The sequence below is a fragment of the Callorhinus ursinus genome, unplaced genomic scaffold (genome assembly GCF_003265705.2).
Source record: "Callorhinus ursinus isolate GAN/ISIS: 27379988/994484 unplaced genomic scaffold, GSC_fseal_2.0 scaffold50, whole genome shotgun sequence".
Lineage (NCBI taxonomy): Eukaryota > Metazoa > Chordata > Mammalia > Carnivora > Otariidae > Callorhinus > Callorhinus ursinus.
The window spans coordinates 841-70,165 of NW_027397112.1; the positions used below are offsets into that span (position 1 = coordinate 841).

General features: G+C 53.5%; 2 protein-coding genes across 13 annotated transcripts; both read right to left on the reverse strand.

Annotated features, from left to right (window-relative positions):
* Positions 1-6,831: 6,831 nt before the first annotated feature.
* Positions 6,832-29,792, reverse strand: CD300A (CD300a molecule). 7 transcript variants are annotated; one of them, XM_073883157.1, is made up of 10 exons: positions 21,903-22,103; positions 19,014-19,122; positions 17,700-17,905; positions 15,346-15,681; positions 14,454-14,619; positions 12,159-12,253; positions 9,154-9,191; positions 8,602-8,700; positions 7,595-7,755; positions 6,832-7,372 (listed from the first exon to the last, which is right to left on the reverse strand). In XM_073883157.1, exons 3-9 carry the CDS (start codon positions 17,758-17,760, stop codon positions 7,624-7,626), a joined length of 927 nt encoding a protein of 308 aa, XP_073739258.1. In that variant the 5' UTR covers positions 17,761-17,905; positions 19,014-19,122; positions 21,903-22,103; the 3' UTR covers positions 6,832-7,372; positions 7,595-7,623. The 7 variants fall into 7 exon arrangements, with proteins under 7 accessions (XP_073739258.1, XP_073739254.1, XP_073739257.1 ...); XM_073883153.1 differs by adding an exon at positions 21,475-21,820 and having other exon boundaries at positions 17,700-19,122; XM_073883156.1 differs by lacking the exon at positions 21,903-22,103 and adding an exon at positions 29,675-29,792 and having other exon boundaries at positions 17,700-19,122.
* Positions 29,793-36,188: 6,396 nt separating this feature from the next.
* Positions 36,189-52,833, reverse strand: GPRC5C (G protein-coupled receptor class C group 5 member C). Of its 6 annotated transcripts, none has more exons than XM_073883161.1 (5): positions 52,733-52,833; positions 44,333-45,415; positions 41,660-41,754; positions 39,317-39,466; positions 36,189-37,627 (listed from the first exon to the last, which is right to left on the reverse strand). In XM_073883161.1, exons 2-5 carry the CDS (start codon positions 45,381-45,383, stop codon positions 37,595-37,597), a joined length of 1,329 nt encoding a protein of 442 aa, XP_073739262.1. In that variant the 5' UTR covers positions 45,384-45,415; positions 52,733-52,833; the 3' UTR covers positions 36,189-37,594. The 6 variants fall into 6 exon arrangements, with proteins under 6 accessions (XP_073739262.1, XP_025745793.1, XP_025745795.1 ...); XM_025890008.2 differs by lacking the exon at positions 52,733-52,833 and adding an exon at positions 51,641-52,692; XM_025890010.2 differs by lacking the exon at positions 52,733-52,833 and adding an exon at positions 51,247-51,611.
* Between the last annotated feature and the right edge of the window lie 16,492 nt (positions 52,834-69,325).

Below are 69,325 nucleotides of genomic sequence, written 5' to 3' on the forward strand. Positions count from 1 at the left end.
TAAAGGAAGAAAGACTTATATATGTACAAAATAAGGGTTGATACAATGAAGGGATGGCAGATGACTGTAAAGATGAAAATTATAAAAGATTTTATAAAAGGAATTGATGATAAGTTGTTTTTCAAAAGAAAGCAGAAGATTTAAAAAAAAGAAAAAAAGAAAAAAAAAAGGGAGAGAATGTGATCAGGCAGGAGACTAGAACAAAGCCATACACTAGTGATTTAGGGTATATTTTGATCTGTTAGAAGAAATTGTATCTCAAAAATTTAAAGAGAGAACAACTTATATATATATGCCAAAAATAAGGGTAACTAGTATGAAGGGATAAAAATTTGACTCTAAAAATGAAAAATAAAAAATGTTTTTTTTAAAAAGGGATTGATAAGATGTTGTTTGAAAAAGGGAAAAAGAAAAATTAAAAAAAAACAGTTAAAAAAATTAACTTTGAAAAACTAATGAATTATGGTAAAAAAGCCCTGAATTCTATGTGCAGTATTCCCCTAGCGCTGAAGTTCTCCCATTCTCCTTGATTGGTAAACTTGGTCTTGGCTTACTGGCTGTTCGTGCTGATCTTCTGGGGGAGGGGCCTGTTGCCGTGGTTCCCAAACGTCTTTGCCGGAGGCGGAATTGCCCCGCCCTTGTGTGTCCGGGCTAAGCAAGCTGCTCCGGTTTGCTCTCAGGAGCTTTTGTTCCCTGCAAGCTCTGGTACAGCTTTGGAGGACCAGGGTGAAAATGGTGGCCTCCCAATCTCTGCCTGGAGGAGCCGAGAACTCGGGGCCCTACTCCTCAGTGTGCCCCCAGAGAAAAGCAGTCACTCCTGTCTCCCCGGTCTCCAGCCGCATTCCGTGCTCACCTGGCCTGTGACCGAGCGTTGCTATCTCTGGCACCCGACCCCGTGTGGAGTCTCCAAACTCAGCAGATCCCTGCGGTGCACTCCCACGCCACTCCTCCCAGGGGAGGAAGGGGAGTCTCCCCGGCTCTGCCGTCTGTTGGGTCCCTGCTGGAGGAGCAGTAGCCCTACTGGGCCGCAGATCACAGTTTATGGCCACCCCGAGCTGAGAGCCCGCGCCTCAGCTCCGTCTCTGCAGCCGGCTTCCCCGATCCGATCCCTGGGAGCTCTGCCGCACTCAGGCACCCCCGGTCTTTCTGTGACCCCGAGGGTCCTGAGACCACACTGTCCCGCGAGGGTTCCACCCCCCAGTTAGCCACTGGAGCGACATCCCTCAGCGGAGCCGACTTCTAAAGTTCCGATTTTGTGCTCCGCGGCTCTAGCACTTGCCAGAAGCGGCCGACGGAGGCCCCCTCCCCCGCCGTCTATGCTCCCGAATATCGCCTTGGATTCACTTCTCCGCACGTCCTACCTTCCAGAAAGTGGTCGCTTTTCTGTTCAGAGTGTTGTTACTCCTCTTATCTTTGATCTCCTGTTGAGTTCGTAGGTGTTCAGAATGGTTTGATCCCTATTCAGCTGAATTCCTGAGACCAGACGAAATCCAGGTCTCCTACTCCTCCGCCATCTTGCTCTGCCCCCCCCATTCTCCTTTAAATTTTGAGTTCTGAGTCATGTAATACATTGCCTAATTCTAATAAATAAAATTAAAAATATGAAATCAAATAAAATGTTGGTTGTGACATTTCCTGACAAATAGCCCCAGAACGAATCTTTGTTCAGGGAAGAGTCACCAGGTTGCTGCTCTTCATGATGTGATTATAAGATGCACATCCACCAGGGGCTCTGGGAGAAGGCTATAAAAGAGCTTTTAAGAAATCTGATTTGAGGGGCACCTGTGGCTCAGTTGGTTAAGCAACTGCCTTCGGCTCAGGTCATGATCCTGGAGTCCCAGGATCAAGTCCTGCATCGGGCTCCCTGCTCAGCAGGGAGTCTGCTTCTCCCTCTGACCCTCTCCTTTCTTCTACTCTCTCTTTCTCATTCTCTCTCTCAAGTAAATAAATAAAAATCTTTTTTTAAAAAAAGAAAGAAATCTGACTTGACAGAGATTCCCTTTCCCAAAGTCCTTTGGTATGCACAGTTTCCTGAATGGGAGCTGGACAAATTCGTGTAGATTAAAGCAACAAGACTTCTGGGGGGAAAAGATGGAGAGCCAGCACACTCCCTTGTGCTGTTAGACCTCTGGAGAATTGGAATGGTCCTAACTGAGACCCACTGTTGGGAAGTGATTTTAAGGACTCCCAAGGGGTAGCCACCATGACAGGCAGTCTACACTGGGAAATTTCTCCCCCACCTTAGAGATTCATGGGGCAGGAGGGTGGGGACAGTGTGTGGCTATGATAGAAATACCCTCTTGATCTATTCCCCACTGCCACTCCAACCAGTTTTGTTGGCATGGTTGTGGTTGTTATAGCAGCTAGCATCAATTACACTTGCTTATACTCTAGAACTTTGCATTTTACAGAGGATTTTTTTCCTAACTGGTGGAAATTCAGACTAAATAAAGATTTAAAATCCACTGCATTTAAAGAGAAACAGTCCAGGCGCCTGGGTGGCTCCAGTTGGTTAAGTGACTGCCTTCGGCTCAGGTCATGATCCCGGAGTCCTGGGATCGAGTCCCACATCAGGCTCCCGGCTCAGCGGGGAGCCTGCTTCTCCCTCTGACCTTCTCCCCTCTCATACTGTTTCTCTCTCTCTCTCTCTCAAATAAATAAATAAAATCTTTAAAAAAAAGAGAGAGAGAAACAGTCCTTCAAATAATCCCTTAGGTCTTAGATCCTATCTTCTACCATGTCCTTCTGTTTTAAACCACGTTCAGGTTTATTTCTCATACAGCATAAAGTCGGATAGGTAGTGACAGCAAGAAGATTTAACAATCATACATCTTTATGCACCTAACAACAGACCATTAAAATATATGAAGCAAAAACTGACAGAACTGAAGAGAGAAATAGATTCTATGATAATAGTTAAAGACGTCAATGGCCCACTCTCAATAATGGATAGAACAACCAGACAGGAGATAAATGAGGAAATGGAAGACTTGAACAACACAGTAAATCAACGAGGTCTAACAGACATACACAGAACACCCTACCCAACAACAGCACTCACATTCTCCAGTACACATGGGACATTTTCTAGGATCAACCATATGTGAGGCCATAAACTACATCTCAGTAGATTTTTAAAAATAGATATCATACAAAGAATTTTCTCCGCCCATTACAGAATGAAGTTAGAAATCAGTCACAGAGGTAAAACCAGAAAATTCACAAATTTGTGGAAACTAAACAACACACTCTTATACAACCAGTGGATCAAAGAAGGAATTAGAAAATACTCAAAGATGGGGGCACCTGGGTGGCTCAGTTGGTTAAGCGACTGCCTTCGGCTCTGGTCATGATCCCAGGGTCCTGGGATCGAGCCCCGCATCGGGCTCCCTGCTCGGCGGGAAGCCTGCTTCTCCCTCTCCCACTCCCCCCGCTTGTGTTCCCTCTCTCTCTGTCTCTCTGTCTCTCTCTGTCAATTAAATAAATAAAATCTTAAAAAAAAAAGAAAAAAAGAAAATACTCAAAGATGAATGACAACAAAAGTGCAACATACTAAACATGGGATGCACAAAAGCAGTGCTAAGGGAGAGATTTATAGCTGTAAAGGCTCACGTTAAAAAATGAGAAAGATCTCAAATAAAAAGCTTAACCTCACAATTTAGGGAATTAAAAAAAAGAACAAAATAAACCAAAAGCTACCAGGAGGAAGGGAATAGTGAAGATTAGAGGACAGATTAGAGAATAGGGGGAAAAAATAGAGACAATCAGTGAGACCAAAACTTGTTTCTTCAAAAGATCAACAAAACTGACAAAATTTGACTTAGATGGACTAAAAAACAAAACAAAACAAAAACAGAAAGATAATGAAATTACCAAAATTGGAAATGAAATTGGGAGCATTACTACAGACTCCATAAGATCAGAAAGATTTACAAGACACTGCTGTGAACAGCTGTAGACCAACAAACTGGGTAATGTAGGTGAAATGGGCAAATTCCTAGACCCTAGCAAGACTGAATCAAGAAAAAGAAAGTCTTGGGGTCACTGGGTGCCTCAGTTGGTTATCGACTCGATTTTGGCTCAGGTCATGATCTCAGGGCTGTGAGATCGAGCCCCACGTTGGGCTCTGCATTCAGCATAAAGTCTGCTTGAGATTCTCTCTCTGCCTCTCCCTCTGTCCCTCCCCCCACTCACATGCTCTTTCTCTCTCTGAAGAAGAAGAGGAGGAGGAGGAGGAGGAGGAGGAGGAGGAGGAGGAGAAAGTCTGAACAGATCGCTTCCCAGATTAATTCTAGCAAACATTTAAAGAAAAATGAATACCAATCTTTCCTATATTCTTCCAAAAACCAGAGAAAGAAGCAACATTTCCAGACTCCTTGTATGAGGCCAGTATCATCCTGATACCAAAGCCAGACAAAACACTGCAAGAAAAGAAAACTACAGTCTACTATCCCTTATGAACATTGATGCAAAAAAATCCTCAACAAAATACTAATAAACTGAATTCAGCAAAACAGCAAAAGGATTACACACCATGGCCAAGGGGGATTTATTCCTGGGATGCAAAATGTTTCAATGGAAAAAACTGATCAATGGAACACACTCCATTAACAGAATAAAGAAGAAAAAAAATCATTTCAGTTGATGCAGGAAAAGCATTTGGCAAAATCCAACACTCTTTCATGGTCAAAAACACTCAACAAACTAGGAATAGAAGCAAACTACCTCAACATAGTAAAAGCCACGCATGAAAAATCCACATCATGCTCAACTGTGAAAGACTAAAGGCTTTTCCTCTAAGGTCAGAAACAAGGCAAGGATACCCCCTTGTGCCTTTTCTATTCAACATAGCATTGGAAGATCTGGCAGAGCAATTAGGCAAGAAAAATAAATAAAAGGCATCCGGATTGTAAAGGAAGAAATAAAATTAACTCTGTTTGAAGATGATATGGTCTTACATGTAGAAAACCCTAAAGATTCAACCAAAAAAAAAAGTTAGAACAAATAAATGAATTCAGTGAGTAGCAAGATACAAAGCCAACACACAAGAATCAGTTGCATTTCCATACATTAACAATGAACAATCTGGAAAGGAAATTATGAAAACAATTCCATTGACAATAAAATCAAAAAGAGTAAAATACTTAGGAATTAATTTAACCAAGGAGGTATAAGACTTGTACCATGAAAACTACAAAACATTGCTGAAAGAAATTAAAGACACAAATAAATGAAAAGACATCTCATGTTCATGGATTGGAAGGCTTAATATCGTTAAGATGTCAATACTACACAAAGTGATCTACAGATTCAATACAATCCCTATCAAAATCCCAATGACATTTTTTGCAGAAATAGAAAAACCCATCCTAAAATTTGTACAGAATCTTGTGAGATCTCATGAGACTAGGAAAAATAATCTTAAAAAAGAACTGGAGGACCCACATTTCTGGTTCCAAAACTTACTACAAAGCCACAGTAATTAAAAGACTGATGCTGGGGCACATGGGTGGCTCAAGTGGTTAAGCATTGGACTCTTGGTTCCACTCAGGTCATGATCTCAGGGTCCTAGGATTGAGCCCTGTGTTGGGCTCCATACTCAGCAAGGAGTCTGCTTGAAATTCTCCCTCTCTCTCGCTCTCTCTCCCTCCCTCCCTCTGCCCTACACATACACACACACTCTCTCTAAAATAAATAAATAAATCTTAAAAAATAAAAAGCACCTGAAACACAGTGATGCTGATATGAAGTCAGTCATAGAGACCAATGGAGTAAAATAGAGTCTGGAAATAAACCCTCCTAAGTGTTGCCAAATGATTTTCAACAAAGGGGCCAAGGCCATTCAATGGGGAAGGACAGTCTTTTCAATAAACAGTGTTGGGAAAACTGGATGTCTACATGCAAAAGAATTAAGTTGGTCCCTTACCTAACAGCATATACAAAAACAAACTCAAAATGGATCAAAGACCTAAATATAGGACATAAGTCTATAAAACTCATAGAAGGAAATATAGGGCAAAAGCTTCACAACATTGACTTCAGCAATGATTTTTTGGATCTGACCCAAAAGGCAAAAGCAACAAAAGAAAAAATAGACAAATAGGACATCAAGAAAATTAAAGTTTTGTGCATCAGGGGTGCGTGGGTGGCTCAGTCCATTGAGCATCTGCCTTCGGCTCAGGTCATGATCCCAGGGTCCTGGGATTGAGCCCTGCATTGGGCTCCCTGATCAGTGGGGAGCCTGCTTCTCCCTCTCCCTCTGCCTCTCCCCACTCTGATGCTTGCTTGCTCTCCCTCTCTCTCTCAGATAAATAGATAAAACCTTAAAAAAAGTTTTGTGCATCAAAGATGCTATCAACAGAATAAAAAGACAATCTACAAAATGAGAGAAAATATTTTCAAATTATATATCTGGTAAGGGATTACTATCCAGAATAAATAGACAGCTAAAATTCAACCACAAAAAACCTCATTTCAAAACTGGACAAAGGACCTGAACAGACATTTCCAAAGAAGACACAGAGCTGGGCAACGAGGACATGAAAAGGTGCTCGCCATCGCTCATCACTGGGGAAATGCCCATCAAAATCACAATGATATACCACATCCATTAGGATGGCTACTATCAAAACAAACAAGCAAAAACAGAAAACAAGTGTTGGAGAGCATGTGGGGAAATTGGAAGCCTTGTGCCCTGCTGGTGGGAATGTAAAACGATGCAGCTGCTGTGGAAAAACAGGATGGCAGTTCCTCAAAAGCTTAAAAATAGATTTTTCTAATGATTCAGCAATTCCACTTCTGGGTATATATCTAAAAGAATTGAAAGCAGGGTTTCAAAGAGATATTTATATACCATGTTCTTAGCAACAAATTCACAATAGCTAAAACACAGAAACCAACCAAGTGTCCACCGATGGATGAAAAGATGAGTATAGTGTGCTATATCCCCACAATGGAACTCTATTCAGCCTTCAAAAGGGAGGAGCTTTCTTTAATACAGGATTGCGGGCACAGGGCAGGTATGGCTTAAATAACCTTTTTCTTCTCTCCGAAGATATTTTAAACTGTACTGATATCTCTTAATATTAAAAGTAAAATTATCTAAGAGTCCAGAGGAATGTGCCCCTGGTTCTGGAACCATGGGCAAGCCTCTGCTCTCTGGGCCTCAGCATCCTTGTCCATGAGACAAGGGAGACTCCATCTTCAGGGCTTTTGTATTCTCCCGATCCCTCTGCTGGTTCTCCCCAAGCTGCAGCAATCCAGACACTTCCATGGAGCTGTGATTTATAAAGGTTTTTGCAGGTACCATCCCACATGGGTCACGTCTTTTCCTGGAGCCACACAGGACTGAGCTCCTGCCCTCCACACACAGCTGGAAGGAAGCAGAGAAGAGAGGAAAGATGTGACAAGAGCCTGTGGGATGGAGGGTTCCTACAGGTCCCCATTGGAATCCCGCTTCCACTCCTCCCCAGCGAAGCCAGCCAGGCTGATGGCGCCTAGCTGCCTTGTTGGTGACCCTCGAGGGGAGCAGGCTGAGGGGGACATGGGTGAGGGCTGAGGGGGCTGGTCCTCGGCTTCTGTGGCCCACAGAGACCTCCAGATGGTGGGGCTGGTGACACAGGCTTATGTCTTCTTAATCACACTGTACTGTGTCTCCTCCAGGGTCCTCTGGGAGCGAATCTTTTTGGCTTTAGAATCCCCACTCTGGAGGTCAAATACCATGGACGAGTAGTGAAGTTCTTCCCTGGGAGCCTTCTGCAGAGAGAGAGACGGGAGGCTCAGGGAGAGGGGGGAGAAGCACGGACCCCCAGCTCAGGATGGAGACGGGGGACCCCCGAGGGACAGGAGGCTTGGAGCGGGGGGCCTTCACGGTGGGAGTGTCCAGACTTCCCCACTGTCCTGCCCACACCCCTGCTTCACCCCACTTGTGAAAACACAGCACAAAGTCCCAAGCATCAGACCCAGGCACGGGGCTGGGGGGCTGGGGTTGCAGAGAATGCCTAGGATCCACTTCGAGATCACTAATCACCAAATTAGAAAATCAAGGACGTTGCTAGTCCCAGGCCCACGTGTCTGATGCTTATCTCCCCCTCATCTTCTCCAACAACTAGTCCCCTAATCTCTCCCTGAACTCTTTCACAAGCAGGTGGGTCTTGACCACAGTGACGGGGGGACCTCTTCCATGTGTCACTTTACAGTCTCTGTGCCTAAGGGTTGACCTACAGGGGGTCACTGATTCAAAACCTGAAAAGCAGAGTTGATACAGAAGAAATAATGGTACCCAAAACAGTGGGAAATCTCAGGCTTTCACACTGGCGTGTGGTATATAGTAGGTGCTTAATAAATGCTATGCTTTACTGACTATTGACTATCACTGACCACCCTGATAGCCCCTTCATCTCCCGCGCCAGCCCCCAGCTACAGTGACACCAAGCTCAGGCAGAATCGATACTTGCCCTAGGTTCTGTGTGGCCAGTGCTGAAGAGACACAAGATCAGCAAGCCAGCCCCTCATTTCCCTCTCTGCCTGCTGCCACCCCCCAGGGTGGTACCCCTAGCAGAGCCCAGGACCCCCGTGTGGGAGCCAGGCGCTGGCACTCACCACTGTGCTGTATACCACCTCCGCCTGCCTCGGATGCACAGGCTCTTCCTGAAGGGGCCACATCTGCAGCTCCAGATTCTCATAGTGGGGCTCCCCTTGCTGAGTAGCCTGGGTGAACAGGAGATGGGAGGACTTGGTGGATGTCCACGGAGCCCCTCCATGGTCCAGCCCAGAGGGGACTCTGTTCCTGCCTGTGTGTGGACATCTCCCCTTCCCTCGATGCCCTGGGTGCCCCAGCCTCCCCACCTGCCTCCTCCATCCCTCACTCTGGTCTTCTCTGGGAAATATTTGACTGCCCCCCAGGTCAGCATCGAAGGACCCTCCCCAGTTTCACTTCCTATGGGGGGTATGGGTAGGGACAGACTGGCCAGAGCTCAAGACAAGACCCAGTGACCAGATCTCCCAGGGATCACTCTCCTTGCTCTGGGCGAGCACCCCACTCCATCCATCGACCATGCACTCAGACCTCCACTGGCCAGTGGGGTTGTTCAAGCCCCCAACGTCCTCTGTTCTCCCCACCAACCACCCCGGTATACCTCCAGCTTGTCCTACCTGACTAGGGGTCCGGAGTGGCTCTCGATTCTCACCATCTAAAGAGACAGGAGAAGAGTTAGGAGTTTGAATCCCAGAACAAGGCAGGAATGGAATGGGGATCCCTATGATCTATCGGGAGGAAGGAATTTCCCTAGAGAATTTGGCCCCAGGGACCTGTCACTTCGGGTCTGCCACTGGGTAGGAGTTCGAGGCTTTGCCGGGAGGATGAATTGGTGAAGAGGGAAAAGACGAATGAATGAGGGAGTGGAGGCGTGGAGAAATGAACTAGCAGGAAGGAAGGCGCACTGGCCTGGGGAGATTGGCCAAACAAAGCTAGTTCTCAAAACAGTCACTCAAACAATGTTCCCGGGTGGGAGAAGACAGTAAAGGACACCCTTTAGAAGGAACTGTCGGCAGGATGAAACAGTTCTGGAGATCTCTTTCACCAAAACATGAATATACTTAACGTCACCGAACTATAAACTCAAGAATGGTGAAAATGACAAATTTCACGGTATGTGCTTTTTACCACAATAAACAAAAACACAGATCCACAGGCCCTGCCCCAGAGGTCCGGAATCAGAATTGCTGGGGATGGGTTTGTGTTTTAGGAAGCCCTAAAATTTTTTCTGATTAAAAAAAAAAAGACCTCTGAGACCTAGAATTGTTTCAAACCAGGAGAGGTCATGGGGGTCGTCTGCTCCAGTCCCCTGGCCTGGGGGGCTGTCCCACACATATAGGACACCGTGTGGCTCGGGGGGATCACAGCTCGGGGCACACAACCTTGGGCTCCTGGCGCCTGCAGTTTGCTCTGCAAGCGTCCTGCTGCTGAGTCAGGCTCTGTGCACCCCGGCCCTTGCCACCCGGAGCCCCAGGAGCGGGTGGGTCGCGTGGGAGGCACACACGACCGTGTAGCTGCATGGACATCACCAGGGAAGGAATGTGGATGGGAGCCAGCTGGACAGGAAGCACGCTGATGGTGGAGCCCCGTCTACCCTGGTCATGATGGTGTCGCCCAGAGCCCAATGTCACAGCAGGTGCTAGGGACAGCAGTACTGTGTGCGTGAGGGAGGGAGGGAGGGAGTGAATGAGCGAGTGAACGAGCAATTGAATGACAAACGGGCTGATGGGGCCACACCGCCAGCCAGCGGGTGTGACAGGGGCAAGCACCAGTCTGCCAGAGAGGCGGGGGGACGGTGAGGGGACAGGAGCTGAGACTCGCAGGGATGGGGAGGGAGAGTCAGGATATTTGAACGGAAGGCTTTTCTCTTGTTACAGAGGTTCAGTGAAGCAAGGTGTAATCCCCCCCCCCGACACACGCACCGTTAAACTCTGCAGTAAGAGACTTCTAGAACATTTCACGGCAGGGAAAATGATACAACAGGTTAAGTGCAAAAAAAAAAAAGCATTGAAAAGCAACTGGGGGGCCCCTAGGTGGCTCAGTTGGCTGAGTGTTTGACTCTTGATTTCGGCTCAGGTCATGATCTCAGGGTCGTGGGATGGAGCCCTGTACTGGGCTCAGTGCTCAATAGGGAGTCTGCTTGAGGATTCTCTCCCTCTCCCTCTCCCTCTGCCCCTCCCCCGACACGTGCCTGTGCACATGCTCTCTCTCTCTCAAATAATTAATTAAATTTAATTAAAAAAAAAAAGAAAAGCAGCTAGAAGGACACACCTCATATGTCAGTGGTTGATTTTCTCTGAGTGGTGGGAGTTTTCTTTCTTATTTATTCTGGGGGATTTAGTTCTTCTTTGTGCTTTTACTTATTTTTTTGAACCATCTTATATCCCTTTTCTAGAAGGGAGGCTCTCTAGGTGAAAGGGCAGAGAGGTCTGAGGCAATCGGGGCTGGGAAAATCCTCCCGGGGAGGCCCACACCACATGGGCCCGAGTGATGGCGGAGGGCCCTCAAAAGTGATGTGGGAGCAGCAGATGGGGAAGAAGATGTGGTTTTCCTTCCCTACCTCAAGCACACACAAGCCAGGGCTGACTTCTCTTTTAAAGGCCTGACCCCCACCGTGGGGAGGGGCCGCAGGAGGCAAGAGCTCAGGGTGGCCGGGCCTCCCCTCTCCCCTCCCCCGCCCTTAGCATACTCCAGCTCACCCCCAGAACACTGCCTCTGTGGAGCACACACCCCTCGTCCCCTGAGGCTGGACAAAGATTCCCCTGAGAACCGGCTGCTCATAGAGTCAAAAAGTTTCAGAACAAGAAGGAAAGGTAAGGCTCACACTCCAACTCAGGCAGAAATCTGAGCTCCTTCGGGTGACAGCCTCTGGCCAGCAACAAGGAGGTCACATCTGCCTTCTTCTGTGCCTCGTTTTATTTAATTGGCTCGTTGAGTTTCTTGAGCCCCTACTTACTGAGTGCCGGACAGGGTGCTGGGTGCACCACACGTGTTCTCTCTTTTAATTTGAGCCCAGAGGAGAGCAAGCGGGGCCCAGGATGCCCAAAGCATCTGGGGTGCCCTTAGTGGCTGGAGATATTAAACAATACGTTAATTTAACAAATACTGACTATGCGCCTTCTCGAGTTACTCCCTGATCTTGAGGAGTAGCCCAGGCTGGTGGGGAGACGGGCAAGGAAGTAGGTGGGGACAATATCTGCAGTGAAAAGGGCATGATGGTGCATGTCCAGAGGTGCAGCCAGGAGGGGCCCCCCCAGTTACTTTCAGGGAGCCAGAAGAAAAGAAGTCTGAGGGCCAGGAGGCCCTCTAGGAGCGAGCCAGCAAAAGAAGGCAAGGAAGGCACTCCAAGGGCCCAGAGCAAACGCAGAAGGGGAGACTGATGTCATAGCCCCCGCCAGGTTGTAGGAAGTTGGGATTAGCTGCCGCCTGGAGTGTAACGATGGGCAAGGAGTGGGCGGGACTGGTTGTGGAGACACCTGGACTTTTGAGGATGTCATGGAAGGGTTTTAAACAGAAGAGGGTGACGGCTTCACAGACAACCTTCTAGCGGGCCCCCCCCACAGCCCGTATCCACCATAGGGTGTGCCGGCCCAGCCCCTCACCTGGCCGGGGACTGACTCACATTTGACCTGTCTGCGAACCATCCTCCAGGCCAGCAGCAAGCTGCCCCCCAGCAGAAGCAGCAGAAGTGCCAACAAGGAGAGGAGTACTTGGAGCCTAGAGGGGGACACAGGGCGGTGTTGAGCAGGCGGGGAGCTTGCAGCGCCCCCCCTTATTTGCAATAGATAGATAAGGTCACATTTCAAAAAAAAAAAAAAGATAGTATAGTCTCCTTTCTACACACAAGCAGTGTATTTTAGAACCTTCCAGAGGCTACTTACTCAGAAACAAGAAAACATAAATGTACATTATTTTCCTCCTTCTTTCACACAAAGGAGGCAAAATACATCGTGGACATCTCTCCATCTCTGTGCGTGAAGAAGACCCCACACGTTTTCACAGCTGCTTACCATTCCATGGCATGGACAGACCATCATTTATTGAATTCTTCCCTCTTCATTGGCATTTCCCCCAGTCTCTTGTAATTACATACACTGCCTCAAAAAAACTGCCTTATAACTCTGCCATTTCTTTCTCTTTTTTTAAAGATTTATTTATTTATTTTGAGAGAGAGAGAAAGAATCTCAAGTAGACTCTTTGTTGTGTGTGGAGCCGGGCACAGGGCTCAGTCCCACGACCCTGAGATCACAACCTGAGCCGAAATCAAGAGTCGGACGCTCGACTGACTGAGCCACCCAGGTGCCTGGTACCTCTGCCGTTTCTCCTGTGAACAAACCACAGCAGATGGGAAGCTGACTTTGGGTCCCTCATTTGCCAGGCCTCCTTTTATGTCCAGTTTGCCTTCATAATGTTCTAGTCTTTTCCTTAACGATGCACCTCGTCCCCCACATACACCAAATTGCACAGGTTCCAAGCCGCACGAACCTAGCTCTGCCCCCGTGTGTGTATCTGCCGTCAATTCTGGAAGTTGTGTGTTCGGGGCTTGAATTTCACCTTGCCTGATGTTAAGATTGCCACTTGGGTTGACCAGGAGGCCTGTGGAAGGGCTTCAGGGTGTCATATAATAAAAAATCTGAATGGAGGCGCCCGGCAGGCTCAGTAGGTGGAGCATGGGACTCTTGATTGCAGGGTCGTGAGTTTGAGCCCCACGTTGGGTGTAGAGATGACTTAAAAAAAAAAAATCTGGTTGGCCTTTGCCCCTGGCTCCTGGAAAGAAGGCTCTAAATCCTTGGGATTTCCCTAATAGTAGGTGTGCCTTTGTTATTCAAGGACCCCTTGGATCAACCTGAGTTTATGCTAAGAGATGAGGTGAGTCAGGGTTGGGGCTGGTCACCAGAAGGACCGATCCTACGATTATAGAGACTTGAGGCTCTGAGCCAGCCTGAAATTCAGGGAGCAGAGCGGGGCTGGGGATTGAGTTCAATCACGTGACCAATGATTCAACCAATCATGGTAAGGAACCCCAGTAAGAATTCTGGGCATCAAAGCTCGCAGGAGCTTCACAGTTGGTGAGCACATCGATGTCCCAGGAGGGTGACGTGCCCCAATTCCCCTGGGAGTTGGCAGGGAAGCTCTGCGCTCAGAACTGACCCTCCCAGACCTCACCCTATGTGTCTTTTCATTGACTGGTCCTGGCCTTTATCCTTTATGATAAAACCATATTTGTAAGTACAGTGAGCGTTTTCTTGCATTCTGTGAGCTATCTAGCAGATTAAGAACCCAAGGGGGTCATGGGAACTCCCAAATTCGTAACCGGTTGGCCAGAAACGTGATAGCTTGGGGATCTCCAAAGTGCTCTGGCATCCCAAGTCAGGCAGTCTTATGGGACTGAGCCCTCTGCCTTTGGGGTCTGTGCTAACTCCAGGTGGTCAGCTCCAGGGTTGAATCCCAGGACACAAGGTGGTGCCCGGATAAGGAGTCTGAGAACCTCCGAAATGGTTTACACCTGCGCATATTTTTCTGGAGAGAGAGTCTATAAACACTGTGGGATTCTCCTGGGGGGTTGTGCCCCAAAAGGTCAAGAACTGCAGGTTTAGAAGGAAGAACCCAAGACTCTGAGTCACATAAACGTGGGCTGAAGCCCAGCCTGCCTCCCATAGTTATGTGACCCGGTGAATTGCTTAACCTCTCTGAGCCCCTCTGTCTGCTCCTCTGGAACACAGGGGCAGTAATGGGACCGGGTTCTGGTGAAATGAGAACATGCACAGAGGGCATGTAGCAGGTGCCTGTTAGGATCATCGGCCCTTGCTGAAGTCTCTTTCCTTCCATCCCCACCGAAGCTTCTCCCCGGCCCTGGAGCAACTCCTGAGGAGAGGGCCCAACTCCGGGTCGGGGGACAGGGGACAGGGCGCCTTACCCCAGGCCCTGGCTCGGCGGGAATTCCTCCTGGCTGCTTGCACTGCGGGTGGCTCCCATGGTGGTTGGGGCAGCAGAGGAGGGCTGGGCCAGTGTGGTCATAATTTTAGCTGTGCTTTTCGACATCTGGGTTACAGTGATGCTGACAGGTGGGGTGGACTTTGTTGCTGGTGCAGAAACACAAATCAGACTCAGGATAGCTCTCTCAGACTCTCCCACTACTTGCCAGGACCTTTGGGGTTTGATTTCACACAGAATGCTCACTCAGGGTTGGGGCAGGATGGAGGACTCCGGGGGCCAACATCTCCCCAGAGCTCTCCTGAGCCAAGTGAGCATTTCCAAATGGGACACGGGCACTGTCCGCCCCCAACAGTCCTGATTCCATCCTGTGGAGGAGGGTCAGGACCTCGGGAGAGCCCCTAGGTCACCCCTGCACTCCAGCTTCGTCCCCTTCTGGCCACAGCCACAGGCTGCCTGCCCGAGACCTCTGTCTAACCTGCAAATCTGACCGCCTAGCTGGAGCTCCGGCTGCACACAGCACCTTCACCGCCCGGTGGGTGCCACCTGCCTCTCCACTCGGCTCCCACCCTCCCGCAGCGCGGCTCTGGGTGTCCGCAGGGCTGGTGCCAGGCTCTCCCTCTCTCCTTTGCACACCCTGTCTTCTCAAGAGTGAGCAGAGGGGCCAGCTTCTCCACGAAGCCTCCCTGACTCTCTCTCTCTCCTACTACTACCTGCCACACACACACACACACACACACACACACACACACACACACACACACCCTCAGAGTTTGCTCCAAGCCTCTGGCCTGATTTCTGCCTCATCCAATCCAAACTGAGACCCTTCAGGCAGCCCTGGTGCTGGCACTGGGGGAGGAGGGTGCACAGCTCACCTGGGGTCACAGACACCACAACGAGGAAGGTGGAGTCGAGCAAATGTCCTGGGAGCCATGATGTATCGATCCCACACCGGTATGTTCCTGCATCATCCTCTGTGAGGTTCTCCAAGGTCACTGTGAAGGTGAGGTTTGCAGGATGGTCCCTGATGGACACACGGCCTTTCCTCGTTTCTCTGTCTGCCTCTTTGGTCTTTAGAGTATTCCACACACATGCGTTTTTGCACCAGTATTTGGCAATGTCTCTGAATTTCTCCTCATACTGACACTGCACGCTCAGGGATCCCCCCACGGTGCCCGTCACAGAGGTGGGGCCACTCAGAGATGAACAGCCTGGAAAACACAGCCGAGTGTGGTCCTTCACCAGATGGGCCTGGGTCAGGGGCATCCTGGGAATCACCCCCCAAAGTTGTCCCATCTCACATTGGTCACCCCCCTCCTTTTCTGTCACCTCCAAGATTTTTTTTTTATCACAGCAGCCCCTTCCTCCAGACCCCAGCCTCCTTTCTGGTTGCTCAGGGTCATGAAATCTCATCCCAGTAAACCCCAGATGAACAAGTGAATCCTCCAACCTAGGAAGTCAGGAGAGGAACACATGCATGTCACCCTACCCAGGGAGAAAGAAAAAGGTCAGAGTAGAAATTAGTGAATTAGGAAACAGAAAAGCAGTGGAATTAGCATATACATTGGAAAACTGATTTTTCATATGGGAGTGACAAACATTCTGGTGGTAGCCAAATCAAGAAAAACAGGAGGAGATGCACATACACAATTCATAAGAAAAATATCCAGGGTTATTTGCAAGCCTCTACCAGTAAGTCTGTAAACTTAGATGAAACCAATCATTTTCTATATTTAGGAAAATATAAATTACCAATATTGGCCCGGAATATATTTCTTTTTAATGTAGACCAGTGAAGATGTGTATTACCAAGGAGACCTTTCCCGGTGATAAGTATGTGAGGTGCCACGTATATCAAAACATCAGATTGTACGCCATAAATATGCACAATTTTTATTTGGTAATTATACCTCAATAAAGCTGGGGGTTAATCCAAAACAAAAAAAGTTGTCTTCCAAAAAAAAGAGTAAAACCCAGACAGTTTTATAAATTGATTTTCTCAAACCTTCAAACATTTGTACAGAATATAGAAGCAGGGAAACCTCCCTAATTCTCTTCATGAAGGCAGCATGATATATTGAGACTAAAGTCTGGCCCGAATTTCTTAATATAATTCACCAGCTTAATAGTTCAAAGAAGAAAAAATAATCATCTCCATAGATAATGAAAAAGCATCCAACACCCATTGCTACTGTTTTTAAAAACCACTTTGTAAAGAGACAAAAGGGGGCGCCTTCTTCACGCTTAATGGGAAACACTGAGCACCTACCCTCATCAGGGACAAGGCAGGGATGGTCCCTGCCACCTCTGTCCTGGGCATCATTCTGGCCGTACCAGCCTGTGGCCAATGAGAGAAACAAAGGAGACAAGCGGATATCCCGAAGGAACCACAAACTCCCGCTGCAGACAGATCTCATAACACGAGGACACACTAGAGGGTAAGGGACAGATGAGCCGTGCGGGGGTGACCTGCTTCCAAATTAATACACAAAAGAGTAGCTTTCCTGTGGACAACTAGTCAGCAAATAAAGCCAGAGAAAATGTGCAATTTATCATCAAAACAACCAAAAGGATTTTAAATATCCCAGGGATAGACCTGATGAGGCTGTGCATGCCTGTGTGCGGCGAGCTCCTGAGAGACACAGAAGCCGGATCCCCAGAAACAGGGAGCCCTCTGCTCCACGGAGAAGCTCACTTCCCTTCCGTCCCCGTGCCTTCTCCGCCCTCCCCTTCATCCCCACCACCTTCCCCTCCGCTCTGGCCCCATCTCCCTGTCTTGGGGAGACAGAGCCCCTGGCCCTCGGGTCTGGCCCCTCGAGCTGCCCTGGCTACACACCTCCGTGTCCCCGACAGCGTGGCCCTCCCGCGCGCCCTGCACCAGACTCCGGCCCCTCCCCTCGGTAGGCTCAGCCGCCACTCTCCCACCCACTCTCCGGCCACCCGCTTTCTCCTCCTTTTTCCTGTAATAATTCCTCCGAAACTTCCCACAAAGCCCCTCTGGGCACCCTGCTGTGGCTCAGGGAAGGTGGGGTGCATGACCCGGAGTCACACCTGGCCCCTCCAGGGTGCAGTCCTTCCATCCGTCAACGTCCGTGCTGGACAGAGCTCACCTTGCTCCGAGATCTGTGCGGAGCGCAGACTCGAGCGCTGACCCGCCGCCACCTCCCCTGCAGCCCTGCCCCCCACAGCCTCCCTCCCCGGGGAAGACTCAGTCCGGGCAGCCCCTCACCTGGGCCCCAGAGAAGCAGCAGTGCGCAAGGCAGCCACGCGACCCTGCCCTGCCAGGTCATCCCTCCGGCACAGGTGTCACTGGCAACAGCACCAGGCGGCTTTAGGCCCCTTCAAGGAGGAGGATCAAGTCTCCAAGTCTTCCACTTCTGCTTTTCTTTGTGCGCCTGCTTCCTGGTTCAGGATCTTCAGGTTCTGTTTCTTGAGCTGGTCAGAAAATGAAGGGCACCGAGGGAGCAAAGCCTCTGGGGACCGTGATGGGCTGAGACCCCGAGGACCCAGGCACCCTCTGACCCATCCCAGCTGTGTCACAGATCCCACAGGCATTTCCAGGGCCGGGACCCCTGCTTTACCACAGCGCCTCAGGCCTGCGCCCGCCCCCCCTCCATCACACCCCCAAGACCACAGGGCCTGGCTTCCTTCCTTCTGGGCCCATTAATTCCTCCGGTTTCCTTGTGGTCAGGGTGAGCACCCAGTGGGGCGGAGCCAGGGCCAGCGTCCTTCTCCAGCCCTGGTTGCACCCACAGTGAGGCTGCCCCAGGGAGCTCCCCTTTCTATGAGCCCCCAGCTCAAGGCCCAGACCCCCAAGCTGGAACAGTGACCTCAGAGTCCCTGAATGGTTCTTACTCTTGGAAACGTGTCCCCAGGCTGTGACCTTCCTTCCTCCGCAGCCCCTACTAGTCCCAGCTCAGGGCTGGGCACAGAGTGGGGACTTAGCAAGCTTACAAGGACCCCCTCCTGCCCTGGTCCCCCTGGAGTTCAGATGCTAAATATGCACACACATACACACACACACACACATTTCCCGTGACAAGTGCCCTCAGCTTGCACAGAATGGCCACATGAGCAGAGGAAACCAACCCTGACATGTGACATCACGAGTGCTTATGGTTACTCTTGAGTGTCACCCAGAAGGAGTCCTGCACTAGCTCTGGAGTCCCGAGAATACCCTTCCTTCCCTGCCCCTTGGAGGATTTTCACTTTCCTCCTCCCTTCTGGCCACAGGAATACCTTCCCCGGGGAAAGCACAAGGGAACCAAGAGGACTTGCCCATTCTGCTCTGGAAGATTCCAAGCACAGAGTTAGGTAGGCATCAGAAGAATTTCTATGACAATGCAGTCACAGATTAACTAAAGCTCGTGGGGATCCAACATCAAGATCTTGAACGGAACAGGAGACTGTGGGAGAGGTGTCATACTTGGTGGTTTACTTGGCCTAATAATTATAAAGCTTCCCCAGAAGTGCATATTTTCCAATTCAAACACCAAAAGGCGCTGCGACGGTCTTGAATGTCAAGGTTAAGAAGGGGACGCACCAGACTGAGAAGCAGGAGACTGGGATCTCCTGTGGCTGGTCCACTTGGAGCTGGTACAACCGTGGGTAAAATCTGGGGCTCCTTCAAAATGCCGACGATCACAGCCAATCTGTGGGAATAAACCGTGTAATAATTATAAATATACTCAAATGTGAGGTAATAATGTCGTTAGGTCAGTCTTTCCCCCAGGGAATACATCTTTAAAGAAAGGCAAAAGGGGGACACCTGGGTGGCTCAGTGGGTTAAGGGTCCAACTCTTGATTTTGGCTCGGATCTCGGAGTTGTGAGTTCAAGCCCTGCACTGGGCTCCCTGCTGGGTGTGGAGCTTCCTTAATAAAAATAAAAAATAAATAATAAATAAAATAAAAATTTTAAAAATTAAAAAAAAGAAAGGCAATAGGAAAATAGGATTCAATAGGGGGAGGTGTGCTTCACAAATAATCTGTGGGGTGCAATTCCTCTTAGGAGCCCAGAGAAACATTTGGACTCCTGGAGGAGGAAGGGCAGGGGACTCTATCCTGCCGGCCCCAACCTGTCCACGAACACTAAAGAAGAAACGAATTGATGCAAAATTGCCACATGCTGGGGCACCTGGGCGGCACAGTCAGTTAAGTGTCCGACCTCAGGTCATGATCTCAGGATCACGAGACTGAGCCCCACTTCGGGTTCCGCGCTCTGCGTGGAGTCTGCTTGAGATTCTCTCCCTCTCCCTCTGCCTCTCCCCCTGCTCTCTCTCTCTCTCTCAAATTAATAAATGAAATCTTTAAAAAAAATTGCCACATGCTGTTAGAAGATTAGGGAAGTGACACTTTCACCCTACTCTCTAATAACCACTAGTGGACATGATGTAGGGGAAGACCAAGCCCGAGACCTGCAGGCCTGGGGCTCATCAGGTTTGGAGCGTCTTCCCAGTGTGGACGCAGGTGCTTGGAGGCCAGTGGGGACGGGGTGGACAGTGCTGGATGGGGGCTCTCTGGGCAGACAGAGTAGTAGCAGCAACCACCACATTGAGTCCTGTGAACGGTAGGGGCCCCAGAAAAGATTTGGGGGCCATTTAGCTGTGGGGCCATTCGGCAGAACTTCCCTTTCCAAGGGGGCACAATCTCAGAGCTGCCCTCTTTCCTGGACAGTCGATGGCTCCCCATCACTCTGCCTCTTCCTTTCCGGGGCTCCAGGTCCCCTCACCCACTGTGGGTACCCCTCAAGTGTGACCAAAAGCCAAGAGGCTGGGCACTGAGGGCTGACCAGCAGGAAGTGGCCCCACGACCGGCTGGCCAGAGAAGGGAGCTGACCATTGGGTGAGTCCGTAATGAGAGGGAAGGGGAGAACCAGCACTTACTATGTACCAGATGCTTTGTCTCCAGGGGGTTAATATCTTCAGGATCCCTGGAGGCAAAGGAATAACTGTGAATGAGAAGCAGTGGAGGAAGGGCAGCCGGGAAGGAGGACAGAGCCCTGGAAGCCTCTGGTTTCCCAGTCTGGCCCAGCCTGCCTCTCCGCTGGACTCCCTGGGACTGCCCGCACCTCACCCTCCTGCCCATCTCAAGAGAAGCTACTCCAACATGGCCAGATCCTCCAGGGGCCCAGGCAAGCTGGACCAACCCATATTCCAGTGCATTCCATAGTCCCAGGGTCACAGTCCACAACCAGTTGGTCGTGGCCCATAACACACTCTCTGGCTTGACCCTGGGCACACTGTGTTCTAGCCTGAGATGAAACTGTGGGTGAGCAGATGGGTGGTGGTCCTGGCCAGAGGCCTGAGGACGCTCTCTGTCCCCCAGAGTGCTTCCAGGGCTTCCTATCCACAGAGCTGCTGCTCTGTGCAGGCCCTGTCCCCCTCACAGGTGCCTGCACCTGGAGAGAATGTCTGCACCCTAGAGAGAGGACCAAGACTAAGACCTGGTCCCACGGGAGCCTGCGGAACTCAGCGAGAGCATCCACCCGGGGTCTGCTCTGGGCTCTACCCGGAGGGGTGGCCCTGGGGCTCCTCAAAAGCCCAGTCACAGGGACTGGGGCATCAGCAGCGGGAGGGGCATGGGTGACTCTTCAGGGTCATTCCTTCACCTTCAGCCTCCTCCATGCCCCCCTACTCACTCACTCAAGGCTGCACTCAAGCCATCCCCTCAGAAGATACGCCTGCCTCCCCCAGGCCCCTCTGAACCCTCTCCCTTGCAACTTCTGTTTCTGTGTTTGCTCACCCACGCCGGGGTGTCGCTGAATGCCCTCCTTTTCACGGTAAGACTCCACGAGAGCAGGGACCACACAGGCCCCTGCAGCCCCAGGCTCACATGCCCACCACACTGCCCAGAACTGGGGATAGATACAGAGAACCCAGGCCGTCAAGGCCTCTCTCGTCCTCGTGCCAAAGTGCATCCTCGGGAGGAGGAAAGGCAATAGAACTTAAAATGGTGCAAGCATGTTAAGATCCATCCAACAGAGCGCTTAGGGTTTGTGCACTTACCCTAAGCTACTGCTCAGCAGAAACTAGGCCCGACAGAGACCAGCAGTCTGCACACCTAGAGGGGGCGGCAGGGGCAGCATCCAGTGCTCACGGGCTGTCCTCTCCCGAAGCCCCGGGGACACACGAAGTGGGCAGATGCCCAGGGGCAGCCTCCAGCCAGCAGTGGCCTCCTGTGTCTCCTGAATCACAGCTGATAGCCTAGGGGGTGGGTGAGGGGAGCCAGCCCCGGAGGACCCCTGCCTGTGACGCGGGGGTTAGCAGAGTACGGAGGTCCGGCCCTTGTGTCCTGGCCCTGAGCTGCATCCCAGCTGCAGGCGCAGCCTCAGTCGGTCATCAGTGCTTCCTCCTGTGAAATGGGAGCTGTGCTGCCGGCCCTGCGCCCCACCCCCCACGGGAGGCTCACCACGACAGCAGAGAGGTGACTGTACCTGTCCGTCACTTAGGCTGCTGGTTACTGAAGTCACGCCCTGAGCCGTGCTCACCTCTGCCCCTCACGCTCAGAGAGATGAGAGGACTTACTTGCAAGAACCCCAACTTCTGTCCGCCGTACCACGCCTCTCCGGTGGGTGACTGCTCAGGGCAGGGGGAGAGCTGGTTCTAGAAAGCAGTGGAGGGCACCGAACGGCCACCCCGGGAGTGCGATGGGGAAGAGGATGTTGGGCAATTGCGGCCGACAAATCGATGGGCTTGCCCGGGAGTTCTCATTCCCCTCGGACTCCCCATCTTGACCTTCTGCTTCCTCCTCCTTCCTCACCCAAGGGCAGCCCCAGGCCTCTTAGAATGATGCCAGACAAACAGAAAACAGTCCCTGTGGGCTCTTGCCCCTATCCTGACAGAGGGTGGGTGTGGAAAGAACCAACAAGCGGTCCGTTCAAACACTTCTAATATTGGCTTCGGGAAGCACATTTGGCTTGAATATGTGAGTTTCTTTTTTTTTTTTTTTAAGATTTTTTTAAAATTTGTTTATTCATGAGAGACAGACAGACAGACAGAGAGAGAGAGAGAGAGGCAGAGGGAGAAGCAGGCTTCCCGCTGAGCAGGGAGCCCGATGCGGGACTCGATCCCAGGACCCTGGGATCATGACCTGAGCCGAAGGCAGACGCTTAACCATCTGAGCCACCCAGGCGCCCAGAATATGTGAGTTTCTGACACTCTGGAAATGACCCCACCTCAGGAAGTTCAGCAGCTTCCTCAAACACACGTACACACTCCTATAACCTCCTTGACCCCCCTGCTTTTCTGTCCCAGCACCCACGGCAGCCTTCCCACAGACATTTCCAGAAGCTGGTAGAATGCATGTGGTTTTTGTTTTTTTGGTGGGCAGCAAAGCCAAGTTTATTGAGAGTACGGAGCTCTGGAAGAGGGAGGGGACCGAAGAGGGTTGCCCAGAATGCATGTATTTCAAAGCCAAGAACTCAGGCAAGCCGAGAGTTCATAGGACTTTGCAGTAGGTGAGCGGCAACTATAGACAGGACCGTGTCTCCCTCCCTGTTCCAAGGCAGCAGGTGAGGAATATACATGCTGCCTGGTAGTGAACGTGAAGCTCCTCGTGTTGCCTCGCCTTGCCTGAGTCTGGTGTGTTCTTTATTTCTTTCTGGTTTTTCTGTGCCTCCCCGGGATCCAGACAGGTCTGACCCACTTCCATTACCCGAGTCTCTTAGTATATTACAAAATGAAAAGTCCAAAAAAGGATTAATGAAAATGAGAGCATTTAACAAATCAAGGCTTTTGACATGCAGCACACACACAGTTACAAAGTTTATAAAATATTAACACACGGTGTGGGCTGGCAATGGGACCCAGGTGCAGAGCTTATGGGAACGATACCTTCTCTCCTTCCCAGCGGGGAAAGTCCCATAAACTCTGGGACTTTAAGGACAAACTCACTTAGGAATAATGTCAATACTAAGTTTGAAGAAATATTCTAAAGTTGAGTTCTGGTGATGGTTGCACGACTGTAAATTTACTTATAATTATTGAAGTACACATACAAAATGAGTAAATATTATGGTGTTATACCTAAATTAAAAAAAAAACAAACAAATTTCAGGGCACCTTGGGGCCACCATCGGTTAAGCGTCTGATGCTTGGTTTCAGCTCAGGTCATGATCTCAGGGTGGTGAGATCAAGCCCCACATTGGGCTCTGCACTCAGCATGGAGTCTGCTTGGGATTCTCTCTCCTTCTCCCTCTGCACCCCCCAACACACTCTGTCTTTATCAAATAAATAAATAAATCTTTAAAAAACAAATTTGAAGCCCACTGTGAATGTGAGCCCAAAGACCTTCTCTCCACCACCACCCCCAGCCACCTATCCATCTTGATCTTTGTATGTCCTTCTTTTTTTTATCTTTTTAAAAAATTTTATTCATTTATTTATCAGAGAGAGAGAGAGCACACAAGCAGGGGGAGTGGCAGGCAGAGGGAGAAGCAGGCTCTCCGATGAGCAGGGAGCCCGATACGGGGCTCGATCCCAGGACCCCGGGATCGTGACCCGAGCCGAAGGCAGACACTTCACCAACTGAGCCACCCAGGCGTCCCAGGTCCCTCTTGTTTTTTATTCCCTCCTCTGCCCCAATCCCCCTCAGACCCTACCTGGCACTAACCAAATGTTAATATTTCAAAGAGCTGATTCCCTCCTTCCTGCAATGTGAGAGGAACGGGGAAGGCTGTCTACAAACCAAGCACCAAAGTCGTTAAAAACTTCAACAGAGGGAATGGGTGTCTACCTCTCCCAAGGAAGTGAGGGATAAAGTGCAGAAGTGCAGGGTCTGCTCGTCAGTAGCGCTGAAGGCAAGAGCCACTGCCCTGGCCTGGCCTCTCGTGTGCCCAGCTCACTCCTCTCTGGCTCCATTGCACTCCTGAATTCTAGCACCTTCCATGCTCAACTCCTGACTGCCCCCTGGCTCCACCTGGGCTCCACCCCAGCGCATCCCTGCCTGTCTGCCCCGGCTCTGGTTGGCTCTAGGGAACACATGAAGGCCCCAGAGAATGGGGTGGTCGGGTGGGGAGTGAGCACAGACTGGACAGAGTAGAGCTGGGGTGAGCCTGATGGCCAAACCCAGTCTTGGAGTAGGCAGGCTGTGGGGCGGCGCCCGGGAGATCCAACAGGTGGCCAGAACTAGAGAACACAAATCAGGCAGCGGACCCGGCAGGCAAGCGGCAGTGCAATGGGCTGCCGGTAGAGAGAAGTTGCTCTCCCTAGAATCCTAAGGAAATCCAGGAAAAGTTGGAATTGGCCAGCTATGGGCGGTCCATAGCGCCATCTGTCGGTGGCTGCCAGCACTGCCGGCTTTCTCAGGTAACTTTGTTTCTTTTTTTTTAATTTTTTTATTGTTATGTTAATCACCATATGGTAACTTTGTTTCTTAAGCCAGGAAGCCGAAAGGCTTCTGTACACATATCCAGGTGTGTGGCCTTGATCCCTCCAGATCCTCCAGCCTAGTAGACCAGGAAGAAGGGGAAGACTCCAGCCCCTTGGAGAGAGAAGGTGAGGGCTTCAGAGAGGCAGGGGGATCCTCTGTAGGGGACGAGGACCCGGGGCAGGGAGGACGACAGGTATGGAGAGAAGAACAGGACAGAGCCCACTCTCGGGCCGGGCTGCCCAGGGGGGATGGAAGACGTCGGAACTCAGGCTCGGGGGTCTCTCGGGCTCCTGGCTCCCAGCCCGGGAGACCCAGGGGACGCTCAGATGCTCATCCAGACGGCCAGCTCTGAGGCCCACCTGGGACTGCCTAGCTGCCTGTTAGGTTGAGCAGGCGGTTGCCCCACTGGACTGTTCTAGAAGAGGGGCGGGGCTGAGGCTGCAGGTGGGGGTGGCAGAGCAGCAGCCTCAGCTCCGGCACTGAGAAGGCAGAGGCAGGGAAACGCGTCAACCTCCCTGCCCTCTCTCCCAGTTAAGCTCCCTCCTGGAAGGCTCTGGGTTCAAGGCCCGAGCACGCCAAGGCTCCCCGTCAACAGGAGCCCCTTTCTGAACGTGTGTTTCGGCCACGCGGGGAGGAGACCCAAGGATGAGAGCTCGCACGTTCCTGAGTTTCCAGCTCTAGGAAATAGGAGGCTCGGCTTTCGTGGTGGGTGGCTTCAGGGGTGCACGTGTGTGTCTGTCCAGGGAGGGGTGGGGATGGAGAAGAGACAGCGCAGCACTAGGGGGGGGCGCCCGCGGATGAAGCAGAAAGGGGAGTGATCCCCATACAGCTTTCCAGTCCCACTGACTAAAGTTATTTACACGGAAGCCCGCAAGGGTTCTCGACCATGGATGCATATTAGACTCCCTTGGGGAGCTTTTTAAAAAAAATACCCATGCCTGGGCCACCTTTCCAGCTTCCTTCCCCTTCCCCCACCCAAGCGCACCCTGAAGTTCTGACTCCGTTGATTTGGGTGGAGCCCTGGCACGGCACCCACGCCCTGGGGAAGAGGGAGGATGCAGGAGAGAAGAGAGGTTTCAGACAGACCCTGGACATGCCCAGGAGCAGGGGCAGGAGGCACAGAAGTTAGCCATGCACTTGACTTCAGGGAGCCACTCTAACCCCTGGATAACCAAAACTCTCCAGAGACAGAGGGCAGGCGTTCGTACAGGGGAACTCGACATAACAGCAAAGCTTGTGGGATCTGGTGTCCCAGCCCCAACCCTTCCCCGGCATCTGACCCACCAGGTTGTCTCTGAAAGCAAATGAATATGCTGATGATGATAAGGAGCAGGGACTTATACTCATGGCCTGGCTTTGAATTCCAGTCCTGCCACTGACAAGCTGTGTGATCTTGGTTGACTTATTAACTTCTCTGAGCCTCAGCTTCTCCCCCTATAAAATGAAGCTAATGATCACAAGATTCCCCAGTGTCCGTGCTCCATAAAGGTTTGGGGTTGTTATTTCTACTGGCTTTAGCACATCACCACCATCCTGCGGTGCTCGAGGGGAAAGTGAAATGGGCCACAGCTTGTGCCGCTTCCTTAGCATCCAAGGCCAACAGAGCAGCCCTCCTGGTCCTCGCTCTTCTGCACCACAGTTCAGGCTCCTTTCAACCCTTCTTTTCCCCATTGCCTGGGGTGTCCCTTCCTCATCTGTCCCTCATCATCCTAGGATAGCCATGCCTTTCCAGGGACCACTATACGGACTCCAGCCCCACATGACCTCACACTTGGATGGGCTGCCCAGAACCAGAGGGTCAGGATGCGTCCCTCCAGGGTGACTGCTGGGGCCAAGACCCAAGACACCGCCGTATTCCCGAATCCACCAGGGGGCACTCTATGCCTAGGCACAGTGTATTGGCTTACCTGACAAATACTTAATGACCGCCTACATTGTGCCAAGTGCTGGGGACATGAAGATAAAATGGTGACAATTCTCCTTTCTGGGAGTTCACAGTTTGGTAGGAAGCACATAGATAGGAAAACAAAGGCTTACCTTACAAGGTAAGGTCAAGGCAAAAATCCCAGTGGCCCCGGTGGGAGAGGGCTTCTCCCTTCTATGGGACACAGGAAATGGTGCAGACAAGTGGCCCCGGGGTCCTGGATCCCAGCCCTGCGACCCTACCCCTCTCAGTCCCATCTGATTTCTGTTCTCCAGGAATTCTGGGAGGAGGATGAACAGAGCCCTTGAAAATTCCAGAAGGATATCCAGCCTGAGCCCAAACGGAGCCTCAGTTCTTGGGAGGTGTGAGGGGAAGACAGGCCTAAGGTCATTTGACGCTTCCCCTTTCTACCACACAGGCCCTGCCCCCACAGCAGTCCCCAAAGGGTGACAACGTGGTTGAAAGTTTCCCTGTGGGCCAGTGCCCCAGCAGCCCCAACGCTCCCAAGCAACCTTCATAGGAGCGTCAAGGAAGCCAGGGGTGGGGACGGTGGACAGCTCATCTGGGTCCCCACCACAGGGCCCCAGGCTTGGCTAACTGTAACAGTCACTGGGGTCCTGGGTAGGAATACTGATGCCCGGGCCCACCTCAGACCTCCAGCATCAGGATTCTCCAGGGCTGGGGCTGGGAATCTGTCGTTTCAACAAGCTCCCCAAGACGATGCCCATAATCAAACACATTTAGGAAACTCTACTGTGCAGAATTTGGCATGCCTGGGGCTCTACTTGTCCTCAGAGGTGGTAGATAGGTTAGGATAGGACAGGGGCACCTGGGGGGCTCAGTCACTTGGGCATCCGACTCTGGGTTTCAACTCAGCGTTGTGAGGTTGGGCTCCATGCTCAGCACACAGTCTCCTTGAAAGTCTCTCTCTCCTCTCTGCCCCTCTCCACCCCCACCCCCCCACCCCCCCGCTGGTGCACTCTTCCTCTCTCTCTCTCTCTTTCTCTCTCCCTCCCTCTCTAAGTAAATAAATAAAATCTTTACTTTAAAAAAAGAAGAAGAAGAAAAATAGAATAGAACAGGACGGGGCCGTGCCTTGCACTTGACAGGCAACTCAACAGATGCTTGTGGAATGACACGACCGGTGAGAAGAGCTCTCGGGGACCGGTGCAGGGGGATGGAGATGGGCAGCTCCGCAGCTTCCCCCGGACAGTCTCTCTGGATTTCCCTTGAGCTTGGGGGCATTAGGATGAGAGTCCCATCCAGAAGGAGGGCCTGGGAGTCTTAGTGAGGAGCTAAGTGCTGCACTCACTGTGCCTCTGCGTCCTCGAGCGTCAGAAGTATTTGTTAAAGCCTTATGCGAGCAATGGAAAGCTATCTAATGGTTGTGGTTTGGCAGTCCAGATCCTTTCAAAGCTGTGTTAAAAATAGGGAACAGGGGGCGCCTGGGGGGGGCTCAGTCAGTTAAGACTCCAACTCTTGATTTCAGCTCAGGTCATGATCTTAGGGTCATGAGATGGAGCCCCACGTCCTGCTTGAGAGTCTCTCTTTCCCTCTCCCTCTGCCCCTCCCCCTGCTTGTGGTGTCTCTATCTGCCTCTAAAATAAATAAAATATTTGGGCGCCTGGGTGGCTCAGTTGGTTAAGCAACTGCCTTCGGCTCAGGTCATGATCCCAGAGTCCTGGGATCGAGTCCCGCATCGGGCTCCCTGCTCAGCGGGGAGTCTGCTTCTCCCTCTGGCCCTCCCCCCCTCATGCTGTTTCTCTCTGTCTCTCTCAAATAAATAAATAAAATCTTTTAAAAATAAATAAAAATAAATAAAGTATTTTCTAAAAAAAATAGGGAACAGTGTAGGATGTCTAGGACCACCTTTGGATCATGGGTGAGGTTGTGGCTGGCAACATCCCTGTTTACAGACCGTAAGCCTGGGCATGCAGCTTGCTCAGGGATGCTCGGTGGACTCTGTCCAGGCCAGTGTCCTGGCAGACTGTGGATTGGGAGCGAGGAGGAGCTGGGAGACCCCAGTGAGGGGGAAGTAAGCCCCAGAAGGGCAGCTGGAGGTAAAGAGGTTATGGCCTCTTTAAGGATTTCAAGATTTGAAATTTGCACACGGAGGGAATTCCTAAAGAAACTATGGCCCTCGGAAAGATAAAACCCAGAACTTCCCAGGTTCTTGTCAAGATTCCTCCAAGAGGGGCGCCTGGGTGGCTCAGTTGTTAAGCGTCTGCCTTCGGCTCAGGTCACGATCCCAGGGTCCTGGGGATCAAGCCCCACATTGGGCTCCCTGCTCAGCCAGGAGCCTGCTTCTCCCTCTCCCACTCCCCCTGCTTGTGTTCCCTCTCTAGCTGTCTCTCTGTCTCTGTCAAGTAAATAAATAAAATCTTAAAAAAAAAAAAAAAGATTCCTCCAAGAAGTCCTGACTCTGTCCCTAGGTCCCTCCTCCTAGCTGGCCCAAGGGTGGCCAGAAAACTTTCCCCGGTCATAGTTAGGACAGCTGAGGCAGAATGGCCTTTTTTTTTTTTTTTTTTTTGAGATTTTATTTATTTAGAGAGAGAGAGAGAGAGTGAGAGCGAGCAGGGGGAGGGGCAGAGGGAGAGAGAGAATCCTTAAGCAGACTCAGCACAGAGCATGGAGCCCGACTGGGGGCTCAATCCCATGACCCTGAGATCATGACTTGAGTCGAAATCAAGAGTTGGACGCTTAACGGACTGAGCCACCCAGGTGCCCCAGGACGGCCATTTTAAAAGGCATTTAGTCAGCGCCTTGTACCTGGGAATGCCGGGCTGGGGGACCTCCCTTCTGCCCTGCAAGGCTGAACTCCCTTTATGATCACAATGAGCCAGAAACCGGTAAGGAGGACCAGCTGTCCCTGTGCCTTCCAGTGGGAGCACAACACTGCATCCAGGTATTACCTCAGGCTCCTGTCTCCTTGGAAGACGGGGTTCTCCAACCTCCTGCCAGGTGGTCTTAGGCCCAGAGCTGGCTGGCACGGCTCACTCCTGGGGGTGGTTGACACAGCGGCACCTCTCTGACCCGAGGTGGGCAGATGCCCCTGGCTTTTATGGCTTTCCTGGGGGGGAGACGATGTGGGCCCATCGTCATCCAGTCACAGCTCTCTTGCCTCATGTGGGGTGCTGAGGGGGCAGTTACTTCTCTATTCTTTTATTGAAACATGAAAGATGAGGAAGCACACTTTCTCAACGGAGGGACTTCACTCTTCACGTTTGCTCACCAACAGCCCTCCCTTGACCCAGATCTGTCGCCCATATCTGGGAAGGGGTACACAGATCTCAATGTTCTTGGCCTATGGACAATAGATAATTCTCTCCATTTCCTAATGCCATCTGCTTCCCTGGAGGAGAAAAATAATCTCAACACGGTGCCAGGGAGACTCAGCCCCCCATGTGGGGGTATCCCATGGCCCGCCCGAGAGAACCAAGCCCCCACATTTGCAAGACTACACTTGTGAAGGACATACTCTGGGCACGGAACCTCTCCCCAGGGCCCACTGCATTCCTCAAGCTGCTTTGGTCATGGCCTGCGTCGACAGGCCCACTCTCCTTTCACCTCGCCCAGGACCAGCCCGGGTGTGAGAGGCTGAATCCCATCTTTACCCCATTCATATGGTGAAGTCTTAGTACCTCAGAAGGGGACACGACTTAGCAATGGGGGTCTTTACAGGAATAATCAAGTTACCAGGAGGTCATTAGTGTGGGCCTTCATCCAGTATGTCTGGTGTCCTTGTAAAAAGAGAACATTTGGACACAGGGACGCGTAGAGGAAAGACGACGTGAGGAGCCACAGGGACAAGACAGCCACCTGCAAGCTGAGCAGCGAGGCCTGGACGGATCCTCCCCTTGGGGCCCTCAGAAGGAGCCGACCCTGCCCACACCTTGATTTCAGACTCCCAGCCTCCAGAACTGAGACGACAAATTTCTGTTGTCGAAGCCACTCCGTCTGTGCTGCTTTGTCAGATGGCTCTCCCAAACTAATACACCAGGTTCCCTGCTCACTGGTCCCCAAGAGGAAGGGACCTCCCGATGACTCAGAGACTCCCCTCTTGACTTCCGCGATTATGATCAAGGGAGAAACTCTCACCCAGATCAGGCTGCCCGCATGGCTCCACTTTGCAATCTGAGACACAACCTCTCCCAGGTAAGCCCTCACCCCCCCAACACAAGTACACTGGCGCATGCACGTGCGCATGTGTGCGCAAAGCCACACGCACGGTGGCTTTGCTCCCCCCCACTCCACTCAGGCCAGGCCAGGACCTTATCGATATGGTAAAGTAGCTGAGTAGGTAGCTCCTCCCAGAGACACTGGGCAGGCACGGGGCTGAACAGACATGGGAGGTGGGGTCCACGGATGGTGGGGGAGGGAGAATTATGTGCCAGAGTTCAGGGTGGGGACTGATGTTGACGACATGGTGGCAGGCAGGGAACAGCTTTTAATGAATATTGATGAAGAACCGATGAGCAAATGAATGAATGGGTCAGATGTCAATCCCCGCTGTATTCTCTGCCCTGAGGGACACACCACGCTTTCTAACCATGAGCAACACACATAAACTCTACAAGCGGTGTTGATGCGCCTGCATGGTCTGTGACTGCAAATTTAACGCGGTCTTCTCAAAATTGCAGTTATTTAGCTAGGTTGGGGTGGGCAATGGACTTTGGGGGTCCCATGTACCTACATGCAAAGAACACACTCTGTCTTCCCCCGGCCTCCATCTTCAGCCTCCTCCGAAGTCCTCTCAAGGGCAGAATGCACTGGAAAAAAACTGGCAGGGTGAAAGCTGCCTATCTTTCTTGGAGGGTGTGGAGTGAGAGGTGTGGCCAAGCACTGCTGGGGTCTGGCCTTCGTGAAGGGAGGGCAGTGGTAACACTGATAGGTTGCGGGGGGAGCTGCTACAGGGTGAGCTCACCTTGGGGTTCCTTTTCTTTTTTCAGATGAATTTTATATATATATATATATATATAATTGATTTTCATGGAGAAGTAAAGAGTAAGAGGAAGGAGAGAGGGAGAAAGAACCAGTAAAAAGTCTTCCTGACCCTCATCTGCCTGGCTCCAGGGACACCCCCACACAAACACCTCCACTTTAACCTGTTATGGTGTCTTTTGACTCTTTGTGCAAATACAGGTAAATATGAATATCCAAGGGGAGGGGCCACTGTTAAAACCTTCCCCTTTAAGTATGGGATTGGATCCTAAATATGGGATTAGACACCTCCGGTCTCTTTCGGGTACCGACTATTACAGGATTTTTGTTCCCTTATTTCCCCATGTTCTTTGTCTGCTGCTTCGAAGAATGAAGAGGTAGACCAGAGGAAGAGTGTTGGGCAGCAAAGCAAAGTTTATTGAGCAAGAGTACAAAGCTCCCGGGGAGGGAGGGGACCCGAGAGGGTTGCCGTTTTGGTGTTCAAATTTATAAGCTCTTTTGAGGAACTATCTTGAGCATCCTGAGTGTGGGCCCCTGTGGATTTACCGCTAAGGTGTGCCAATCAGGGCTTTGATCATGCACCTGTCTACCTAACGGGTTATTGTTCACATGTTGCTGCTCGTTGGGGCTGAAAGGGCTTTGATCATGCACCTGTCTACGTAACGGGTTATTGTTCACATGTTGCTGGTCTTTGGGGCTGACATCTGGAGACTAACTGCCTCAGCTTGTGATAGTGACCCGTGTTTTATGGTTCATTGTTTTGTTTCAGGATGTTTTGCAGAAGTGACTCCTGCAGAGGCCACTAGACAGGATGCCATTGTGGTCCTGTCTAAGCTGTAAAACAGGATGCTAGTGCGGTTTTGTCTTAGCTGTCCCGGTTTTTTGCTTTCTTGTTGGGGACCCTGACCCTGACTACCTAAGGGTCCAATTAACCTCTAACACAACGACACTGACTGCCAGGGACAGAAAAAGTTTCTCTGTCCCAGGACTCCGCTCAGCACCCACATCAAGGCAGGAGCCCGGAAGCTGTTTGCACAGTGAGAGGAGCTGGTTGGTCACATGCTGCCCAAATGTTGTCAGGCTAAAGGTCACAGTCCCTAGGCTGGCCGGAGGCGTCTGTAAACCAGCGTGGAGAAGCGGATCTGGGAACAGCATTACAGAGTCCTGGCTAGCAGAAGCCTCCGGCTTTGGACCCAGCGCCCTGTGTGCAGCAGGCTTCGCGTTCCCTGTAATACCCCAGAGCAGTGTTTTCTCAACCCAAGACAGTTTGCCCCCAGGGGACACTGGGCAGTATCTGGGGATATTTTTGGTTGTCTCACCTAGGGGGATGGTGTTGCTACTGAGTATCTAGTAGATGGGAGGCCAGGGATGCTGCTCAGCATCCTGCAATGCATAGGATGACACCCAGCGCAAAGAAGGATCCGGGCCCAATGTCAGTGGTTCAAGGCTGAGGGACCCTGTCCTAGAGGCAGACCCAAGGCAGCACGGGGGCTCCCTGTGCGCTGGTCCCCATTGCACCCATCCATGCAAGCATAATGAGTCCAGTGGGCCTCCTCCCTTTGGGGACAAAGACCCACTTGCCTGGGCCCCCTGCTTGGTGCTGGGCCCAGAGACACAGGGATGAATGCTATAGCTATTGGCCTGGGTCTGGGGCTCACAGCCTGGGAGGGAACAGGAAAAAGGTCACAGGCGACCGCGATCCCCAGAGGGGAGGTTGAGCGGAAGCAGAGGGTCTCGCCTAGGCCCCAGGCTGGGGAGGGACCTGCATCACCACCAAACCCCAGCCGGCCGCGGAAGCGGAGCCAGCCGGTCGGGGCCGGCTCCTCGGGGTGGCGGGGATCAGGTTGCAGAGATGGCGGGGCGGGGCGCAGGAGGCGGGGCGCAGGAGGCGGGGCGCAGGAGGCGGGGCGCAGGAGGCGGGGCGCAGGAGGCGGGGCGCAGGAGGCGGGGCGCAGGAGGGGCCTCGGGTTGGCTGGGGGCTGGGGGCGGGCCCCCGCTGGAGTGACGTGGGAGCCTTGAGTCGGTCTCCACCCCTACGTCCCAGCCCCCCAGGTGCGTGGGGGAAGGTGGATTGGGTGCGGAGGCGGCGGGAGGGAGTCGGGAACCTGCGCTGTCAGCCCCAAGCCCGGGAGGGCAGGGCGGCGGCTGGAGGGCTCTGTTAGGGACGCCATAAAACCTTCGCTGTCCCCCGGGCCCCAGCCGGCGCCGTCGGATGCTGAAGCCGACCTCTTCGTGCTCTCGGGTCGACCGAGTCAGAACGGGGCGCCCCGGGGCCCTGGCTTGGAGAGGCCCCAGGTGCGAGCGGAGAGCCGCTGGAATTTGGCCCCCCACGCGTCTCTGCTTCCCCCCAGTTCTGCACCAGCCCTTAAATCCGGGCTGGGAGGTCTCACCCTCAGCACAGCCTGTGCTTTGGGGTCCCCTTTCAGCTACTCGGGGGGTCCCAGTTCCAAGGCTTACGCAGAGCTGGAAGCTCAGGGTCCAATTTATAGATGAGGGAAGTGAGTCAGGGGAGCTAGTAAGAACTAGGTCCCACGCGAGGAGCGGGGTGAGGGGTGCTGGTGAAAGCGGGATGCCAACCCGTATGGATCCAGGAGGGAGCCCACTAACACCCCGTCCACTTCAGCCCTTGGGACTGACCTGCCAAAGAAGGAGTTAGGCTGCGAGCCCCCAGAGGGCAGGGACCAGATCTTGCTTCTCTCTGTCCCCAGAGTAGGAACTCACTATTGGTTAACATTTGCTGTCGACTGAAAGCAGTCCAATCCCCCATCTTCAACCTAGTTTCTTGACTTCCCTGTGCCACAAGTGACCCTCTTAACACCTTGATGGTCAACCCCTGCCAGTCAGGGTCTGTCTCTCTCCCTAGCATCCCCCTCCAATCCTAGCAACCTGTTCTCCCTCCCACTCTGGGGACCTCATGCATGAGGGAAGGAGGCATCTCCGGAGGGGAAAAAAACAGTGAAATCTGGCCCTGAAGGCAGTGTGTCTGGGCAGAAAACACTGGACAGCTAGCTCCTGGATGCTCTGCCTTGACTGTGACTTTCACGGAGTGACCCTGAGGAACTAGACACTAAATATGAACTCAGGGTGTTAGTACTTCCATTTTACAGACGAGGAAACTGAGCTGCCCAAGGTTACAAAGCTAGTAAGCAAGAGTTGGGATCCGAACCCATAGCTGTTGGATTCCTAGGTCATGTTCTCTCTGCCCAACTGCCTCCTGCTAAAAGGGCATTTGGTTTCTGGTCCTCACTTCCTTCCCTGTACCTTTCAGCCACCCACAGCCCACAGAGGGACCCACCACCCCAGCCTCCATCCATCAATATCCCTTCTTCAAGGAGACGAAGGTCAGAGCCGCGCCCTCAGCCCAAGGATGAGGATGAGGTCAGAGTATTGCCTGGCTGGAGCAGATGCTAAATAATTCATGGGTCTGCTGTGAAGCGGGGGCTGCAGCTTCCGGGAGGGTCTAGAAGGCACACAGCAGACAGGAAACAAAATCTGGTCACTTGCACCTGAGTCTGATCTCTGCAAACCCCATGGGGCTGGAGAAAGTGCCTCGTTTGGTAACAAAGGGTTGGAGGGCATGACCCCAGGCAAGTGACTTCACCTGTTTCTTGCTGCCTCTAGCTCTTATGCGAGGTGTGATCAAGTGCAGGAAACCAGTGTAAACCAGAATAGTGGATGTGGGCCTTGGCAGGTCCTCAGGGGAGGTATTGATCATCCCCCTGGCCCCGTCTGTCTTCCCACGAGCCCAGGATGTCACTCAGTGGTGCGCCTCCAGCACGCCAGGCCGCAGCAGAACTATGATAGGGATCGTCCCCCTCTCTTGCCCCATCCCTACATTCCCAGACCTTGGGGGGACAGGGGGGAGAGGCACAGGCACAAATCTTGGCTGTTTTTGGAGGCTTGGTTTCCTCCCTTAGAATAAATCCCCAACCGAGAAGAAGTTAGTTGGAATCAAACAGCCTTTGTTGGTCTATAAGGGAAGAGACTAGGTTAAAAATATGCATTAAATCCCAGAAAAAATCTCAGTGAATACATGGGGATTCTGTGACAGGAATTCCTCAGTAACAGAGGACAAGGTCCTTTAATTCTGAGTAGTTAGGGTCCAAACTACTCTGCTTCGAGCTGAACCAGCTTGACAGAGTGGGTGTGAAATTTACCAAGGTATTGGTCTGACGTTACCTGCAATAGGTTCTGGCCTCTTCTAGTTTTTTTCCATCCCAGGCTCATTTGTGATGCGGCTGGACCACTTGGGGTAAGGCACCTCTCTCCTAAAAACACACCTGTCTTCTGTCTTCTCCACTTGGCCAAGGCCTGGAGCAGGGCCACTGGGTGTCCCTGAGCCAGGGTGGCCTGCAGCTTTCAGGAGCCCATCCTTCCCAAGCCAATACCCAGATCCCCAAAGAACTCAGACGAACAAACCCACATTCCCTGCAGGCTGCTCTTCATGGCCGCCTGGTAAGGCCAAGACTCACATGAGACTATCACTTCAAAAAGCAAGACAGTGCCTTTATTCACTGTAAGGGATCTTGGGGCCACTAACCTAGATCAAGAAAAGTCTGAGGTGCAGAGAGCTCCCTCGTCCCTCCATCAGAGAGAAGTAATACTCTGTTTGTGGAGCTAAGCAACCCAGCACATGATCGGTCAATGGTGGCAATGGGGGGTAGGGGGCTGTCACAGGCAGCTGTCTGGCCCTACTCTCTCTGTGGGGCCTGAGAAATATTCCAGTAACAAAGGCACAGGTTGCTGGGGGCAGGAGGGTGGTGCTGGAGAGCTGTGGGCTGACCACAGGGTGAGGTCGGGCCCTGCTCTTGTTCTCTCCCCCCACCCTGGGCACCCAGAGGTGACTCTGCGCTGAGCACAGAGCTCCAGGGGCACGCCTGGGGAAGCCCCCTTGGGCCAGCCAGCTCTGCCTGGTACCCGAGCGCAGGACAAAACCAGGAGATGATGCTACAGAGATCTCATTCCCGTGAGTCTGGAGCTGTGCACATCTCCGCCCTTGCTACCACCATCATTGGGTCCTAAAGGATGCCCCCCACTTCCCTGGGTGGCCGTCAGGACCCTCTGGAGCATGTCGTGGGAGAGAAGAGTGCCAGCACGTTTGCGGTGCCCAAGGTGAGGCAGAAATCTGTACACCTGCCCAGCAGGACATGGCACGAGTCCCAGTTCTGTGAGCAGCTGAGACCCCAGCCCATGTGATCCAAGACTCTCAGCTGGCCCCTGAGGATGCAGCCCCAACCCCACCTTGTGTCTTGATGGGCCCCAGTTCATTGCAGGTGGGGAAGGCATGGGGCCATGGCATAAGGGGGCACGTGAGGGAAGCACCAAAGGGGCTAAGATCCAGCACCCACAGGCCACGAAGAGGAGCAGCGTCTGCCCAGGCCTCGGGCCAAGCTCTGTCCCAGCTCAGGGGCCTTCCGCAGTCCAGGTGGTAGCAGGAAGCCCTGATGAGAAAGCCCACTTCCACCAGGGCTTGGCTCCAAACACGTAGGCGCAGGCAGGACAAGCTGATGCTGGACACCAAGACAGCCAGGAAGGCCCGTGGTGTGAAGACAGGGCATCTGAGGATGGCCATCTGGAGAACCACAGCATGGGACACATGGGCTGTGACTAGGGGAAGGGCGTCGACGGGGGATGGAGGCAGGCTGGGCAGTTCTGTAGATCCTTGTGGCCTCAGTCACGTGGGACGCAGGAGAGGCAAAGGGAATGGCCCCAGGGCCCCAGCCACGCACCTCAGGGCTTCACAGGCCCCCACTCAGTCCTCTGCTTCTGGCTGGTGGCCTCCGGTCCCTCCCAGCTCCAATGACAAGGGCGGGAAAGGTGCTGGGCCCTGCCCAGCCCAGACAGAGTTATGAGGACATCAGGATGGACGTGTGGTTCAGGGAAGAGGGCTTCTACCATCTCGTTTTATTTTGCGGGGACTGAGCCTAAAGTAACCAGAAAGAACAAGAGTCAAAGGGGACCCTACCGCTCAGGGGCCCAAGCTCTGGCTTCTACTAAAAACAGTGTCTGAGTCCCAGCGGGGCTGGTGCAATCTGACATAGAAGGGAAACTCTGGGAGAAGTTTGTTTTTCTTCCGGCAACCTTTCTCTCCCTTCCAACAGAGACTTTTATTTTCCTCCCCCCACTACGACCAGTGTCAGAAAATAGCTTCTGACTCGTTGGGTAGAAACATTCCCAAGCTCGGGAGGGGCGGGCTTGGCAGCCCCTTTGCAAAGCCCGGAGCCAGTGTCCAAGGGTCACGGCACTGCTGCTCATCCAAGCCCAGGCCACTGGCTCGGCCCCAGGGTGGGCCTCGAAGACAGAGCTCAACAAAACCTGACTGGTGGGGCCACCTCTAGAGGCTGTTGTGGCCTCGGTGGGTCAGTCTGCTTACCTCTGTCAGGGGCCGGGAGAGGGACAGCCCCCACCTTTTGCCTCTAAGGCCATGTCTGACCCTAAAATGGCACGATTCTGGGATTCTGACTCGGGAAAGAGGACAGAATGCTGCGCTGTCCACCTTTCTTGGCAGCCACGAGGTTTAAAAGGAGCTGATGTGGGAAGGCTTTGTTTACCATAAAGGACTGAGCCAGTGGACACGTTAGTAACTGTCCAGGAATGAAACCAACCGGAACCGGCCCACCCTTTCCCACCTTTGGAAACCCACTTTGTAAATAAGTGCCAATGTTCTCCGAGCGGTCCGCTTCCACCCATGCTCGGCACAGCACCATCTAACAGCACAGGCTGGTGACTCTCCACCGCGTCTCTTGGAGCACTTGAATGGCCATCCCCGCTAAGAGGGTCTGAAGTTGGTCCGCCTTCCCTTGCACACACCCTTCGCAGAGCTGCCCTATGGTGGGCCTGCCCTCCCAACTCTGGCCTTGCGCATGGCTGTGGGCGGGGGGGGGGGGGGATGGGAAGGGGTCCCGGAGGAAAAGCTGTCTGATCTCAGATAAGCCCAGATGCTGGACTAGACCCTGGACAGGCGCTGGGCCCGGAAGTTCATTCTGACTGCCTGCGACACGACACGGTACACAGGCTCCGCTGAAGACTCCTTCCCTGTGGGCAGGTGTCAGCTACTTAATTGCACGGAAGGAAAAATCAGCAGCAACGTTCCTGTGAACTGGATTCGGAAGGAGAAAGAGGAACCACCCCCAGCCCACGGAGGAGGAGGCTCATCAGTGACCAAGAGCCTGGGGTCAGAAACGACATTCCCAGAGGAAGGGCTTGTAAAGCAAAAACGTGTTTATTAGGCACCCTCGCTCCTCATAGAGGAGCAAGACCCAGGACAGACGCGCCTGAGAAATCTCTCGAGGTTGCAGGAATCTCTCTTAAGACTCCAGAAAATGTTGGCACTGACTGGCCACCACCCCAAGAAGAACACTATCTGGCTGGAGCACGAAGCTCCACAAACACTGAGGCGCGAGTAGGGGGCCCCTGGGACACCCACACAGACATTGGCAGACAGGGACGGCCTTCCTGGCTCCAAGGCACAGTTGCCCTGAGCCACGGAGGGGGCAGGGGCAGTAGGAGAGCCAGGGGCTCCTCACCCAGGCCATGTCCCAAGGGCCTTCCCGAAATCTGCCTGCCTCCTCCTGACCGCCGACTCAATCCCACACGTAGGGGTTTCTAAAGACCTGGGAGTTCTTGCTGTCTCTCGGCGGTGTGGTGGCCCGGTGGCTCTGGGCCGCATACATGTCTTCAGCCCTCAGGGTGGAGTTGGCACTGCCCATCACCTGGCTGTTGGCGGTGGCTCGTGGGAGGATGACGTCGTAAGCTCCTTCGGACTGGAAGGAAGGACAGGAGGTCTCACAGCCAGGTTCCGCCAGGGCGGACGCACAAACACTCTGCTTCCTGCAGGGCTGTGCCTGCCAGCAGCACCCCCCCCCCCAAGCCCCCCCAGCAGGGCCTCAGCGGCTGCCTGGAATAGGTAACTCCACTTCTGGAAACGGGGGGGCTGGCCTCTGACCTCGAGCCCCTTCCCTCACCCTGCAGAGCACCAGGCCTCTAGGCATGAGAAGGGGCCTCTGGTCACCTCGGATGGCCCCAGGGCATCACTATTTTCAGAAGGATCCTCTTCTCAAGCCTCCCCCCTCCTGCTCCCAACTGCTGGGGGGAAATCCTGGGGCCCTAGGCAGAGTGAACCACACTGAGTTGCTACTACGTGCCTGTAATGGTCCCAGGCTCCCTTCTCCCCAGACCCTTCCCCGAACCCTCAAATGGCAATAGGACACCCAGTGGCAATCAGAGCGGCAGGTCTGTGTGGCTGAGGACAGCCGGCAGGCCTTGGTTGGGCATGCCCACACTTCCTATCTTGAAGCCTGGGCGGGTTAATCAGATGTGGAGACTTAAAACCCAAATTCTCGGCCTGGAACCTGGCTAGAGCTGCAGTGCCCTACTCCTGTGTGGGGTAGAGATGGCTGTGGGGTGGGGAAGGTCCAAAGGCCCCCATCCCAGCTCCTGGCCTGAAGGCAAGCTGAACTCCTGGCCCCACCTGCCTTATCCCTAACCCCAGGGCCCCAAGCCACCCACCACCTTCAGTCGAATCAGACCCGGGTGGTCCTCCCACTGGTTTGCAATCCCCAGCTTGCAGGCCCCTGGAAGCTCCTGGAACATCTAGGCGGGTGGGGCTCAAACCTGGGTGTGCCTCAGAATCACCTGGGCAGTTGGTTCAGCCACAGCCACACCTAGTCAGGCTCTACCCAGTGGTGGCCTGGTCAATGTTTAACGGGGGCGGGGCGGGAGGGAGCCACCATCTGCAGTCACCACTCAGCTCCGTGGGTGGGTACTCCCAACCCGGCAGATTCCAAGTTATCACGATGATGCCACTGAAGAGATGCTAACCATCAGCCCTTCCCACCCCTGGCCCCACACAACTTCTATTTTCTGCAAGTTCCCTAGTGATGGTAAGGCTGGGGGGTGTGGGGACCATGTTTTGAGAATCACCGGGTCAGATAAAATATCCCTGTTCACCCAGATCCTCGGGCCCCTGGGGCAGCAGGACTGAATGTGGCCAGGCAAATGAGGGGTGGCCAGGGTGAGACAGCTGCTGGAGGAAGGACCCTGGGGGGGGGCGGGTTTCCACAGTCTGAGTGGCTGGGACCAGCAGACTCTGCTCCTGTCCTCCAGAGACTCCTTGCCCCTCCCCTGCGCCTGGCAGCAGGTTCAGCTTAGGGAGAGGGAAGGGGCTGGAGCCCCTTCATATCTAAATCAGAAGTTTCTGATATTTACTGCACCGTGCCCCGGGGGCTCGTGGCACAGAGGGGGATGGGAACAGCACCCGGCTGACCTCCCCGGCTTCCCGTTCCCAGCATCCTGCCAAGGCAGGTCACTGACATCTCCCCACAGCGACTGCCAGCCCAGGGGGAGGAACATATACGGAGGGAGAATCTAACCCAACAGTCTTCCTGTTCCCACCGCCCACTGGCTAATGGAGCATCTGGTTTCCAGAACCCAGGGGAGGTATGAGGTTGAGAGCTGCAGCCTGCTTGTGGGGGGAGGGGAGCCAAGGCCCTCTTGGGACAGCTGTGGTTGAGGAGTAAATACACACCCAGACCTACTTTTTGGTCCTCTGTGCCTTTACGGGGTCACCAAAGATTGCCACCTCCCTACCTGGCTGAGACCTTCCTTTGTCCCTCCCTAAGCTCCTTTAGGGTAAAGCTGGACTCTCCCATCAGCTCAAAGAGGACCTGTTCTGCATTCTCTGCAGCCCGGGGCCCCAGTCCTGTGTGATGCCCCATGACACAGGGCGGGTCCCACTGCAGTGCAGCTGAAGGCAGTAGAGACATCAACTCCAGGAAAAGAGCATTCGGAGCCGAGGGGCTCTGTTCCCTGAGGCTGATGCACCAGACAGAGAAGCCTGCCTTCTCCCTACCACCTCCGCCCCAGCCTGTACCGGCCACAGGGCCTCTGCACCAGCCGGCTCAGGCTGAGCTCCACGGCCCCCAGTGGGGTCACAGAGACCGGGGGACCCCACTCACCGGGCCTTTGTGCATCAGGGCCATCTCGGTGGGCTGGTACACACTGGTCAGCAGCTGCCCGTTGTACCCACTATATGGTGACACCGGTCTCTTAGCTGTAAAGAAACATAGAGCCGTTTGGAGGCTGGGTTCTCAGGCAGGGCTCCCCAGGGGGCTCGGGCAAGGAAGAGGGGGCTCACCTGCCCTGGGATAGCATCTAACCCAGGGAGGAAGCCTGGCCAGGGGTGGCCCACTTGGGGGGCAGGGTTGCAGGCGTGGGGGCCCCTCCAGAGTCCAACATGCCTTTGTCAGGAGTCAAGAAGAGCATGATGCTGCCTGCTTTCTGCTCGGGCTTTCCTGCAGTGCGAGGACCCCTCCCCCACCTTTAGCCAAGAAAAATGCTCCTGTCAGCAACCTTCATATCCCCATCCGCCCTCCGGGGCCAGAGGCCAAGAGGGGCACATGGGCCTTCGGCGGCCTTCCAAGACAGCCAGGCTCCAGCTCTGGCCTCTACCACTGCAGGCCACAGCTGCAAGGCGCTAGGGTAAGCAGAGCAAAGACCCCACAGCCTGAGACTCCCAGTTGTCCCGGGGCACAGCTGATCCTCCAGGACCCCACAACCCAGAGCCCCACCAGGAGGACTGAATGTACATTCCTCCTGTCCTGTGGCACCCGGGCAAGATTCTGGTACTGTTTTCAGCTCCAAGAATACCTCCCCGTGCCTTCAGGTGTGTTGGTGTCCCGATCTGTTCTACCCTGCTGGGGTTCCCAGGGTGTCCGAGGAAAGCTGACGACCAGCCCCCGGGGCCCGAGGGCAGGCTGTGCCGTGAGGGCAGGTGGAAGGATGTCTGTCTCCTGCAGGCTGCTGGACTGCAGCTCCGAGGGACCACAACTATACAGGGCTGGCTTCCTAAGTGCTGGGCCCACTCGATTGATTTTTCCATTTAGAGAAAAAAAAAAAAAAGAAAAGAAAAAAACCCTCACAGCCCCAGGAATGTTTGCCTTGCGAGGACAAAGGATGAGTAGTACTACGTGGGCCTCATGGCCAGACACAGGGCGGGAGCAGACGTGGGTGCACAAGCCCCACCCCCACTCAACTGGTCCCACTCTGTTATGTGGACCAGGGGCCACCCCCGTGGGCAGATCACAGATCAGGTGCCAGACAGGACAAAGGTCACTCCTTTCCCCAAAACAAGAGATGATGGGGGGGTTCCCAGTTTGTAGAGAGGAGGCAGGGAGTTCTGCTTCTGGAACTTCCCATCGCTGACTCAGCCCTCTGGCAGGGACCCTAGAGCTGGTGACCGACAGTCAAGCAGCTGAAGTCTTAAGCCCCCCAAACATCCTGCTCAGCCCAGTCCGCGGCTGGGGTCAGGGGTCTGTCCTGGGCTTTCTGCTCTCCAGTTCCCAGTCACATCGGATAAAGGGGCTGTAGGCAGCTGACTAAGGACAGTACGCCACAGGACACATCAGGAAATGCATGCACACCGAGCACATAGTAGGTGCTCAATGAATGCTAGAGGTCCTTACTTACAGTTAACAAATGCCAGAGAAATACTCTTCCCTTTGGAAGCCAGGAGCTCAACTGGCCAAGTGTCCCAGAGAAGCATCTCCCCTCACGCCGCCCCCCCCAGCCCACCTGCTTCTCAAGCTGCTTCCAAGGGGGAGGAGGGGGGCTTGGCACAGGCTGCAGAAGCTTCACCCATTTCTGCCTCTTCCAATTCCAGACACCCTCAGCCTGACCCCTCCGAGGCTGTACGGCTGGCCGGTGTCCCTAGTGCTGGGCTCCAACAGGAAAGCCCCATCCCATTAACAACGAGCCGGAACAGGAGCCTGGGGACAAGCCAGCTGGAGAGTGGGTGCTGCTAAGATCAGGATGTGGCACAGTGCTTTCATTAAAAAGAACAAAATCAGGACACCTGGGTGGCTCAGTTGGTTAAGCATCCAACTAACTTTTGATTTGGGCTCAGGTCATGATCTCAGGGTCGTGAGATGGAGCCCTGTGTGGGGCTCTGCACTCAGCAGGGAGGTCTGCTTCTCTCTCTCTCCCTCTCTTTCTGCCCCTCCCCTAGCTTGCACATGTGCTCTGGCGCACTCTCTCTAAAATACAGAAATAAATCTTAAAAAAAAAAAAAAAAAAGAACAAAATCTTAACTGAGAAGACTTTTAAAGGAAACTAAGACTATGAATACGTACACAATGGAAAAACAAGTCCGGGAAGGGTGGTTGTAATCACAGTAAAAGGATGGGAATACACACAGCTAACAGCTAATACTTGTAATTTCTAAGTGCTGGGCACGTGCATTAACTTAATCTTCACAAGAACCCTATTTAACAGGAACCATTATCATCCCCATTTTACAGATGAGGAAACGGAGGCACGTGGAGGTAAAATACCAGTCAGAGGTGGCCCAGGATAGGAAAGAACAGGGTAGAACTGGGAGGAGCCAGCTGGGGGGAATTTTATCTGTGGTCTTTGAAATTTTACAATGAAAATATATTCATGAACTACAGGAGTACTAGAAACAAAACAAAACAAAAACTTAAAAATGGAATTTAGGGGCTTGAAGGCAGAACACCAGTGATCATTCGAGAACCTTCCATCTCCCTCAGGAGACCCGCACCCCCCCCCCCATCCTGCCGTCCAGGATGCAGAATGACAGACGGGGGACGCGGGGAGGGTATCCCTCCGCCTACCTGAGGCTGGCTCGTCCATGGAAAACGCCTTGTTCTCCACAAACATGCTCTGGCCCTTCTGCTCTTTCAGGATGGTCTCGTAGCCGACGCCGCGGGTGGGGTACATGTCCCCCTGGTAGCTCTGCTCTGGGCTGGCCTTGGTCACCTGGGAGACCTCCGGGATGACGTAGAAGAGGACAAAGGCCCAGGCGTTGGCAGCGAGGGCGATGGCCAGCGTGGGGTCATCCCAGGTGGGGCTGTTGCGCTGTCTGTTGCCGTACGTGTACATGACAATCCACACCACCCATATGGCAATGGAGGTGGCCGTGGTGAGCAGCACGAAGACCCCGTGCTTCCGCCAGCGCTTGAAGCGGCCACACAGGGCAGGCCAGGCCCCCGTGAAGGCACACAGCAGCAGAAGCATGACGTAGATGAGCGCCATGACGAAGTCCATGTTGGCAATGGCGCAGGGGGAGGCCGTGGCCCAGGCGGCACTGTCATTGCCCAGAGGGCCACCCTCGCCGCCGCCGCGGACCAGCGTGATGATCAGCCACTCGGTGTTGATGATCACCTCCACGAGGGTCAGCAGCAGCGCCACTGTGAAGATCAGCCAGCCCCGTGGCCCGTGGTTCTTCCGCGCCAGAAAGTTGAGGGCAAAGACATGCGCCACCAGGCAGGAGAAGCAGATGGCGAACAGGACTCCAAAGAGGAAGCGCCGAGAGGCACAGGTGGAGAAGTCAGGCTTCACCACGCAGGCAAAGACGAGGCAGAAGAGGCCCAGGGTCCCCAGCAGGAAGAAGACCTGGGTCCCCAGGAGGCTCCGCTTCTTGGTGTCCTGCACAAAGGGGAGGCTGGCCACAAGGATGATGGTGAGGACAAAAGCAGTGACAACTCCCGCCCCAGCCACCGCCTCCAAAATGATGCCCCAGGCCCCGGAACGGTCACACAGGTTGTAGTACAGGGGGTTGAGGTCCGGGCTGCAGCCAGGTGGCACGTGGTTCTGGGCCTGGGCGCCTGCGATTAGGAAGACAGGCAGCCCCAGGCACGTCAGCAAGGCTTCGGGGATGGCCATGCTGGCTCCCAGGCCAGGCTCCGGCTGGGTCCCTAGAGACAGAGAGGGAAAAGGCAAAATCAGTCCTTCAAGGCCAGACTCTGACACCCAAGTCGCTTGCTTGCCCCCGTCCTGAACCGGGGCAGACAGTGCGAGCTGATCACGAGACCGTCCCCACGGGCTTCGGATTCCTTCTTGACACAGCACTCCTGGGAGGCATATCAACTGACCAGAGAGGCAAATGCGATGAAGCCCATTTGTCATCTCTGGTCCTACTCACGGAAAAGGAGGAATCTGTCACTGAAATTTTCGGGTTTCCCCCTCCCCTGTCATAACCAGCATCTGAACCTTCCCTGAGCTCTTGAGGTTTGGGTTGAGGGTGACAGGGTTTGAGAGCAAGTCAAAACCAAGCCACTCCACACTTTCTCCCTGCCCTGACACTCTCAGAGTTCAAGAAGCCTTGACACTGTGCCCTTCAACTCTGCCCCTGTGATGCCCACATCCATGGCCAACCTGCCACGCACTCATTCACACAGCAGGTACTTCACAAGCACCCGAAAAGCATGACCTGCAGCCACAGCAAACGAGGAGACAGTTCTCTGGGATTCTTCCCTACCACCTCCCTTTTCTGCCCTTCATTTGCCCACTTTTCACACCAGCTCTCCTCTTCAGAATCCAAACTTCTTTGTCTAGCTCGGTTGCTGAAGCGAAGGATAAAATAATTTCCTAGCTAGGGAGTTAATGACTTCATGCAAAAATCCTCCTATGAGGCATTAACATTTTTATTTTTTATTTTTTTTAAAGATTTTATTTATTTATTTGAGAGAGAATGAGAGATAGCACGAGAGGGAAGAGGGTCAGAGGGAGAAGCAGACTCCCCGCTGAGCAGGGAGCCCGATGCGGGACTCGATCCCGGGACTCCCGGATCATGACCCGAGCCGAAGGCAGTCGCCCAACCAACTGGGCCACCCAGGCGCCCGAGGCATTAACATTTTTAAAAGCAAGAGTGGGGAAGGGCAATACAACGCCCAAAGGAACTCATCTGTCATGGAAGACGTTAAGGCACTGTAGCTAGAAGGCAAAAAAGGGATCTTTCGTTCACACCAGGAAGGTACCCTATTACTCTACGTACTCCTCATTTGACCAGTCCCGATGACGGCGGCTCTACCAAGGCCTGTAGATGAGCAGCGAAGAAAACGGAACCCCTGCTCTCAACACCAGCTGGACTATCCTTGTGTGGTGTGGAGATAAAGAAGGTGGCAGGTTAAGAGAAATTAAATATCCAATCAGTGAAAGACTTTAAATTTACTTGGAGAACAGAGAATCTCAATGTTCGAAACAGCCAAGTTCAAAAATACTGCAGAATACAGATATGCACATTAAATTACCCCTTACACTTCAAGTAACTAGTTATAACCCTGCTTCTTCCTCTCTCACTTCTTGGGTCCCCAGAACTCTCCGGAAAGATGGCAACCAAGCTTTCCAGGATGATGGTGACCACTAGTGGCTCTCAGGGGAGTGGCATGTTCCAACTCTTCCCACCTCTTTTCTTCCTCCCTTGGGGGTAGCGATGCATAGTCTACCCCCTTAAGTTTTCACCATTCCTAGTTACCTAATTTCTAACAGGCGAACAAAAGTACTAAATCTCAGTCAATGGAAACTGTCTCTCTGTAATTGATAAGCGGAAGAGTACGTGCTATTGGATCAAGGAAAATAAAACCCATAAATTAAGTGAAACCGACATAATAAAGATCGTCAATTTTCAAAGTCCTTTAACGTATCCTACAGACCCAAAGTGCCCCTTGAAAATACTGCAGGCATCTTGAGCTTCTCAGCTACTTCATTTTTTAAAAATTTTTTAAGATTTTATTTATTTGACAGCACAAGCAGGCAGAGTTGCGGGCAGAGGGAGCGGGAGAAACAGGCCCCCCGTGGAGCAGAGAGCCTGACGTGGGGCTCGATCCCAGGACCCTGGGATCATAACCTGAGCCGAGGGCAGAGGCCTAACCCACTGAGTCATCCAGGTGCCCTCAGGTACTTCATTTTTCAGTTAAGCTTGCTTTTCCTCCAAATACTACCTATCATTAACTCTTAATAAGCTAACATCTTGGGAGCCTGGGTGGCTCAGTCGTTGAGCGTCTGCCTTCGGCTCAGGTCATGGTCCCAGGGTCCTGGGATCGAGTCCCACATCGGGCTCCCTGCTCGGCGGGAAGCCTGCTTCTCCCTCTCCCGCTCTCCCTGCTTGGGTTCCCTCTCTCTGTTAAAAAATAAATAAATAAAATCTTAACAAGCTAACATCTTTGTTGTTTTCCCAAATAACTGCAGGGTCAGAACTCAGTTTCTCTTGACTTCTAACGCAAAAGCACGTTTCCCCTGCATCGAGATTTAAATAAGCTTTCGTAGGGGACTTTGTGCAATCGTAAATCAATAAAGCATAAACTGTATTTACAAGTGCTGGAAAGAAAAAAGAAGGGTGGAGGATTGATGGGTAAGGAGAAACAATGAGCCACTCCAGGGAAGAGGTAATTTGCAAATTACACGCTATGGGTTCCTAAGCCTTCAACCCCATCTTGGGTGTTTGGGGCTCATAGCAAAGCAGCCAGAACTCCTGGTAAAGTTGGAGATGTGGAAGTGAGCCCTGAGAAAGGCCACCCTGAGTTAGCCCCCAGGTATCAGATTAGATACAGGCAATTATTCCCAATCAGAAAATATTTACTGTGCATTTTGGCCGCGGGGGTGGGGGGGGGGGGGGGGTGGGGACGACAAAGCCAGTCGTTCTCAGAGCTCTGGGAAATACAAAGATGAACAAATACGGTCCCTGACTTGACGGTTTGTTTTTTGTTTTTGTTTTTCTCCCTGACTTGATGGTTTTTAAAATCCAGTACGAGAGAGAAGGTAGGTCTGTGAGAAAATGGTAAGTGCCACACAACAGAATTTGCCTCTGGGGGAGGGAAAGGTGCTCCAAGAACACAGAGGAGGAAGCTCTTCCCACTGAGGGGTCAGAAAAGACAGAACGGAGAAGACCTTTCAACAGCATTTTATTCAGTATTTTATCACCTTCAAGTATGAACTGAGTTTGTAAGGGGAGACACAGACTAGAAATGCTACAGGGAAGGAGGTTGGGGTATCATTCTAAAGGCAATGGGGAGTCAACTGAAAGCTGTGTTTTGCACAAACACGGCATAACTAGGGTTGTGCTTTCAGATCTGAATCTGGCCAAAAGCACAGGCAATCGATTTACTGAGGACACATTCACCCGTTTAAAGATCGAGGCCAAAGGTAAAGCCATAATGGCCAGATCTGAGAGATCCTTTCCCAGATAAAATCTAAGGACTGACTGGACGTAGGGGGAAAGGATATCAAAGCCCACACTACAAGTTTAAATCTGGTAACAGCCATGTCATGGCAAAAACAAAACAAAACCAAGCCAGGTCCCATTTAGCCCCACAACCCTTCTGGTCACTTACTCTTCTTGAGCCATCTTGCTCTTAGGAGTACACGCCTTTACCCTGCCAGCATCCAGCAACCTCGCAGCTCTCTGGCCGCCCCACCAATGCGGGGAGAACTCCCAAGAAGGAAAGAGGAACCTACCTGTTCTTGCTGTTGCTCCTCCCCGCCCAGGTACCTGGCTGCTGGGCAGCTCTGAAACTTACCAGCCCCAGATGAAACAAACCATTCCCACCGGACACAATCCATTTCTCTGTTCCCCGGAAAAATGCAAGGGTGAGTATGGAGACAGGAATACACCTACTCAGTCCTAGGGCAGTGATCCGTGGAGGCCAGCAGATTTAAAGGAAGCTCAGCAGAGTTCTGCATTTGTCCTTTGACCTCCCCAAGTGCAGATTCAGCCAGGCAACCCATGCCACTTTTTACACAGCGGAGAAGGGGAAGAGCACCGCAAAGAGAGGGACCCAGCTCTGCCTAAGAGGCTCTCCCTCCCGCGGGTCCCTAAAGCCTGCACTTCCTGGCTGTCTTCTGAGCCTTGAGGGCTCTTCTGTGCATGAGTCTCCCCTACCAAGCTGGAAGGTGTGTGAGGGTAGTGAACAAGACGTATTATTAACTTAGCATCCCTGCAAACACCTCGTGCTGTGCCTTGAACAGAGTAGACATTTGAGCATGCATTTAAAAAAGACTTCGCTGAACAGACTCAGTGCCCCCTTCTCCCCTGCCTTCTTCAGTGTGGAGTCACATCTTCTGTTTCAGGGTTCTCAGTGGGACCAAGGAGGGGAGTGGGAGGGGGACCACCTCCCGCCCCATGAATTTCTCCAACACCAACACTGCAGCACAGCCCAGTCTCGGATTATTTCCTGGACAAAGGGGCCCTTTTGCTTCACCTCCCTGGAATCAGTCATACAGATATTTTTAATCACCTCTGAAATCGGCCTCTCCCCAGCTCAGCCACTCAGCACCCCAGCTCTGGTCTGAGTCAGCCCAATCCAGTTCCAGAATCCCCTTCCTCCCAGTTTCCCTCTCCAGGAGGAGCAGAGAGGCCTCAGCAGTGGGGTGGGTTCAGAGGCGAGCTGGCACTGACTGGCTTGATCAGAGGCGGTCAGGCCCTCTCGTCTTTCCAGAACAACCCCCTCCTAACCTCCCACCATTCACACCAGAACCCAAGAACCCCCAGGGCATAGGAGACCACCCTGAAGAGGACACCATGGGCTTCACAGTGCCGCCCTGGTCTGCATCTCCCAGGCTCAAGGACAGAGTAAGATAGAGACACACAGCCTGTGGTTACATATAAGGGTGCCATGACCCCTGACAGCCCCCTCTCAAAGGCACCTAGGCTCACCCAGGGATACCACAGAGCATCCTCATTCCTCAACTGCCAGCACTCAGCAGCCTATCAGGAGAGATGGATGGACCCACCAACAGCCCTCCCACCTCCTCCCCTTCTCCCCCATCCCACCCCCCTTTCTGGAGTCCTGTACTTATGCCTTATCATTTTACTCCTGTCCAGGGGCTCTGGCGACTAAACCCACCAATAAGAGGGATCAGAGATCAGGTTGGGAAGGGAGGGGCTTCCGGGAACCTCAGCCTAGACCTCCGCATTACGTGGACATTTGGGCCAAAATTTCCTGAGCATTCTGAAACGTGGAAGTCTTCAATCCAAGGGTCTGCTCTGGAATGCCACTCTGGAATGCGCCCCACACCCCCACCCCCCCCCCACACACACGTAATAAGACACAAGGTGGGGACCACCAAGTGCAAAAAACCCTATTTTGACACATTCTGGTTCCTGTGCTTTAGGATCAAGATCATGGAGCTTTTAAATGATTGGCTTTTCCAGGGTGTAAAACTGCGGGCTTCAGGATGGAGGGGCGCTACCCAACCCCTGCGGCTGCAAAGGGCCCTGGAAAAGCCCTGGGGGGTAGGAGGGATCTAGAAGCCAAGCTGCCAGAAATAGCGGCTCTTTTATGGTCTGAATCCAAACTTCCTACAGGAAGATTCTGAGAATTTCCCTCCTCACCCCGGGGGTCTCCACCGGCGCTCCCCAGGCCTTGGATGCAGAATGAGTAGGGACCCCAGCCTGTCTCACGCATTCCCTCTGGCCACAGAAACCTGCTCTCCCCATCCTCGGGCACCGGAGAGGAGGCTGGCCCACCAGTCGCTGCTAACCGTGGACTCACGCAGAGAGGCAGCCGGAGTGGAGGGGGCACCGACTGTGGAGTTCGGGACAGCGCCGGGCTTCCCCCACCCCCGGTCCCCAGCTTGCGCGGGTTTGTAAAGTTTCTGCGACCAAGCAGAGTTGGCGCGGCGTCCTCCGCGCTCCCCCTCCCCCGGTCCTCCACAGTCGGGCTTCTGCCCTCGCCCACGGCCCGCCGGCCCGACCCGGCTCTTCCGGGCGGCGGAGGAGAGGGCGGAGCGGGAAGGCAGCAGCCCTTACCTGGGACGCGCCGCCCGCCCCACTCGGCGCGGCGTTTGGGGCCACCTCCAGCTCCAAGCGGAGCGCGGGCGGGGTGAGAGGGGCTCGGCGGAGGGCGCGGAGCCAGGCGAAGCCCGGGCCTGGGATGGCGGGGCACGGGCGGGGGCTCGGGGCGCAGGGCCTGCCTCTCCCGGGAGCCTGGGCTGGGCTGGGCTGGCCGCGCTCGGTCCCTCCTTCTGGCGCTGGCCTCTCCCCGCACTCGGCTCCTTTCTCCGGGCGAGGGTGGGCCGGCGCCTGCATCACCGTGACATCACCTCCATTCAGGAGCTGATCGGGCGGCCGCAGCGCACCAGGTATGTGCAATCCGTTTGCACAGCAACAAAGCCCGCCAGACCCTCCCCCCCCGCCGACTCACCTCCAGGCTCCGGCTAGGCGCACTTTCCGGCCGGGGAGGGAGCTCGGAGTTTCTGGCGGAGCTGGCCAGAGTGTTGTTGCTGTTTACTGCCACGCCCCCGCACGCGGGCGCGCGCACTCACGCGCACTCACGCGCACTCACTTTTCACGATTCGGCTTTCCCTCCGGAAAGCGGTTTGGGGGCAACCTCTCCTGCCCCGCATGTCCCAGCGCACACACACGAACACGCGCGGGGGCCACCTTGGTGCGTCTCACCGAGCCTTCGTCACCTTCGTCCTGGCTCTCCCGTGAGGGACACACGCCGGGCACAGTTCGCTGCTCTGGGCTAGAGCGAGGCGCACACTCAAGACACAAAGTCCGTCTTTGTCACGCCTTCTGCGCCCCCTCCCCTCCCCGAGCTTGCACACGTGGACACACCACACGCCGACTGTTTCGCCTCTAACACGCGCGGCCTTTCCCCAACACCTGGGTCACCAAACATGCATGGGGGGGGGGGACACCGCGAGCGCCCCTACCGCCGTGGGCCGGGCCCGGAACCCCTCGGAACCGTGAGCAAACGTCGCTCTGGGCCGGACTCCCCTGCGCCCGGATTTCCTGCGACCGCCTCAGACACGGTCCGACTCTGAGCGCGCGCTCCCCTCCCCGCGTCCCCGTTCCCTGTTCCGACTTGTCCTAATTAGCCTTCACGGTCATGTTCCTCGGGGTACAGTGTTTAACCCGGCCCCCGCGGTCCCTGCGCTCAGGGACGCAACGGTCCTGACTCCGAGTCCAGCCCTCCCGCCGCCCGCGGACTTTTCCACGAGTTCGGGTATCCTCCGCCCCACTCCGCGTCCCACCCCCACTCCCTGCCCCGGGGTGGATCAGCCGGCTGCCACCCTTTCCCCTCCGGCCCCAGGATTCAGCAGAAAGGGAACCGCAGAACTGGGCTAGTGAATCCAGTCTGGGACCTCCCCGGCCCAGTAAACAACAGATTTTTTCCGGCCGCCTTCCCCTGGGGCTGGCGGGCTCCGCGGGAGGTGGGCTGAGCGGTCCGGGGGGCTCCCAGCGGGGCCTAGTTGGCCTGCGCGGGAGGCCGGGAGGGGCCGCGGCGCACTGGGAAGGGAGAGGTTGTTGGGCCTGGCCGGGGCCCAGGGGACGCGGAGGGAGGGCAGGGCGCCGGGTCTCCGGGGTGCTGGTTCTCGTGACGCCGAGTTGCCTGGGGGATCGCCAGCAGCGCGCGGTCGGAGCCAGCCGGCGGCGGGGCGGCAGGGGGGGCGTGTTTGCACAGCCCGGAGCGCGCGGGAGGCGGGGGAAGCGGCTGGTCCCGGGCTCGGGGGTGGCAAGGTTGGGGGAGGGCGCGGGGAAAGGGGAGGGGTACCTCCGGGGCTGTTTGTGTGCCTCAATCTACGACAGGCAGAAGTCAAACTCAATGAATCACCAGGAGCTGCTGGAGCGATAAACCTCAGGCCTGCCCCTCCCCTCGCGCACCGGCTTTTCGCAGTCCAGGAGGGAATGTGTGCTTCGCGACCGGGGTCGGCGGTGGGGCCCTGCGTTTTCTAGAACCTGCCTCCCTCCCTGTGCCTTGCTCTCGCTTGCAAGTCTGGGAAGTGCGGTGATCACTGAATTGTTTCCGTTCTTTTTAAATATTAAGATTAAGAGCGCGTTTCTGGTGCAAAGTTGTGCGTTACTCTCGGTCTCCCTCCCCTAACTCCACCCCGGTCCCACGTCTCCCGGACCCTCCTGTGAGGGTGTGCAGGCAGGTGCCCGCGCTGGGAAGGCAAGCCCTAAGTGAGCGGGTAAGTCCCTCTGGCCTCTGACTGTAGCTTTCATTAACAAGGCAGGTATTGTCCATATCAGTTTGCTGGGAGGGTTGCTCCTTAGCATATGTGAAAAGCCAATTCTGAGAGCCCGGGATGGGTATAGGGGAAGTGGGCCGGGGGCAGATGAGTTGTGGATCCAACCCATCTTCTCGGTTTGCTCTCAAGCTTCTGGAACTCCTTTAGGTACAGAGGACTCTCCCAAGAGGCAAGTTTTCCCCCATCAGTTCCTGCCCAGGCAGGGGTAAGGTTGGGGTATGGGGTGCCTGGCCACCCACTGGGAATGGGCCAAGAGGCCTGCCAGCCCTGAGCAGTAGGCACCACTGGAAATGTAGGACAGCTTTCTGAGAAAGGTTTGCTGGGTCCCTTTTCACCCTGTCTCATTCTGGAACAAGATCTGCCTTCAAAACAAAGCAAGGCCCTCGGGGCAGATGACCCAGCCCTTTGAGCCTCCAGGATCCCTGGTGCCTTCTGCTTTAGTCCCTGGGGCAGGGCCTGGCTGGCTGTGGGGTGGTGGGACTGGAGGTCCAGATCTTGAGAGCGCCACCCCACTCCAGCCCCCCTGAGTCCCACTGTGAGGGTGGGGGGTGCTTCTGGACACCAGCAGCCTTCCTTGGTTAGAAGGGATGTCATGTGAGAGGTGTGTTGTTTTCCAAAACTCCGGGTACAGCGTTGTCTGTGTCCCCAAATGCCATTCACCCAGTTTAACGACCCGTAGGCATATAAGCCTTTATGAACTCCCGTTTTAACCAGAAAATAACGGTTTGTGAAGTCAGCCCCTATGGATACTGCCCACCCACTGTGCAGAGAGATCCTGGATTAATGGGCTGTCGGGGAGTGTCTGGCTCCCTCCCTCCCCTTATATTTGGTGCTTGAGTTCCTTTTGGGCCATGGAAACTCCTTTCATCCATCCCAGCCTTCCTTCTCTGAGCTGCTAGAGGCTTAGGGACTGACAAGGCCCCAGGGTCAGAAGCAGCTCTGTCACCTGCCATCTGTGATCTGGATGGGTCACTGCATCACCCTGGGCCCTACTTTCCTCTCCTGTACAATGGGCACGATAACCCCACCCTTCCATCTTGCTGTAACATCCAGATGACTCCGAGTCTAGAATGTTCCTCACACAAGCTGGCCCCTCACAGGTGCCCCAGGTGCCCAGCCAGTCAGCCTCTCCTTTCCTGGTGCATCCCCTCTAATCTTAGTCCTGTCAAGTTAAAGTCCTGTCTTCTCTGACCTTTCAGTTCTGTTTTACGGTTATCGGAATACCCTTATCATGCCATGCTCTGGGCCTTCGCCTCTGCTGTTTCTTTTTCCTCCAACATCCTCTCCCCCCCCCCCCCCCCCCTTCCTTTCCCAAAATTTTTTCAAAAATCCAGCTCTGCCTCAAAGGTCAGCCCCAGTGTCCCTCTGTGAAGTTTTCCTCACCTTCCCCAGAAAGAACCATGGGAGTTGCTTTACCTACAGCTTTTGATGCATTTGTTTATTTATCATTAGCCCAGTGTATCTTCATCAGGCCTGTCAATTGTTGTCTCCACAATTAGACTGTGCCCTTCTCAAGAGGGGGACATGTTTCACGCATCTTGTGGTCCCTGGCATCTGGCACAGAGCCGGTCACATGGGGGTAGCTCCATTGTCTTGAGGTCAGGACCGTAGTGGTAAGAGTGGGGATCCAGCCCCTGGAGAGTAGTCTGCCGCCGACCTTCCCCTCAAACCACGGGCCTCGAGCAAGCCGTATGCACCTGCCCTGCCCACCACACCTGCCCTGCCCACGGCACAAGGCCTTCCTGGGAAGCAGGCAAGCCCCATTGCCTTCTGGAGAAGTCCACTGCCCCTGAGCCAACAATGCCCTCCATTCAGAGTCCGGGTAGAGGCACTTGACCACCTGGCTTGGGGCACAGGAGGTGAGGAGGCTAGAGGTCAGTTTTGCTCTGTAGAGGGACTTCCTTTTGCATGGGGAGCAGGAGTACACATTGCAGCTTCAGCTGGTGGAATCGCTCTCAGGAGCCATTTCCTTCTCCGGGGAGGGGGAGGGCTGCCCCCTCACCCCCACCAGGGTTGAGTGCCCTTGGTCTTGTGGCCTGGCCCCAGTGAAGCGAGAACAGTCCCTCCCTGAGCTGAGGGTGGAGGCTCTTGGCTCCCTGACAGGTAGGTGCCTGGAATCCTGTACCAGGCGGCTGGGTGCCCCACAACTGGCTGGTAAACAGACTGTGCATTTGACTTCTCCTTGCTCCCAGGCTCCATATTAACTGGTTACTGCCCAGCCTATGGTGTCTGGCTAAGTCTCCTTTTCTCTTAGGTTTATAGGACTGACGCTTGCACTAGTCGGTACCCCCGTTTTTTTTTTTTTTAAGGACCCAGGTCCCAAGGTGGCACCTTAAGAAACAGGAAGCCAGGGGTCTGGGAGCGGGCAAGTTGAACAGCAATTCCCCACAACTGGTTACCCATGGATGATCCCTCTAGAAATGTACCCGGAAGTGGGCCTTGGGCAGAGCCTGCTGGAATGTCACCTGCTGCCAAGCCCATCCTCAGTGGCCACAAATCTGCTTCTCCTTATCCCCTCTCCCTGTCCATGGCTCAGTGGCCACTGACCACTTCCCTGTGGAGGAGAGAACTGGATTTTCTGAGCTGCCCAGGTCTGGAGAGTGTCCATCAACACACAGTGGATCTAGGAAGCAGGGTCAAAGCAGAGGGTCCAAGGAGTCAGGCCCCTCCCCCCATGAGCCCCTTCCAAAAATGAAAAACAAATGTGCACACAGTGCTGCATCTAGTTCCCCCTTACCTTCGGGGGAGGGAGGGTCTCACCCCCATCTGAGAACATTTCAGGGATGGGGTACCCTTTACCTCACTCCAGCGGCTACCTGGCCCCAAGCTGATTACCTCGCTTACAGTCTTCCACTCCTCAACACCTCCAGTCACCCTGCAAACTGCCGTCCATGTCCATCGGGGGACATTCCCTGACTTCACCCCCTCGCTCTGCCGACAACTTGGCCGGCTCCCACTGCCTTGAAGTGAAAGACTAAGCTTGTTTGCTCAGCAGTCAAGACCTCTGCAACCTGCACTCAACCCCGGGCGCCAGCCTCAACCCCTCTTCTTCCCCACTCCGGCCTGAGAGGTCAGCTCCCAGTCTGGCCACTGGACTTGCCTTCCTGTGGCTTTACTCACACGCCCCGCCCAAGTCTCAGTCCGGAAAGCCCCCTCTGGATCTCTCTGCTCCAGTCCCCTTTTAAAGTCCTGTGCTCCTCCCAGAATTTTTGGCTGGTGACCCCACCCCTCAGTCCTCCTCCCGCTCTCTCCTAGAGCTCCCCTTCTAAGGCGAATTTGCTAGCCTAGTACTACTCTGCATCATTAATTGTATCTTATGCATAAATATCTTGCCTTTCTAATTGCTGATATGCTTGTTGGGGATTGGATTCAGATCTCATGTCTGTCCTTCCTTGCAGCCCCTAGGATAGTGCTTTATACACACAATAAAAAAAGGCAATAAATATCAGCAGAATAGCGGACGGACCGGCTGGGAGCTGAGTGAGGCTGCCTTCTTGAAGGGGAAGGGCAGGCTCAGGGTCTAGCCTTGGCCTTGCGGTGGTCATGAACCCCCTACTCAGATCCCTGGCTCCCTCTGGCTCCCAGAATTCCAGGCCAGGAAGTTCAGAGAAATGCTAGCTGGTCTGATAATGCAATCCTCATCACAGCTTGCCTCTGTGTAGCGCTGTATGATTTTCAAGTGTCTTTTATATATATTCGATCCTTATAACCATATGAGTTCAATAAAGCAGATACACTCTCCATTTTATAGATGTAAAAACTGAGGTTCATAAAGGCCAAGCAGTGTGCCGTGGATTAAAACCCATTTGTTTGAACTCCACTGGACTTGCATTTCTCTGTGGGGTGCCCGCAAAGTGCTTTTTCTCATCTCTCCTATGGCTCTTAGCTTTTCCACCTTATTAATGTATGTGTCTTATGTCCCCAACCAGGGTGTGAGCTCTTTGAGGGAAAGATGTGTACCTGATCCGTCTTGGTTCCCTTGGTGCCCTGCCCATAGTAGGGCCTCAATCAATATTTGTGAGGGAGGAAATAGAGGAAGGATCTGGACAGGCCTGCACAGGAGAGACATTGGCAATAGAGCCCCTGGCGTCGAACTGACTCTGTCCCTTCTCCTGACAGTCCCTTCACCCTCTGAAGCCAGCCTCCCGCCAGTGCTGTGCTAGACAGTTGCCCGGCCTACGGCAGGGCCACCTGTCTCCCTCTCTAACCCCTTCTTCCTTCTCCAGCCCTGTTCTCTGGGTGGCCGCTGGCCCCTACGGTCACTCCCGTCCCCTCCGCACACACTGCAGCCCACCCTGCCTTCGGGCCCGCTCACCAGCCCCGCCAGCCACCAACACAATTCTCTCAACAGCATTCAAAAGACCGAGTCGCTGCCCCCACCCGCTTGCCTGGGATCAGAGGGCACCCTGACTCTTGAACTCAGCCAGGACCCCAAGGTGATGGAGAAAGCCAGGGTGCCACAGGACAGCCAGACTCACGGCACTCACCAGAGACGGCGCTCCAGCGGGGCAGGCCCAGCCAGCTGGCTTCTGGGTGGTGTCCAGTCGCAGCTGATCCCCCCCGCTCAGCTTGGAGCTCCCTTGCCGGAAGGCCAGCTGCCCGTGCAGCCCGACGCTGCCGGGAACCTAGCCGCGCTATTCTGGGACTGTGCTGGAGATCCGGGCTGCCTGGCAGCAGCTGAAATTTCAGCCCCTTTGGTTTCCACGCTGTTCTTCTCCTCCCCTCTGATGGTAAGGCAGAGTTCAGTCATTACGCAAAGTTCAGAACCACGGATGGTGCATTTGAGGGTCTTAATAGCAGCTGTGGTTATGCTAAAGTGGGACCTGGCCATAAACCACGTACACTTGAGCCTGCTGATGCAAAGGCCTGTGTTCTCGCTGCCAGTCGGCCAGACCAGAGCCGTGCTTCTTTACTTTTACTATCTGGCCCCATACCCACCCTGTAGCATTAACGCGCTCTCAGGCTTAATGGCACAGTCCCTCCCAGATAAAGCCAGTGGTGGAATTCCTCTGAGACCTTGTTTTCTTCCTTCTTCTTCTTCCTTTTTTTTTTTTTTTTAATTGAGACTGTATGACTTAATTCTGCAATGTAAGCAATAAAGTATGAAGACTGAGTTTGGGTGACAGAAGATTAGAGTCATAATCAAGCCCAGTGACGACAAAGTTAAGCCCCCATTGATTAACCTATTTCTCGATAGCCTGTATAGAAGGCCCTGGAGATGATGCGGCTGGCTTTATTATCCTCATGTGGGAGCTGGAGGCCTGGATGGGAAGAGAGCCCACCCAAGGTCACAAGGTGATGGACATAAGGCTTAGGGGTGGCATTTGACCTCCTGTCATGAAACTGTACTTTTAGAACTAGAAGGAGCAGCAGAGTTGTCCAGAGAGCACAGAACTTGCTCGTCTGTGAAATGGGGTAATAATCCCCGTCCCCTGTGATTGCTGTGAAGATTATGCCAAACCACAGATCCGAGAGCCCTTGGCCAGAATGCCCGTGATTTGGGACCTTCTGCCCCTAGGCTCATCTCCATGGCTTGGTCTGTGTAGGGAGAGAGCATCTCACAGAAACAGTGTTGAGGCTGGTTCTTAGGCTTTCTCCAACCGCAGTGTACGGCTTCAGAACCAGTTGCATTGTTCGTGTAAAAAGCAGATTTCGGGACGCCTGGGTGGCTCAGTGGTGGAGCCACCAACTCTGGATTTTGGCCCAGGTCATGATCTCAGGGTCGTGAGATGTGAGATTGAGGGCTTCCTGCTCCAGGTGAGTCTGCGTGGGATGCTCTCTCTCCCTCTCCATCTCCCTTTACCCTTCCCTCGCATGCATACTCCCCCACCCATAAATAAATAAATAAATAAATAAAATCTTTAAAAAATAAAAAGCAGATTTCTGGGGTCCCATTCTGGATATGGAACCCAATCTCTAGCCAAGAAGCCTAAGAGCCTGTTCTACAAGGTGCACGCCCCCCAAGTGTGATTAGTGATGCACACTGACCTTAAGAACCAGGGAGGCAAGGTTAAACCAAGAATTGTTCCAGTCAGCTATGAGGAAAGGAAGGGGAAATGCAGGCACAATACAAAAGGCATGCAGGCTCCGTGAAGGATCAGGTTCCCTGCTTCTCCGGAATGAGGGACTTGGGAATGTGAGTGCAAGGGAGGCGCCAGGGTTAGGGAAGCACAGAGCGGATCCCCAGCGGAAGTGGTTCCAGGAAACGAGAGCCTTGCAGTTTTCTCTATTCCTCCCCACACCTACCCTCGGGGCCCCTCCTGTGTTAAAGGCATGATTAAGGGTCAGGAAGTTGCTATGAGGCTTTTCCCCCTTTGTCTTGCCCTCCTGCTCCTTCCCCTAATATTTTCCAGCTCTGTCTGAAGTCATCCTAATGAGGGAACGGTTCCTCAGAGCTCAAGGCTCACTCAGACTCTTTTTTAACAAGTGCTCTAGATGATGGTGATGCTGATAAAGTGTAAGAGCCACCAAAATACAAATCTACCTTGAAGACTTCACTGGAGGGTAAAGTGATGGGCAGGACTGGGGGCTGAGGGGCTGTTGCTGATGAGGGTGTGTGGTCACAGAGCAGTCTGGTTAGATGGACACACTCCTGGAACGGGGTCTTGTTGGGGAGACAAGCAGTGAGAGTGCAGGGTGTGGCATCCCCAGTGGGGGCAGCACTGCAGTGATAAGCACTGGCCGGACCCTTGTCTGTTGGAAGGTGAGGATCCCGAAGGCAGGAAGGGGGCAGAACTCAAAACAAAAATGTGAGCCAGTCCCAACGACAAGCCCTCATACACATTTTTCTGGAGCTGACCCCTTGTAGGTTTCCTCTTCCTGGAGGTCAGAGGCAGCCATCATTCAATTATTTTCTCCTGATGTCTGGTCTTCCCTTTTCATAACCAACCTCATCTTTCTAGAAATGGTAAGACTCCAGAGAAAAAGCAAATCAGCTGAAGTGACATGGGAGCCTTGGCTGTTGGTGTGGGGGATTTGGGGTCATGGTGAAGTAGGAGAGGGAAGACGATTTTCCCTCTACCCTTCTCGGTTCTCTGCTGGGAACCCTTTAACAAAAGACACGTTAACAAGAGGAAAACAAACAAGTTTACGGAGAGAATGTGTATACAGGGGAAATGAGTAACTTCAAAAGGTGACTTAGAATTCAGTCCTGAATACTATCTTCAGCTAAAGACCAAAGAAAGAAAGGCGTGGGGGAAGGCCAGTAATGGGGAGGTGACCAGGAAAAGTAAGGCAAATAAGAGTAAGGTTTGTTACGCAGACTGACGTGGGTGCCTCTGGGTTAGTAAGATTCTCATGATTTAGAGCCTTGTCCTTCTCTTCCTGGTACAGAGAGGGAGACACCCTTACAAAAGGGAGATCTCCTTTATAAATGTAGATTTTCCCTTACAAAAGGGTAACTGACAGTTTCCAGAGCTTCTCCGGGAGTCCGCTGTTTCTCAAAATAATCGGCTCAAAATAATCCTTATGCCAAAGAGGCATATTTTGAGGAGACATACTCTGCCACTCTTCGGTGACAATTTAGGAAAAACCACACCCAGTAAGCGTCTTTGATGTCTTCCAAAGAGCTGCACACCTGGTCATTAGCTACAAGCACACCTGGAGGTTCTTCGCATCCAATTTCCATAGGTGATCTTGCTCATTCAAAGGTACATTTCAAATGCCGCTGCCTTTTTTAAATTTCTGCCCCTTTTTCCCATTGCCTTATTCACCGCCGACTGTTTCCTGCTATCAGATGTGGGAGGTGAGCCACAGACTTAGAGGAAAAAGAGGAGTGGGTACTTGTCCCATGGGGGCTGGTAGCACCTGGGCCTTTGCTTGTCCAAGGTCACTTTGATCCGTTCAAATGAAAGCAGCCTGAGCCGTAGAGACTGGTTCCCGACAACCCTTTTGCTCTAATACCTTACTGCATTTCAAGACCGTTGTCCTGCTCTCTGGGCCATTTCCTAACCCCGGGCTGTCCTAGGACCCGTTCTGTCAATGAAGTGTGGTCCAGAAAAGCCCCCTCAGAGGGTGCCTGCCCGCTGCTGCCTGGTCTCGCATGCCTTTCCAGCTTCTCTCCTGCAGGGACTCAGGGGTTCTCCCAGGGCCGGGGCCAGACCCACAGTCTGAGCTGACTGGCTCCCCCTGTCCCCAGCACAACGTGCATGGCCAGCTATGGACAGTGCTTCATGGCTGAAACAGCCTGCTGCAGGGGAGGAAATGGGAGAAGTTGTAGACTTATCCAGGGTGCACATTCAGTCCCTCAGTTAAAGCATGAGCACTGCCCAGGGAGTTAAGAGACTCAGTTCAGGACTCAGCCTAACTCCTGAGTACGGCTGTGTAGCCATGGAGACATCTGTTCACCTCTCTTGGGCTGTTTCTCACCCCTGTAATAACAGTAACATTTACTGCGTGCAAGGGACTGTTATAAGTTATGTATTAACTCCTTAATTCTCTTTGATTCTCCAACATTCTATAATATGAATTATAATGACTCTACCTGCTTATAAATGAGGAAGCTCAGAGAGGCTGAACTTACCTGTTTAAGGCCAAGAGCTAGTCTAAGATAGTTGACTCCAGACCTTGGCCTCTTAATTCGTACACAGTGTCTCTGTTGGGATAGGAAAAAATGTATTGGCTATCTAGGGCTGTGTCACAAATTACCATGAAATTTAATGGCATAGAGCAACAGACATCTATCTCGACCCACACAGTTTCTGTGGGTCAGGAGTCAAGGAGCGGATTAACTGGGAGTGTCTGGCTCAGAGTCTCTCATGAGGCTTCAGTCGAGGTGTTGGCCAGGGCTGCACTCATCAGGAGGGTGGACTGGACTGCAGAGTCCATTTCTAAGATGGCGCCCTTACGTGGAGCTGTTTGTTGGCTGGACGTCTTAGTTCCTTTCCATGTAGACCTCTCTCCACAGGCTGTTTATATGGCCTCGGGACATGGTTGTAGGCCTTACCCAGTGCAATTATTCTAAGAGAAGGCAGAGCAGAAACTGAAATTTAGCCACGGAAGGCACGCACGTCTTTTCCACAATATCCGATTGGTTACACAAGTCTGCCCTCTTCAGTGTGGAAGGGAACTACAGAGAAGTAAATATCAGGAGGTGGGGCCAGTGGGGCCATCTTGGAGGCTGACTGTCACAGACAGTAACAGCAGCTAACAGGGTGGTTGGGAGGATCAAGTCAGAGAATAGAAGTAAACATGCTATAGAAGTTTGCTAGGGCTGTTGTACCACAGACTGGGTAGATTTAAACAAGAGAAATATATCCTCTCACTGGTCTGGAGGCAAGAGGCCCCAAATCAAGGTGTCTGCAGGGCCATGTTCCCTCTGAAGTCTCCAGGGAAGAATCTTCCAGTTCTGGTGGTTGCTGGTAATCCTTGGCATTTCGGGCTCACAACTTCTTCATTCCAATCTCTGCTTTGTTGTCACGTGGACTCTCCCAGTGTGGGTCTTTACATGGCCTCCTTATAAGGATAGTAGTCATACAGGATTTAGGGTCCACCCTACTCCAGTATGACCTTATCTTAACTTGATTACATCTACAAAGACCCTACTTCCAAAGAAGGTCACGTTCACAGGTCCGGGGATTGGAACTTCAACATATCTCTTCAAGTGGGTAAGAGGACACAACTCCTCCCACAACACACGCTGTGTGGTGTGTAAAACCCCATAGACCTGTGAGTCTGTATTGTCTTTATTTTTTTTTTAAGGTTTTATTAATTTATTGAGAGAGTGCAAGCAGGGGGAGGGGCAGAGGCAGAGGGAGAGAGAGAATCCTAAGCAGACGCCCCGCTGAACAGGGAGCCCCATGCGGGGCTCGATCTCACAACCCTGAGATTGTGACCTGAGCCAAAATCAAGAGCCAGACACGCAACAGACCGAGCCACCCAGGTGTCCCATGTATTGTCTTTAATTGCAGCACAGCTGGTAGAGATTGCTGATGGGAGCTGATGGTTTGATTGGCCAGCCTGCTGGAGGCCATTGCCATGGGGGTGGCAGCCGTTAGGTCACTTTGAAAGTCCTAATGTCTTGGCCATTTCCCCCAAGCCCAGGCTGCTGTCTCTCACTGGAACTTCCTCATACTTCCCAGTGTATTCTGGATTCTAGCCACCGAGTTTGTCTCTATCAGATTCTTCCTTGGACCCTCCATTCTCCCGTGGAGCTGATTCTGCTCCACGACTTTTTCACCTGACTGCCCCAAGCATCTCCGCGGCCCACGTCTCCCTCCCTGTTTCTCTAAAAGTTGTTTCTTCGTGGAGTCCTGGCACCCTCCCAAAGAAACACCACTCAGCCCCTTATTCCTGGCGCTCACTGGCTCCTCAGCCCAGCCGGGCGCCCAGCTTTGCCTCCAGTGAGGCTAGGTGATCTCCAGCAAGTTTCCTCACCTCTTCCTACCAGAGCCTCTGAATTTTCAGGTGCATTCCAATGACTACTTACTGAATATTCCCAATGTGCCAGGCACATGGTGCAAAGGCAACTGAATCACAGTCCCTGCCCCCAAGCAGTTCTGATCTAATCAGCAAGAGTCATGTCAACCAGTCGCTGAGATACAGCGTGATAGCAGGTATGGAAGTACTCGAGGTGCCATGGGAACAAGGACAAGGGGGGAGGGACTGCATACTAGCTGGAATCAGGGTGGAAGGTTGTCCAGGATTTCAGCAGAGATAGGATTTCGGCTCAGTGCCAGGCTCGAATAGATGGTCATGAATGCAGATGTCACAGCCAGCCACAACCACAAAGCTCCAATTTGGCCTATAGAAATGTTCTGTTTTATTCACCTGTGTTTTAAATTGGAATGGATTGCTACAATTTAAAAATCAGATTTTACATGAAAATCTGAATTTCCAGGTTCTCTTAGAAAACTGGAAGATGTGGCAGCTCTGGGCCCACGTTCCTACACAACGACCATCAGCTGGAGCACTCGGTTTGCCCCACTCCCCCACCATACCCTCCTGCCTCTCCTACTGAGCCTTCTTTCACTGATACTGCCTGCCTGAAGCTTGTGTTCCCCTTTTCAAGACCTGCTGCCACTGCCATGTCCCTGCTTTTGTGGGACATCGTATGGCAACTCCGGCTGGCTGGTGATTTAGTCCCAAATCCACACAAGATTTTGGGGGAAAGATGTTGGGGCATACTCAACCAAAAAGTGGAATTCTGAGGATGGCAGGGAGGTAACTTGAACTCGGACCAAAACCTGGAGACCCGACAAGTCATTCTTAACTTTGGTTTGGGTTTGTTTTATGTGAACCGGAGGAACCGGGGTGGGTCCCTAGCAAGCTGCTCCTCGGCCCCCTGCCTCCATCCTGTTGTCTGCTCTGGCCTCACTTGAGCTGTGGCACGTGGGCGCTGAGCGGCCTCCAGGAGTCCTGATCAGAAAATTCCTGTTCTTCTTGCCCCCCCACCCCCACCGCAGAGCACTTCAGTTTCTCAGTTCTGCATCTGACTTAAGAACCATAAAATACAGTTAGGGTCATGAAAGCAGCGTATCCCGAACTGCCTCTCTAGCCCCCGTTATCAGTCTCCTGGGGCTACCCTAACCAACTACCACAAACTTGGTGGCTACAGACGACCGAAATGAACTTTCTCATAGTTCAGGAGGGTAGAAGTTCAAAATCAAGGTGTCAGCAGGGTCGCGCTCCCTCTGAAGTCTCGAGGGGGAACATCCTTCCTTGCCTCTTCCAGCTTCAGGTGGCTCCAGGCGTCCCTCGGCTTGTGGCCACGTCCCTCCCTCTCTGCCTCTGACTTCATGTGGCCTTTTCCTCGGTTTCTCTGTGTCTTCTTTCTCACCTCTTATAAGGACACTCATCCTGGGTGTAGGGCTCCCCGTAATCCAACATCATCTCAGGATCTCATCTCAGGATCCTTATCTCAATGACACCCGCAAGCCCTTATTCCAAATAGGGTCATATTCTGAGGGGTTTTCTTAGGGGAAAGGGGGAGACACCATCCAACCCACCAGCCCCCAACCAACTCTACTCTAGGTATCTATTGCCGTGCAACAAAATGTCCCAGCATTGAGGACTTCAAACAGCAAGAGTCATTTTCTTACCTGTCATGGTTTCTTTGGGTTAGGAATTCAGGAAGGGCTTGGCTGGGCACTTCTGCCTTGGACAGTGGATGGAGCTAGAACAGCGTGGAGCTCAGGCAGCCGGGGCCTCAACAGGCATCTTCCTTCCTGCAGCCTCAAGGTCTGTCCATGTGGCCACCTTAGGCGGGCTGGTCTGGGCTTCCTCACTGCCCGGCAGCCTCTGGAGGTCTGACAGCTTCGTGGAGAGCAAGGCGGAGAGCTTGCATTTTGTGATCCGGCTTCTGGCATCACTGAGGGTCACCTCCACGGTGCTCCGTCCTTGGAGGTGGTCGCAAAAGCCCACCTCGTTTCACACCAGCTCTCTGCTGGAGTGCATCTCCCTTTCCAGATGCAGATGCTAAGGCCTGGCCAGGTGAGTCACTGCCGAGTTCTTACAGCCAAGAGCCACACCTGCCCCCAGGAAGGTGGCTGGGGGGCCATAACAACGACCCGGGCTTACCGTCCGCAGCCGGTTTCTCTTCCCCAGGTCCCTGTCCCCTGCCTGACGGAGGCCACCGCTGCTCTCCAGGATGGTTTGGGCACGACAGGGATGCAGTGCAAGGCGAACCTGTGGATGGGCAGCCAGGGGACGTGGCTTGCAGCCCTGGCTCTGCCACTCTTGTGTGTGTCGTCTTCGGTGGTTTCCTGTTCTAGAACAAAAGGAATAATCCCTGCTTGCTACTTTCATGGTTTTCATGGGTGAAATGAGGTTCAATAGGTTGGAGTGCTGCCTATGCAATGTAATGCTCTTCACGTAAAAGGCACTGGATGTCTCTTTGAGTTCCCCAGAGTGCCACAAGCATCCCAGCAGCTTTACAGATATTCACTGATTTTCATGTAAAGGTTTCCTACCAACCCCAGAAAGAGTGGCACCCCCTGGCAAGTCGGCCCCGTGACCAGGGCCCATGACCGGGGAGACTGTGGGGGCAGATCGTCAATGAGGGACTGCGGACTTTGGAGCTTGAGAGTTCTTGCTGCCCCTGAGTTACATGTGAATAAGCCTGGGGACCGGGATGAAGGGATGAATCTTTCTGAGTATTCCCATCCTTAAGGGCTGTGTCAGCAAGCCATCCCTAAATGTAATGGCTTCAAACAATTTATTTTTATCTCGCATGGTTTTGTGGGTCCACAGGGTTCAACTGGCCGGTTTTCCCCCCGGTGGTGGAGGTGGTCTTCTCTCACACAGCAGCTGGGGCCCGACAGGGCTGGAGTCCCAGATGGCAGCTCAGGGCTCCTCCGTGTGGCCTCTCTCTCCAGCAGTATGGCCCCCACCTCTCAAGTGGCCACTCGTGATTTCAAGAGCAGGTAGGAATGCCAGTCCTCTCAAGAGCCGAATACAGATCTGGCTCAGCAACTCTTCTGCCATATTCCTCTGGTCAGAGCAGTTATAAGGCAGCCTGGATGCAAGGTGGGGAGGAACGGACTCTACCTCTCGATGGGGTGCTCGTCCACGGAGGGCAGGAACGGATGCCTGCTACCCTAGAGGCAAGCTACCCAGACCCAGGGGCAGTCCCCGTTCCTCAGGCTCCTGAGCTGCCCAGCTTAGATGGGCTCTTGCTGTGACAGCACAGAGGGCCTGGCTTTGGCTGGAGCGTGGGGACACAGAAAGCCCTTCAACTGAAAAGCCAATGGGCAGCCTTCGTCCCCTCCCCCCAGCCCCCAGGTGCTGCTGGCTTGCCCTGGGCCATGGGAATGTGGGCCAGCACAGGCCCTGGGCACCAAGGTCAAGGCTGTGATACGAGGCCCAGACGTGGCCAGCATCCAGCCTGGCCTCCCTCCCACATCCTGACACAGCTCTGACCCAGCAGTTGGATGGTTTCACAGGGGCGGTTTGGGATCGCCGGCTGGACCGCTGTGCAGGCCCTGAAGAGGGGGCGGAAGGGCAGTTTGAAGTGGCACGAGGAGCCAACCAAACCCTTGTCTCATGGCCCCCGCCCTGCAGCTGTATCTCGTTAGCGGAGACCTTGTCACCAGAGCCGTCTGTCTGCGGTTCTTGATGGTGAGGGGGGACGGGGAGGGGGGGGCGGGAGAAGGAGCCTTGTTCTGCCAGCCTTGCCCCTGCCCCGCCTGCTTGTTTTCTGACCCGGCCCCTCTCCCCGGCTGGGGGCAGCCACTCACCTGAAACTTCTAGCACACTCCCAGGCCTTCCAAACCAAGGGCGGGCCACCAGCTGACTTCTCCCTGCCCCTTGTGCCATCCTACTAGTGTCCTCGGGGACCTCAGGGTCATGGGGAACCACCCGCAAATTCTCGCCCGGGGATGTGTTCATTTCCTGAGGCTTAACCAACCACCACACACTGGGTGGCTTCAAATAACAGAAACAGATTCTCTCCCAGGGCAGGAGGCCGGAAGTCCAAGATCAAGGTGTGGGCAGGGTCAGATCCTTCTGAGGGAGAGCCCATTCCATGCCCCTGTCCCCGCTTCCAGTGGCTGTGGGCAACCCGTGGCTTGTGGACACATCACTCCGGTCTCTGCTTCCATCTCATGTGGCCTCCTTGCTAAGTCCCCGAGTCTCCTCTTCTGGTCCTTACAGGGGCGCTCCCATGCCCTTCGATGAAGCACGATCTCATCTCTGACCTTAATTATATCTGCCAAGACCCTATTTCCAAATAAGATCACATTCTGAGGCCCTCGGGGACCATGAATTTTTGCGAGACACCATTCAGGCCAGGACGCTCGGCTCTCCCGGCCGAGGCAGGCGGGTGCACGAGAGACAGGCCCTCCACGGAGGTGGTGACTCCGAGGTCACGGCCCCCTTCCTCTAGAAAGTGGAAACCCAGTGATTCCAACACACGTGAGGGGGTTCCCAAGCTTCCTGGCCCACTCCCACCCTTCTCTTCTTGGATCTGAGCTTTCACCATCCCCCCTTGTGACTGAGGCTACGTCTGTGTGCCCTGGGGCAAGGGAGCTCTCCTCGGAGCGGCAGTTTCCTTACCCGTAACATGGGGCTACTAAGAGCCACCTCAGAGGGTTTTACCGAGTAGGAATCAGGTTTAACTTAGCGGTTCCGGACACAGGCCGGGGCCCTGGAAGGTGCTAGTGAGTCACCCGGCAGTCACAGCTGTGGGCCTGGCCCTGCCCAAACACGTTAAGTGTTGTGTTCAGGGCTTTCCATGTGTTATCTGAGCTAAACCCCAGGGCTCCAGGAACCAGGTACTATTTTTATCTCTATTTTATAAAACAAGGAAACCGAAGTTTAGAGAGATTAAGTAACTTGCCCAAGGTCATCGGGTGAGTAAGTGGCCGAAGCTTTGAGCAGAAACCCTGTTTTTCCCACTGTAGCCTGACCCTGAGCCCCGAGGCGCTGTGTATAAGAATAAACACATCTCCTGGGTCCTGGGCCCCCATGGAGGGGCCCCCTGTGGCCCCTCCCTTGGCTTCCAGCAGGTCCCCCAGACTCACATACCCCGGGAGAAGGACCATTCATTCCCTGTTATCTCCGTAAGTGGCCTACCTTGGTGATTTATGGAATCACAGCTAGCTCACTGGGGAGATCTCTGTTCAGGTGTGATTAAAAAATTGGGCAAAGGTGAAGTGATACACGGGGCTGGGGGTGGGGGTCGGTTCAGCCAACATCTGCTTCCCTCCCTCCACACAAACTCTCCTCCCCTGTGCAGTGGTGGACAGCCAGGCTCTCAGGGAACCTGAGACCCACTGCAGGTCCAGAGGAGTTTCGGAAAAGATGGCTAATCCTAAAGGCTGCTCAGACCAGCCCTAGCAGGGGTCTGGTGAATTACAGCAGGGGTCGGCTAAGGGCAAATGACATTCCACCAGGCCAAATCTGGCCCGCTGCCT

Coding starts and splice junctions, on each gene's coding strand:
- CD300A (XM_073883156.1), bottom strand. CDS start 17,760: ATGACCTGGCAGGGCAGGGTCGCGTGGCTGCCTTGCGCACTGCTGCTT. Junction 12,254..14,453: donor CCGCCGAGCCAGGGCCTGGG/GTAAGGCGCCCT, acceptor GTCCCCCTCTAG/GCTCCAAGTACTCCTCTCCT. Junction 8,701..9,153: donor CACTCCGGACCCCTAGTCAG/GTAGGACAAGCT, acceptor CAGGCTACTCAG/CAAGGGGAGCCCCACTATGA.
- GPRC5C (XM_073883159.1), bottom strand. CDS start 49,058: ATGGATTGTGTCCGGTGGGAATGGTTTGTTTCATCTGGGGCTG. Junction 45,416..49,015: donor GTTTGTTTCATCTGGGGCTG/GTAAGTTTCAGA, acceptor CTCTGTCTCTAG/GGACCCAGCCGGAGCCTGGC. Junction 37,628..39,316: donor GAGACAGCAAGAACTCCCAG/GTCTTTAGAAAC, acceptor TGGTTACTTTAG/GCTCAGTCCCCGCAAAATAA.